This window comes from Ambystoma mexicanum, chromosome 1p, assembly GCF_040938575.1.
Source record: "Ambystoma mexicanum isolate Mex_15411 chromosome 1p, UKY_AmexF1_1, whole genome shotgun sequence".
Classification (NCBI taxonomy): Eukaryota; Metazoa; Chordata; class Amphibia; order Caudata; family Ambystomatidae; genus Ambystoma; species Ambystoma mexicanum.
Genome location: NC_090921.1, coordinates 1,025,464,866 through 1,025,529,092, shown reverse-complemented (window position 1 = coordinate 1,025,529,092; position 64,227 = coordinate 1,025,464,866). Strand labels below are relative to the sequence as shown.

The 64,227-nt window shown below is 42.2% G+C and overlaps 17 non-coding genes across 17 annotated transcripts; all 17 read left to right on the top strand.

Annotated features, from left to right (window-relative positions):
- The first annotated feature begins 18,125 nt into the window (after window positions 1–18,125).
- Window positions 18,126–18,211, top strand: TRNAY-GUA (transfer RNA tyrosine (anticodon GUA)). Its single transcript is given in 2 exon segments — window positions 18,126–18,162; window positions 18,176–18,211. It is a non-coding gene; the product is annotated as a tRNA-Tyr (tRNA).
- Window positions 18,212–19,417: 1,206 nt separating this feature from the next.
- On the top strand, window positions 19,418–19,503 carry TRNAY-GUA (transfer RNA tyrosine (anticodon GUA)). The gene is given in 2 exon segments: window positions 19,418–19,454; window positions 19,468–19,503. It is a non-coding gene; the product is annotated as a tRNA-Tyr (tRNA).
- Window positions 19,504–23,292: 3,789 nt separating this feature from the next.
- TRNAY-GUA (transfer RNA tyrosine (anticodon GUA)) lies at window positions 23,293–23,378 on the top strand. The gene is given in 2 exon segments: window positions 23,293–23,329; window positions 23,343–23,378. It is a non-coding gene; the product is annotated as a tRNA-Tyr (tRNA).
- Window positions 23,379–25,875: 2,497 nt separating this feature from the next.
- TRNAY-GUA (transfer RNA tyrosine (anticodon GUA)) lies at window positions 25,876–25,961 on the top strand. Its single transcript is given in 2 exon segments — window positions 25,876–25,912; window positions 25,926–25,961. It is a non-coding gene; the product is annotated as a tRNA-Tyr (tRNA).
- Window positions 25,962–26,521: 560 nt separating this feature from the next.
- TRNAY-GUA (transfer RNA tyrosine (anticodon GUA)) lies at window positions 26,522–26,607 on the top strand. Its single transcript is given in 2 exon segments — window positions 26,522–26,558; window positions 26,572–26,607. It is a non-coding gene; the product is annotated as a tRNA-Tyr (tRNA).
- A 1,206-nt stretch (window positions 26,608–27,813) lies between these two features.
- On the top strand, window positions 27,814–27,899 carry TRNAY-GUA (transfer RNA tyrosine (anticodon GUA)). Its single transcript is given in 2 exon segments — window positions 27,814–27,850; window positions 27,864–27,899. It is a non-coding gene; the product is annotated as a tRNA-Tyr (tRNA).
- Window positions 27,900–30,397: 2,498 nt separating this feature from the next.
- Window positions 30,398–30,483, top strand: TRNAY-GUA (transfer RNA tyrosine (anticodon GUA)). The gene is given in 2 exon segments: window positions 30,398–30,434; window positions 30,448–30,483. It is a non-coding gene; the product is annotated as a tRNA-Tyr (tRNA).
- Window positions 30,484–31,688: 1,205 nt separating this feature from the next.
- TRNAY-GUA (transfer RNA tyrosine (anticodon GUA)) lies at window positions 31,689–31,774 on the top strand. The gene is given in 2 exon segments: window positions 31,689–31,725; window positions 31,739–31,774. It is a non-coding gene; the product is annotated as a tRNA-Tyr (tRNA).
- A 1,206-nt stretch (window positions 31,775–32,980) lies between these two features.
- TRNAY-GUA (transfer RNA tyrosine (anticodon GUA)) lies at window positions 32,981–33,066 on the top strand. The gene is given in 2 exon segments: window positions 32,981–33,017; window positions 33,031–33,066. It is a non-coding gene; the product is annotated as a tRNA-Tyr (tRNA).
- A 560-nt stretch (window positions 33,067–33,626) lies between these two features.
- Window positions 33,627–33,712, top strand: TRNAY-GUA (transfer RNA tyrosine (anticodon GUA)). The gene is given in 2 exon segments: window positions 33,627–33,663; window positions 33,677–33,712. It is a non-coding gene; the product is annotated as a tRNA-Tyr (tRNA).
- A 3,146-nt stretch (window positions 33,713–36,858) lies between these two features.
- TRNAY-GUA (transfer RNA tyrosine (anticodon GUA)) lies at window positions 36,859–36,944 on the top strand. The gene is given in 2 exon segments: window positions 36,859–36,895; window positions 36,909–36,944. It is a non-coding gene; the product is annotated as a tRNA-Tyr (tRNA).
- Window positions 36,945–38,142: 1,198 nt separating this feature from the next.
- TRNAY-GUA (transfer RNA tyrosine (anticodon GUA)) lies at window positions 38,143–38,228 on the top strand. The gene is given in 2 exon segments: window positions 38,143–38,179; window positions 38,193–38,228. It is a non-coding gene; the product is annotated as a tRNA-Tyr (tRNA).
- Window positions 38,229–42,018: 3,790 nt separating this feature from the next.
- TRNAY-GUA (transfer RNA tyrosine (anticodon GUA)) lies at window positions 42,019–42,104 on the top strand. Its single transcript is given in 2 exon segments — window positions 42,019–42,055; window positions 42,069–42,104. It is a non-coding gene; the product is annotated as a tRNA-Tyr (tRNA).
- Window positions 42,105–52,358: 10,254 nt separating this feature from the next.
- TRNAY-GUA (transfer RNA tyrosine (anticodon GUA)) lies at window positions 52,359–52,444 on the top strand. Its single transcript is given in 2 exon segments — window positions 52,359–52,395; window positions 52,409–52,444. It is a non-coding gene; the product is annotated as a tRNA-Tyr (tRNA).
- Window positions 52,445–52,997: 553 nt separating this feature from the next.
- On the top strand, window positions 52,998–53,083 carry TRNAY-GUA (transfer RNA tyrosine (anticodon GUA)). The gene is given in 2 exon segments: window positions 52,998–53,034; window positions 53,048–53,083. It is a non-coding gene; the product is annotated as a tRNA-Tyr (tRNA).
- Window positions 53,084–57,521: 4,438 nt separating this feature from the next.
- On the top strand, window positions 57,522–57,607 carry TRNAY-GUA (transfer RNA tyrosine (anticodon GUA)). The gene is given in 2 exon segments: window positions 57,522–57,558; window positions 57,572–57,607. It is a non-coding gene; the product is annotated as a tRNA-Tyr (tRNA).
- A 4,430-nt stretch (window positions 57,608–62,037) lies between these two features.
- Window positions 62,038–62,123, top strand: TRNAY-GUA (transfer RNA tyrosine (anticodon GUA)). Its single transcript is given in 2 exon segments — window positions 62,038–62,074; window positions 62,088–62,123. It is a non-coding gene; the product is annotated as a tRNA-Tyr (tRNA).
- Window positions 62,124–64,227: the final 2,104 nt, after the last annotated feature.

The following is a 64,227-nucleotide window of genomic DNA, read 5'->3' as shown; positions in this document are numbered from 1 at the left end:
GACTTTTGCCAAATGCAAATTTTATTGAATACTTGGAAAGTAAAATACTTGGAAAGTAAAATAACAGACAATTTATAATTATATTTCATCACTGAAAATAGATGCCTTTTGCTTTGAGGCTGTGGCCACGTTATGTTTCTGTCCAACACGAATCTTCATTGGTTTCATGTGAGGTGTTTTGGATCCCCATCTCATGCTATGAACTGGCAAAACAGCAGAATCCCCTTGACAATCTTGATTTCTCAAGGGAAATGAGAGAACACTATACACCATCCAAGATATTAAAATATTGTCAAGGCCCAACACGGCTGAATACTCTGAGGAGATGGCCTGTGAGGCGCCGCCTTTCAACTTTTCCCCCTTAGTATGGTGGTCAGTAACATGCGGGAGACTGCGGAGGGGGTCATTTTTTTAATTGTGAACTGATGTGCTTTTACTCAATTCGGGAACCTCACAGGCCAAATTTGTAGTATTTTGCACGAATTGCAAGAGATGTTTGAATGTCGACGGTTGAAGTGGAAGCTCGTATTGAGCTTGCTAGAGACTGATTTGCCAAGCCTTCGATAGCTCAGTTGGTAGAGCAGAGGACTGTAGTGGTAAAACGGCATCCTTAGGTCACTGGTTCAAATCCAGATTGAAGGACTTTTGCCAAATGCAAATTTTATTGAATACTTGGAAAATAAAATAACAGACAATTTATAATTATATTATATTTCATCACTCAAAATAGATGCCTTTTGCTTTGAGGCTGTGGCCACGTTATGTTTCTGTCCGACACCAATCTTCGTTGGTTTCCTGTGAGGTGTTTTGGATCCCCATCTCTTGCTATGAACTGACAAAACAGCAGAATCCCCTTGACAATCTTGATTTCTCAAGGGAAATGGGAGAACACTATACACCATCCAAGATATTAAAATATTGTCAAGGCCCAAGACTGCTGAATACTCTGAGGAGATGGCCTGTGAGGCGCGCCTTTCAACTTTTCCCCCTTAGTATGGTGGTCAGTAACATGCGGGAGACTGCGGAGGGGTCATTTTTTTAATTGGGAACTGATGTGCTTTTACTCAATTCGGGAACCTCACAAGCCAAATTTGTAGTATTTTGCACGAATTGCAAGAGATGTTTACAAGTCGACGGTTGAAGTGGAAGCTCGTATTGAGTTTGCTAGAGAATGATTTGCCAAGCCTTCGATAGCTCGTCGCTGGTTCAAATCCGGCTCAAAGGACTTTTGCCAAATGCACATTTTATTGAATACTTGGAAAGTAAAATACTTGGAAAGTAAAATAACAGACAATTTATAATTACATTATATTTCATCACTGAAAATAGATGCCTTTTGCTTTGAGGCTGTGGCCACGTTATTTTTCTGTCCGACACCAATCTTCGTTGGTTTCCTGTGAGGTATTTTGGATCCCCATCTCTTGCTATGAACTGACAAAACAGCAGAATCCCCTTGACAATCTTGATTTATCAAGGGAAATGGGAGAACACTATACACCATCCAAGATATTAAAATATTGTCAAGGTCGAACACTGATGAATACTCTGAGGAGATGGCCTGTGAGGCGCCGCCTTTCAACTTTTCCTCCTTAGTATGGTGGTCAGTAACATGCGGGAGACTGCGGAGGGGGTCATTTTTTTAATTGTGAACTGATGTGCTTTTACTCAATTCGGGAACCTCACAAGCCAAATTTGTAGTATTTTGCACGAATTGCAAGAGATGTTTGAATGTCGACGGTTGAAGTGGAAGCTCGTATTGAGCTTGCTAGAGACTGGTTTGCCAAGCCTTCGATAGCTCAGTTGGTACAGCGGAGGACTGTAGTGGTAAAACAGACATCCTTAGGTCGCTGGTTCAAATCCGGCTCGAAGGACTTTTGCCAAATGCACATTTTATTGAATACTTGGAAAGTAAAATACTTGGAAAATAAAATAACAGACAATTTATAATTATATTATATTTCATCACTGAAAATAGATGCCTTTTGCTTTGAGGCTGTGACCATGTTATTTTTCTGTCCAACACGAATCTTCATTGGTTTCCTGTGAGGTGTTTTGGATCCCCATCTCTTGCTATGAACTGGCAAAACAGCAGAATCCCCTTGACAATCTTGATTTCTCAAGGGAAATGAGAGAACACTATACACCATCCAAGATATTAAAATGTTGTCAAGGCCCAACGCGGCTGAATACTCTGAGGAGATGGCCTGTGAGGTGCCGCCTTTCAACTTTTCCCCCTTAGTATGGTGGTCAGTAACATGCGGGAGACTGCGGAGGGGGTCATTTTTTTAATTGGGAACTGATGTGCTTTTACTCAATTCGGGAACCTCACAAGCCAAATTTGTAGTATTTTGCACGAATTGCAAGAGATGTTTGAATGTGGACGGTTGAAGTGGAAGCTCGTATTGAGCTTGCTAGAGACTGATTTGCCAAGCTTTCGATAGCTCAGTTGGTAGAGCAGAGGACTGTAGTGGTAAAACAGGCATCCTTAGGTCGCTGGTTCAAATCCAGCTTGAAGGACTTTTGCCAAATGCAAATTTGATTGAATACTTGGAAATTAAAATGCTTGGAAAATAAAATAACAGACAATTTATAATTATATTATATTTCATCACTGAAAATAGATGCCTTTTGCTTTGAGGCTGTGGCCACGTTATGTTTCTGGCCGACACCAATCTTCGTTGGTTTCCTGTGAGGTGTTTTGGATCCCCATCTCTTGCTATGAACTGACAAAACAGCAGAATCCCCTTGACAATCTTGATTTCTCAAGGGAAATGAGAGAACACTATACACCATCCAAGATATTAAAATATTGTCAAGGCCCAACACTGCTGAATACTCTGAGGAGATGGCCTGTGAGGCGCGCCTTTCAACTTTTCCCCCTTAGTATGGTGGTCAGTAACATGCGGGAGACTGCGGAGGGGGTCATTTTTTTAATTGGGAACTGATGTGCTTTTACTCAATTCGGGAACCTCACAAGCCAAATTTGTAGTATTTTGCACGAATTGCAAGAGATGTTTACAAGTCGACGGTTGAAGTGGAAGCTCGTATTGGGTTTGCTAGAGAATGATTTGCCAAGCCTTCGATAGCTCGTCGCTGGTTCAAATCCGGCTCAAAGGACTTTTGCCAAATGCACATTTTATTGAATACTTGGAAAGTAAAATACTTGGAAAGTAAAATAACAGACAATTTATAATTATATTATATTTCATCACTGAAAATAGATGCCTTTTGCTTTGAGGCTGTGGCCACGTTATGTTTCTGTCCGACACCAATCTTCGTTGGTTTCCTCTGAGGTGTTTTGGATCCCCATCTCTTGCTATGAACTGACAAAACAGCAGAATCCCCTTGACAATCCTGATTTATCAAGGGAAATGGGAGAACACTATACACCATGCAAGATATTAAAATATTGTCAAGGCCGAACACTGATGAATACTCTGAGGAGATGGCCTGTGAGGTGCCGCCTTTCAACTTTTCCCCCTTAGTATGGTGGTCAGTAACATGCGGGAGACTGCGGAAGGGGTAATTTTTTTAATTGGGAACTGATGTGCTTTTACTCAATTCGGGAACCTCACAAGCCAAATTTGTAGTATTTTGCACGAATTGCAAGAGATGTTTACAAGTCGACGGTTGAAGTGGAAGCTCGTATTGAGCTTGCTAGAGACTGATTTGCCAAGCTTTCGATAGCTCAGTTGGTAGAGCAGAGGACTGTAGTGGTAAAACAGGCATCCTTAGGTCGCTGGTTCAAATCCAGATTGAAGGACTTTTGCCAAATGCAAATTTTATTGAATACTTGGAAAGTAAAATACTTGGAAAGTAAAATAACAGACAATTTATAATTATATTTCATCACTGAAAATAGATGCCTTTTGCTTTGAGGCTGTGGCCACGTTCTGTTTCTGTCCAACACGAATCTTCATTGGTTTCATGTGAGGTGTTTTGGATCCCCATCTCTTGCTATGAACTGGCAAAACAGCAGAATCCCCTTGACAATCTTGATTTATCAAGGGAAATGGGAGAACACTATACACCATCCAAGATATTAAAATATTGTCAAGGCCGAACACTGATGAATACTCTGAGGAGATGGCCTGTGAGGCGCCGCCTTTCAACTTTTCCCCCTTAGTATGGTGGTCAGTAACATGCGGGAGACTGCGGAGGGGGTCATTTTTTTAATTGTGAACTGATGTGCTTTTACTCAATTCGGGAACCTCACAAGCCAAATTTGTAGTATTTTGCACGAATTGCAAGAGATGTTTGAATGGCGACGGTTGAAGTGGAAGCTCGTATTGAGCTTGCTAGAGACTGATTTGCCAAGCCTTCGATAGCTCAGTTGGTACAGCGGAGGACTGTAGTGGTAAAACAAACATCCTTAGGTCGCTGGTTCAAATCCGGCTCGAAGGACTTTTGCCAAATGCACATTTTATTGAATACTTGGAAAGTAAAATACTTGGAAAATAAAATAACAGACAATTTATAATTATATTATATTTCATCACTGAAAATAGATGCCTTTTGCTTTGAGGCTGTGACCATGTTATTTTTCTGTTCAACACGAATCTTCATTGGTTTCCTGTGAGGTGTTTTGGATCCCCATCTCTTGCTATGAACTGGCAAAACAGCAGAATCCCCTTGACAATCTTGATTTCTCAAGGGAAATGAGAGAACACTATACACCATCCAAGATATTAAAATATTGTCAAGGCCCAACGCGGCTGAATACTCTGAGGAGATGGCCTGTGAGGTGCCGCCTTTCAACTTTTCCCCCTTAGTATGGTGGTCAGTAACATGCGGGAGACTGCGGAGGGGGTCATTTTTTTAATTGGGAACTGATGTGCTTTTACGCAATTCGGGAACCTCACAAGCCAAATTTGTAGTATTTTGCACGAATTGCAAGAGATGTTTGAATGTCGACGGTTGAAGTGGAAGCTCGTATTGAGCTTGCTAGAGAATGATTTGCCAAGCTTTCGATAGCTCAGTTGGTAGAGCAGAGGACTGTAGTGGCAAAACAGGCATCCTTAGGTCGCTGGTTCAAATCCAGATTGAAGGACTTTTGCCAAATGCAAATTTTATTGAATACTTGGAAAGTAAAATGCTTGGAAAATAAAATAACAGACAATTTATAATTATATTATATTTCATCACTGAAAATAGATGCCTTTTGCTTTGAGGCTGTGGCCACGTTATGTTTCTGGCCGACACCAATCTTCGTTGGTTTCCTGTGAGGTGTTTTGGATCCCCATCTCTTGCTATGAACTGACAAAACAGCAGAATCCCCTTGACAATCTTGATTTCTCAAGGGAAATGGGAGAACACTATACACCATCCAAGATATTAAAATATTGTCAAGGCCCAACACTGCTGAATACTCTGAGGAGATGGCCTGTGAGGCGCGCCTTTCAACTTTTCCCCCTTAGTATGGTGGTCAGTAACATGCGGGAGACTGCGGAGGGGGTCATTTTTTTAATTGGGAACTGATGTGCTTTTACTCAATTCGGGAACCTCACAAGCCAAATTTGTAGTATTTTGCACGAATTGCAAGAGATGTTTACAAGTCGACGGTTGAAGTGGAAGCTCGTATTGGGTTTGCTAGAGAATGATTTGCCAAGCCTTCGATAGCTCGTCGCTGGTTCAAATCCGGCTCATAGGACTTTTGCCAAATGCACATTTTATTGAATACTTGGAAAGTAAAATACTTGGAAAGTAAAATAACAGACAATTTATAATTATATTATATTTCATCACTGAAAATAGATGCCTTTTGCTTTGAGGCTGTGGCCACGTTATTTTTCTGTCCGACACCAATCTTCGTTGGTTTCCTGTGAGGTATTTTGGATCCCCATCTCTTGCTATGAATTGACAAAACAGCAGAATCCCCTTGACAATCTTGATTTATCAAGGGAAATGGGAGAACACTATACACCATCCAAGATATTAAAATATTGTCAAGGCCGAACACTGATGAATACTCTGAGGAGATGGCCTGTGAGGCGCCGCCTTTCAACTTTTCCCCCTCAGTATGGTGGTCAGTAACATGCGGGAGACTGCGGAGGGGGTCATTTTTTTAGTTGTGAACTGATGTGCTTTTACTCAATTCGGGAACCTCACAAGCCAAATTTGTAGTATTTTGCACGAATTGCAAGAGATGTTTGAATGTTGACGGTTGAAGTGTAAGCGCGTATTGAGCTTGCTAGAGACTGATTTGCCAAGCCTTCGATAGCTCAGTTGGTAGAGCAGAGGACTGTAGTGGTAAAACAGGCATCCTTAGGTCGCTGGTTCAAATCCAGATTGAAGGACTTTTGCCAAATGCAAATTTTATTGAATACTTGGAAAGTAAAATGCTTGGAAAATAAAATAACAGACAATTTATAATTATATTATATTTCATCACTGAAAATAGATGCCTTTTGCTTTGAGGCTGTGGCCACGTTATTTTTCTGTCCGACACCAATCTTCGTTGGTTTCCTGTGAGGTATTTTGGATCCCCATCTCTTGCTATGAACTGACAAAACAGCAGAATCCCCTTGACAATCTTGATTTCTCAAGGGAAATGGGAGAACACTATACACCATCCAAGATATTAAAATATTGTCAAGGCCGAACACTGATGAATACTCTGAGGAGATGGCCTGTGAGGCGCCGCCTTTCAACTTTTCCTCCTTAGTATGGTGGTCAGTAACATGCGGGAGACTGCGGAGGGGGTCATTTTTTTAATTGTGAACTGATGTGCTTTTACTCAATTCGGGAACCTCACAAGCCAAATTTGTAGTATTTTGCACGAATTGCAAGAGATGTTTGAATGTCGACGGTTGAAGTGGAAGCTCGTATTGAGCTTCCTAGAGACTGATCTGCCAAGCCTTCGATAGCTCAGTTGGTACAGCGGAGGACTGTAGTGGTAAAACAGACATCCTTAGGTCGCTGGTTCAAATCCGGCTCGAAGGACTTTTGCCAAATGCACATTTTATTGAATACTTGGAAAGTAAAATACTTGGAAAGTAAAATAACAGACAATTTATAATTATATTATATTTCATCACTGAAAATAGATGCCTTTTGCTTTGAGGCTGTGGCCACATTATTTTTCTGTCCAACACCAATCTTCTTTGGTTTCCTGTGAGGTGTTTTTTTGATCCCCATCTCTTGCTATGAACTGGCAAAACAGCATAATCCCCTTGACAATCTTGATGTCTCAAGGAAAATGAGAGAACACTATACACCATCCAAGATATTAAAATATTGTCAAGGCCCAACGCGGCTGAATACTCTGAGGAGATGGCCTGTGAGGTGCCGCCTTTCAACTTTTCCCCCTTAGTATGGTGGTCAATAACATGCGGGAGACTGCGGAGGGGGTCATTTTTTTAATTGGGAACTGATGTGCTTTTACCCAATTCGGGAACCTCACAAGCCAAATTTGTAGTATTTTGCACGAATTGCAAGAGATGTTTACAAGTCGACGGTTGAAGTGGAAGCTCGTATTGAGTTTGCTAGAGAATGATTTGCCAAGCCTTCGATAGCTCAGTTGGTAGAGCGGAGGACTGTAGTGGTACAACAGGCATCCTTAGGTCGCTGGTTCAAATCCGGGTCAAAGGACTTTTGCCAAATGCAAATTTTATTGAATACTTGGAAAGTAAAATACTTGGAAAGTAAAATAACAGACAATTTATAATTATATTTCATCACTGAAAATAGATGCCTTTTGCTTTGAGGCTGTGGCCACGTTATGTTTCTGTCCAACACGAATCTTCATTGGTTTCATGTGAGGTGTTTTGGATCCCCATCTCTTGCTATGAACTGGCAAAACAGCAGAATCCCCTTGACAATCTTGATTTCTCAAGGGAAATGAGAGAACACTATACACCATCCAAGATATTGTGGTGTAGTCAATCGTGGACCTCCTCACGCTCATACTCAAGTGTCGCCCTTTCATGCATGCATACCAGAAAGGAGAGGCGGCACGAGGAGCTGGGGTGCAACACGTCTTTATTCTTAACAATCCGGCTTTAGACTAACTTCTAGGCGGTAACCCCGCCCTTCAACATACGCGGGTCGCAGCCCGCGGATCAAACATAAACAGAGGACTGTCGTCCTTAGATAAGGAAGTGAGGACATCACATCCCCCCGTTACTAAACCTCAAGTCCAACTCAGCTCATCTCCTCAATGAGGCGGTGGGGCTTTTTCCTCGTCCTGGTTGGTCGACCTTCAATTCTTGTCGAAAGATCTGTCCATGTCTCAGGATTCACTTCTCCTTCGGAGTCTTCTCTATCTCCTTCATATGGAGCATCCCATGGATTAAGCTCATCACTCAGGTTTGTGTCACCTAAGGCTGGGGCTCTCGATACCCGTCGGAAGTGGGAAGAGTTCCTTGTGATGGTTCTGCGGTCTCCTTCCGCGGTGATGAGTGATCCTTTCCTGCGGATGACGATGAGAGGCTCCTCACTGAATGGGGCTATGTTTTTTCGAGGCTGGAGCTGGCGGACTATGACCATGTCTCCTGGCGCCAAATCATTTGTCTTGGCTTGTCGTTTTGTGTCCGCGGCCCTTTTCATGGTTTCCTTCATGTGTGCATCCTTCACCCTCATTTCTGCATCCCTTGCATAGTGGTCTTCCTCAATGGCTACGTGTGGTATTCTTGTTCTTATTGTTCGCCCAAACATCACTTCTGAAGGTGTTTTCCCCGTGGTGCTGTGTGGCGTATTTCTGTAGTCTCGCATGAGTTGGTATAACAGTTTTTCCACAGGTTCGCCCGTGATGCGAGCAATTTGTGTGGTGCGTTTGATGTTGCTCATGAACCGTTCGACGGTCCCATTGGCTTGTGGCCATAGAGGTGTTACTTTTCTGTGTCTGAAACCCATGTATTCGGCAAATCTTTGGAAGTCCTGGCCTGTGAATGGAGGTCCATTGTCAGATTTGACTACTTTGGGTACTCCGTACGTTGCGAACATGCGATCTAGGACTGGTATGGTGTGGTGTGCAGATGTTGATGGGACTATCTGTAGATCGGGGTATCTTGAGTACTCGTCTACTGCCACCAGGATGTATTCTCCTCCTTCCATGGGCCCAAAGTGATCGATGGCTATTTCTTCCCAGGCCCCTTCAGGTAGTGCGGTCATGTTTAGAGGTTCTGGGGAGGTGTGTGGCTTCACGAGAGCACAGGTGGGGCAGTCTTGTAGCAGTTCTTCTACTGCGGTATCTAGCTGTGGGAACCATATTTTCTGCCTCAGCATCCTTTTGGTGGACACAATTCCTCGATGTCCTTCGTGGGCAAGTTCGAGTATCTTCTGGCGCAGACTGCGCGGTTTCACTAGCTTTGTTCCTTTTAGCAGCATCCCTTCGTCGGATTTTGCCAGTTCTTCCTTCACAGCTAGGAAACAGGTGAGATCCCGCTTGACATCCTCGTTCATGTTTTCTCGAATTTGCTTGGCATGCTTCCATCGCCCTGTCTCTAGGCATCAGAGGATGGTTTGTATCCCTTGATCCGTGTTTGATTCACTGATGATGCGATCCATGTCCAGACCTTGCGGTGTGTTGCTGTGAATGACATATCTTATGTACTGGTCAGCTATGGATGGTTCTGGTCCACACGCGTCCTTCGGGTGTCTCGAGAGGAAGTCGGCAGGGTTCTGTTCTTTTCCGGGTCTGTGAGTGATGGAGAATTGATAGTCCTGTAGCCGGAGGGCCCATCGGGCAATGCGTGGTGGCATTTTAGCTTGAGGGTTGCCATAAATGAAGATGAGGGCTTGGTGGTCCGTTACAACTACGAAAGGCTTTCCGTATAGGAACAAATGGAAGTGTTCACAGGCCCACACCACGGCCAGGCCCTCTTTCTCTGCCTGCGAGTAGGCTTGCTCGGTCTTGGAGAGGCTTCGGCTGGCATAAGATATGATATGTTTCTTGTTTTCTTCTCGGTCATCGAGTTGTGTCAGGATGGCGCCTAGGCCTACTGGACTGGCGTCGACAATGAGTTCTGTCGTTCTTTTGGGGTCGAAGTATGCCATATTCTGGGCGTCGGATATGCGATCTTTAATCGTTTGGAATGCTTCCTGGCACTGAGGGGACCATGTAAACTCCGTGTTGAGTTTGGTGAGTGCTCGGAGGGGTTCACTGATGGATGCGAAATCTCGTATGTATCGGGTGCAGTAACTCGCAAGGCCCAAGAAGGACCTGAGGTCTGATGTAGTCGCGGGTGGCGGGGCTTCTCGGAGTGCACTCACTTTTTCCGGGTCGGGTGTCATTCCCTTTTCAGAGAATATGTGACCAAAGAAGCGGAGCGTTTTCTTGCGAAATTCACATTTGTCCTTGTTTAGTGTGAGTCGTGCCTCTTCCAGGGCCATGCACACTCTCATTAGTGTATCATCGTGTTGCTCTTGAGTTTGACCAAACACCAGGATGTCGTCGCTATAGTTTAGGCAGTTGGGTACATGTTTGATGATGTTGTGAATTTCTGCCTGAAAGATTTCAGCAGCGGACGACACACCAAAACGTAGCCGTTTGTAGCGGAAGAGTCCTAGGTGAGTGGCGAAAGTTGTTATATATCGAGAGCTTTTGCGTAGTTCCAGCTGATGGTACCCTTTGTTGAGGTCCAGTTTAGAGAACACAGTTGCCCCATTTAATAGATGCACCATATCTGTTATCCTCGGGGCTTGATGGCGTTCCCTTAGTATTGCCTCATTCGGCCTTCTCATGTCCACGCATATTCGGATGTCTTGAGAGTCCTTTTTGGGTACTGGTACAATTGGGGAGACCCATGGCGTGGGTCCTTCTGCCGGCTCAATGATGTCTGCATCCAGCAATTTTGATAGTTCCTTTTCCACTTGTTTTTGGATGTTTATGGGTATTCCTCGATAGTGTTGGGCTATGGGTGGGACCTTGGGGTCAATGTGGAGTTCTATTTGTCTGTCCTTCAGCTTCCCGAGGCCTTTGAATAGTGAGGGGAACACCTGTTCTATGCTTGCAGTGGGGTCTAGGTATTTGCGTACCATAAGACGGTACAATATGTGTATTAGTCCCATTTCTATTGCTGCCTGATAACTTAGTATGCATCCGCTCTCAGTCGCTGCTTCGAGGACGTGCATGGGTATCTTCTTTTCATGTTCTTTGTATCGGCACGAGGCCATGAAGAAGCCTTTACATGCGAGCGGGGTCTTTGATCCATAGGGAAAAATGAGTGTTCGCGCTGGTTGCAGGCGGGGGGCATTAGGTATGCTCTCGTAAACTTTCTCACTGATCACGTTTACGGTTGCTCCCGTGTCGATTAGAAATTCGGCTGTCGCTTGATTCACTTGTATTCTGAGGATTGGGCTATGCTCTTTTGCTGTGCTGTTTCCTAGCGCATATAGGTATCCTTTCCTTCTTGGTGTTTCTGGGTGTCTTTCCGATTTGGGTGTTTTCTCATCCGACGAAACACTGGACGCGCTGTCAGACTGGGATTGTTCGATGAGGCACCGTACGTATCTCCGTGGTCTTCTCCTTGACCTGGGAAGTGGTGTTCTGTTCTCCCTCCATTCTCTCTTCTCATGCTTTCTTTCCGTCTGGTCGTCGTGATGTTTGTGGCGCCCCTGTTCATGGGTCTGGTGTGACCCTCGATGGTTGCGGTAGGGCGTTGTTTGATTTTGTTCTGGTTCTGGTATGGGCTTGTGGCTCCTTCCGGCCCCTCTCATCTTGCTGCGGAAGATCAGACATACGGCTTTGTAGTGGTCTTCACCACCGCACGCGGAACAGTTTTGTCCTATTGCAGGGCATATTCCTTCGTGGGGATATTCGTGTCCGCACCGGTAGCAGAACGGATCACTGTTTCTTGCAGTCCCTTCCAGTTTGTTGAGGCATTCGTGTTTTCCATGTGTAATCTTTATGTCATCCAAACCTTCCACTTGTGCAGCTAGGGCTGCATCCGAGCGAGCCAGTCGAAGAATTTCGTCAAGGCTGCGCGGTTTCTGCAGGAGTCGCTTGCGGAAGTCGGCACTTTCACATCCCACTATGATCTGTGACCTGAGGGCCTCCTCATTAGAGTAATTATTGAAATCACAGTGCTTCATTTTCGCTCGTAATCTCATGACGAATGCATCTATGGTTTCACCCTTTTGTTGTTTGGTGGTGTGGAAAATGTGCCGCTCATAGTCTACATTGGTGTGAGGTGTGAAATATTCTGTGAGCGTAGTTTTTAGCTTGACGTACGTGTCTGTGCTGTCCTCGGGAATTTCGTCGAGAATGTCTCGGACATTTGGTCCGACAGCATGATTTAGAAGATTGAGTTTTTGGTCATCTTCCAGTGCGCCTGCCGCTTTCAGGCATACCTCAAAGTCCCTCAGCCACCTCTTCCACCTTGATCCTAGGGTGCCGGAGTCGGTGAGGTCGAAATTTGCTGGTAGCTGTGTTAGGAGGCTCTCCGTCATTTTCTTATAGCCTGTGCTGTTTGGTGTTACCGGGATGGTTAGTGAGTCTTCCTCTGAATTACTCATGAAACTGTTTCTGTGGTTATTTGACTGAGCCGGGTGTGATTTGTCACTCTGCAGCTGGGGAGCGCTGTAATTCAGGGTCCTAGTAGAAAGTCTTGGCGCGGTGGCACCCTGTTGTCAGCAGGGGGGGGCGCTGTGGTTTCTATTCCTAGTGCGGTGGCACTTTATTGCCACCAGGGTGCTGCAGACTGGGGCCTTAGCTGCTGATGTCGACAGGTGCGTGGTGTGATTCAATTTGTGCCTGGGGGGGAGAGGGCTCGCTCTTACCCCTTTGTGTCGGACTGTTGGAGCGGGAGGTTTTCGCCTCCACCGCTCGTGCGCGTTGCCGTTGGCGGGAGACCACTCCTCCACCGCCCGGTGATGTGTCTGCGGGGAGCTGGCAATTGCTCCACCCGCGCGGGGAGCCTTTGCTCCACCCGCTGATTACTTCGTGTGCTGGGCCGGGCCTCCGCGGGCGTTGCCGTTGGCGGGAGGTCACTCCTCCACCGCCCGGAAAAGTGTCTACGCAGGGAGCTGACAGCTGCTCCACCCGCGCGAAACACTCGCGCTGGAGATTTGGGCCTATGTGGGCCCACGTGCGATCAAGGTCCGGGCTCCCAGTGGTGACAGGGGATGTACCACGAGCAGCGGACCGACGATTTTTGGGCACTGTGGGAACTTTATTTCCTCGACGCCAGTGTGGTGTAGTCAATCGTGGACCTCCTCACGCTCATACTCAAGTGTCGCCCTTTCATGCATGCATACCAGAAAGGAGAGGCGGCACGAGGAGCTGGGGTGCAACACGTCTTTATTCTTAACGATCCGGCGTTAGACTAACTTCTAGGCGGTAACCCCGCCCTTCAACATACGCGGGTCGCAGCCCGCGGATCAAACATAAACAGAGGACTGTCGTCCTTAGATAAGGAAGTGAGGACATCACATCTATTAAAATATTGTCAAGGCCCAACACGGCTGAATACTCTGAGGAGATGGCCTGTGAGGCGCCGCCTTTCAACTTTTCCCCCTTAGTATGGTGGTCAGTAACATGCGGGAGACTGCGGAGGGGGTCATTTTTTTAATTGTGAACTGATGTGCTTTTACTCAATTCGGGAACCTCACAAGCCAAATTTGTAGTATTTTGCACGAATTGCAAGAGATGTTTGAATGTCGACGGTTGAAGTGGAAGCTCGTATTGAGCTTGCTAGAGACTGATTTGCCAAGCCTTCGATAGCTCAGTTGGTAGAGCAGAGGACTGTAGTGGTAAAACAGGCATCCTTAGGTCGCTGGTTCAAATCCAGATTGAAGGACTTTTGCCAAATGCAAATTTTATTGAATACTTGGAAAGTAAAATGCTTGGAAAATAAAATAACAGACAATTTATAATTATATTATATTTCATCACTGAAAATAGATGCCTTTTGCTTTGAGGCTGTGGCCACGTTATGTTTCTGGCCGACACCAATCTTCGTTGGTTTCCTGTGAGGTGTTTTGGATCCCCATCTCTTGCTATGAACTGGCAAAACAGCAGAATCCCCTTGACAATCTTGATTTCTCAAGGGAAATGAGAGAACACTATACACCATCCAAGATATTAAAATATTGTCAAGGCCCAACACGGCTGAATACTCTGAGGAGATAGCCTGTGAGGCGCCGCCTTTCAACTTTTCCCCCTTAGTATGGTGGTCAGTAACATGCGGGAGACTGCGGAGGGGGTCATTTTTTTAATTGTGAACTGATGTGCTTTTACTCAATTCGGGAACCTCACAAGCCAAATTTGTAGTATTTTGCACGAATTGCAAGAGATGTTTGAATGTCGACGGTTGAAGTGGAAGCTCGTATTGAGCTTGCTAGAGACTGATCTGCCAACCCTTCGATAGCTCAGTTGGTAGAGCAGAGGACTGTAGTGGTAAAACAGGCATCCTTAGGTCGCTGGTTCAAATCCAGATTGAAGGACTTTTGCCAAATGCAAATTTTATTGAATACTTGGAAAGTAAAATGCTTGGAAAATAAAATAACAGACAATTTATAATTATATTATATTTCATCACTGAAAATAGATGCCTTTTGCTTTGAGGCTGTGGCCACGTTATGTTTCTGTCCGACACCAATCTTCGTTGGTTTCCTGTGAGGTGTTTTGGATCCCCATCTCTTGCTATGAACTGACAAAACAGCAGAATCCCCTTGACAATCTTGATTACTCAAGGGAAATGGGAGAACACTATACACCATCCAAGATATTAAAATATTGTCAAGGCCCAACACTGCTGAATACTCTGAGGAGATGGCTTGTGAGGCGCGCCTTTCAACTTTTCCCCCTTAGTATGGTGGTCAGTAACATGCGGGAGACTGCGGAGGGGGTCATTTTTTTAATTGGGAACTGATGTGCTTTTACTCAATTCGGGAACCTCACAAGCCAAATTTGTAGTATTTTGCACGAATTGCAAGAGATGTTTACAAGTCTACGGTTGAAGTGGAAGCTCGTATTGAGTTTGCTAGAGAATGATTTGCCAAGCCTTCGATAGCTCGTCGCTGGTTCAAATCCGGCTCAAAGGACTTTTGCCAAATGCACATTTTATTGAATACTTGGAAAGTAAAATACTTGGAAAGTAAAATAACAGACAATTTATAATTATATTATATTTCATCACTGAAAATAGATGCCTTTTGCTTTGAGGCTGTGGCCACGTTATTTTTCTGTCCGACACCAATCTTCGTTGGTTTCCTGTGAGGTATTTTGGATCCCCATCTCTTGCTATGAACTGACAAAACAGCAGAATCCCCTTGACAATCTTGATTTATCAAGGGAAATGGGAGAACACTATACACCATCCAAGATATTAAAATATTGTCAAGGCCGAACACTGATGAATACTCTGAGGAGATGGCCTGTGAGGCGCCGCCTTTCAACTTTTCCTCCTTAGTATGGTGGTCAGTAACATGCGGGAGACTGCGGAGGGGGTCATTTTTTTAATTGTGAACTGATGTGCTTTTACTCAATTCGGGAACCTCACAAGCCAAATTTGTAGTATTTTGCACGAATTGCAAGAGATGTTTGAATGTCGACGGTTGAAGTGGAAGCTCGTATTGAGCTTGCTAGAGACTGATCTGCCAAGCCTTCGATAGCTCAGTTGGTACAGCGGAGGACTGTAGTGGTAAAACAGACATCCTTAGGTCGCTGGTTCAAATCCGGCTCGAAGGACTTTTGCCAAATGCACATTTTATTGAATACTTGGAAAGTAAAATACTTGGAAAGTAAAATAACAGACAATTTATAATTATATTATATTTCATCACTGAAAATAGATGCCTTTTGCTTTGAGGCTGTGGCCACATTATTTTTCTGTCCAACACCAATCTTCTTTGGTTTCCTGTGAGGTGTTTTTTTGATCCCCATCTCTTGCTATGAACTGGCAAAACATCATAATCCCCTTGACAATCTTGATGTCTCAAGGAAAATGAGAGAACACTATACACCATCCAAGATATTAAAATATTGTCAAGGCCCAACGCGGCTGAATACTCTGAGGAGATGGCCTGTGAGGTGCCGCCTTTCAACTTTTCCCCCTTAGTATGGTGGTCAATAACATGCGGGAGACTGCGGAGGGGGTCATTTTTTTAATTGGGAACTGATGTGCTTTTACCCAATTCGGGAACCTCACAAGCCAAATTTGTAGTATTTTGCACGAATTGCAAGAGATGTTTACAAATCGACGGTTGAAGTGGAAGCTCGTATTGAGTTTGCTAGAGAATGATTTGCCAAGCCTTCGATAGCTCAGTTGGTAGAGCGGAGGACTGTAGTGGTACAACAGGCATCCTTAGGTCGCTGGTTCAAATCCGGCTCAAAGGACTTTTGCCAAATGCAAATTTTATTGAATATTTGGAAAGTAAAATACTTGGAAAGTAAAATAACAGACAATTTATAATTATATTTCATCACTGAAAATAGATGCCTTTTGCTTTGAGGCTGTGGCCACGTTATGTTTCTGTCCAACACGAATCTTCATTGGTTTCATGTGAGGTGTTTTGGATCCCCATCTCTTGCTATGAACTGGCAAAACAGCAGAATCCCCTTGACAATCTTGATTTCTCAAGGGAAATGAGAGAACACTATACACCATCCAAGATATTAAAATATTGTCAAGGCCCAACACGGCTGAATACTCTGAGGAGATGGCCTGTGAGGCGCCGCCTTTCAACTTTTCCCCCTTAGTATGGTGGTCAGTAACATGCGGGAGACTGCGGAGGGGGTCATTTTTTTAATTGTGAACTGATGTGCTTTTACTCAATTCGGGAACCTCACAAGCCAAATTTGTAGTATTTTGCACGAATTGCAAGAGATGTTTGAATGTCGACGGTTGAAGTGGAAGCTAGTATTGAGCTTGCTAGAGACTGATTTGCCAAGCCTCCGATAGCTCAGTTGGTAGAGCAGAGGACTGTAGTGGTAAAACAGGCATCCTTAGGTCGCTGGTTCAAATCCAGATTGAAGGACTTTTGCCAAATGCAAATTTTATTGAATACTTGGAAAGTAAAATGCTTGGAAAATAAAATAACAGACAATGTATAATTATATTATATTTCATCACTGAAAATAGATGCCTTTTGCTTTGAGGCTGTGGCCACGTTATGTTTCTGGCCGACACCAATCTTCGTTGGTTTCCTGTGAGGTGTTTTGGATCCCCATCTCTTGCTATGAACTGACAAAACAGCAGAATCCCCTTGACAATCTTGATTTCTCAAGGGAAATGGGAGAACACTATACACCATCCAAGATATTAAAATATTGTCAAGGCCCAACACTGCTGAATACTCTGAGGAGATGGCCTGTGAGGCGCGCCTTTCAACTTTTCCCCCTTAGTATGGTGGTCAGTAACATGCGGGAGACTGTGGAGGGGGTCATTTTTTTAATTGGGAACTGATGTGCTTTTACTCAATTCGGGAAACTCACAAGCCAAATTTGTAGTATTTTGCACGAATTGCAAGAGATGTTTGAATGTCGACGGTTGAAGTGGAAGCTCGTATTGAGCTTGCTAGGGACTGATTTGCCAAGCCTTCGATAGCTCAGTTGGTAGAGAAGAGGACTGTAGTGGTAAAACAGGCATCCTTAGGTCGCTGGTTCAGATCCAGATTGAAGGACTTTTGCCAAATGCAAATTTTATTGAATACTTGGAAAGTAAAATGCTTGGAAAATAAAATAACAGACAATTTATAATTATATTATATTTCATCACTGAAAATAGATGCCTTTTGCTTTGAGGCTGTGGCCACGTTATGTTTCTGTCCGACACCAATCTTCGTTGGTTTCCTGTGAGGTGTTTTGGATCCCCATCTCTTGCTATGAACTGACAAAACAGCAGAATCCCCTTGACAATCTTGATTTATCAAGGGAAATGGGAGAACACTATACACCATCCAAGATATTAAAATATTGTCAAGGCCGAACACTGATGAATACTCTGAGGAGATGGCCTGTGAGGCGCCGCCTTTCAACTTTTCCTCCTTAGTATGGTGGTCAGTAACATGCGGGAGACTGCGGAGGGGGTCATTTTTTTAATTGTGAATTGATGTGCTTTTACTCAATTCGGGAACCTCACAAGCCAAATTTGTAGTATTTTGCACGAATTGCAAGAGATGTTTGAATGTCGACGGTTGAAGTGGAAGCTCGTATTGAGCTTGCTAGAGACTGATTTGCCAAGCCTTTGATAGCTCAGTTGGTAGAGCGGAGGACTGTAGTGGTAAAACAGGCATCCTTAGGTCGCTGGTTCAAATCCGGCTTAAAGGACTTTTGCCAAATGCACATTTTATTGAATACTTGGAAAGTAAAATACTTGGAAAGTAAAATAACAGACAATTTATAATTATATTATATTTCATCACTGAAAATAGATGCCTTTTGCTTTGAGGCTGTGGCCACGTTATTTTTCTGTCCAACACGAATCTTCATTGGTTTCCTGTCAGGTGTTTTGGATCACCATCTCTTGCTATGAACTGGCAAAACAGCAGAATCCCCTTGACAATCTTGATTTCTCAAGGGAAATGAGAGAACAATATACACCATCCAAGATATTAAAATATTGTCAAGGCCCAACACGGCTGAATACTCTGAGGAGATGGCCTGTGAGGCGCCGCCTTTCAACTTTTCCCCCTTAGTATGGTGGTCATTAACATGCGGGAGACTGCGGAGGGGGTCATTTTTTTAATTGGGAACTGATGTGCTTTTACTCAATTCGGGAACCTCACAAGCCAAATTTGTAGTATTTTGCACGAATTGCAAGAGATGTTTACAAGTCGACGGTTGAAGTGGAAGCTCGTATTGAGTTTGCTAGAGAATGATTTGCCAAGCCTTCAAAAGCTCAGTTGGTATAGCGGAGGATTGTAGTGGTAAAACAGGCATCCTTAGGTCGCTGGTTCAAATCCGGCTCGAAGGACTTTTGCCAAATGCAAATTTTATTGAATACTTGGAAAGTAAAATACTTGGAAAATAAAATAACAGACAATTTATAATTATATTATATTTCATCACTGAAAATAGATGCCTTTTGCTTTGAGGCTGTGGCCACGTTATTTTTCTGTCCGACCCCAATCTTCGTTGGTTTCCTGTGAGGTATTTTGGATCCCCATCTCTTGCTATGAACTGACAAAACAGCAGAATCCCCTTGACAATCTTGATTTCTCAAGGGAAATGGGAGAACTCTATACACCATCCAAGATATTAAAATATTGTCAAGGCCGAACACTGATGAATACTCTGAGGAGATGGCCTGTGAGGCGCTGCCTTTCAACTTTTCCTCCTTTGTATGGTGGTCAGTAACATGCGGGAGACTGCGGAGGGGGTCATTTTTTTAATTGTGAACTGATGTGCTTTTACTCAATTCAGGAACCTCACAAGCCAAATTTGTAGTATTTTGCACGAATTGCAAGAGATGTTTGAATGTCGACGGTTGAAGTGGAAGCTCGTATTGAGCTTGCTAGACACTGATTTGCCAAGCCTTCGATAGCTCAGTTGGTAGAGCGGAGGACTGTAGTGGTAAAACAGGCATCCTTAGGTCGCTGGTTCAAATCCGGCTCGAAGGACTTTTGCCAAATGCACATTTTATTGAATACTTGGAAAGTAAAATACTTGGAAAGTAAAATAACAGACAATTTATAATTATATTATATTTCATCACTGAAAATAGATGCCTTTTGCTTTGAGGCTGTGGCCACGTTATTTTTCTGTCCGACACCAATCTTCGTTGGTTTCCTGTGAGGTGTTTTGGATCCCCATCTCTTGCTATGAACTGACAAAACAGCAGAATCCCCTTGACAATCTTGATTTCTCAAGGGAAATGGGAGAACACCATACACCATCCAAGATATTAAAATATTGTCAAGGCCGAACACTGATGAATACTCTGAGGAGATGGCCTGTGAGGCGCCGCCTTTCAACTTTCCCTCCTTAGTATGGTGGTCAGTAACATGCGGGAGACTGCAGAGGCGGTCACTTTTTTAATTGGGAACTGATGTGCGTTTACTCAATTCGGGAACCTCACAAGCCAAATTTGTAGTATTTTGCACGAATTGCAAGAGATGTTTGCATGTCGACGGTTGAAGTGGAAGCTCGAATTGAGCTTGCTAGAGAACGGTTTGTCAAGCCTTAGATAGCTCAGTTGGTAGAGGATAGGACTGTAGTGGTAAAACAGGCATCCTTAGGTCGCTGGTTCAAATCCGGCTTGAAGGACTTTTGCCAAATGCAAATTTTATTGAATACCTGGAAAGTAAAATACTTGGAAAATAACATAACAGACAATTTATAATTATATTATATTTCATCACTGAAAATAGATGCCTTTTGCTTTGAGGCTGTGGCCACATTATTTTTCTGTCCAACACCAATCTTCTTTGGTTTCCTGTGAGGTGTTTTTTTGATCCCCATCTCTTGCTATGAACTGGCAAAACAGCATAATCCCCTTGACAATCTTGATTTCTCAAGGAAAATGAGAGAACACTATACACCATCCAAGATATTAAAATATTGTCAAGGCCCAACGCAGCTGAATACTCTGAGGAGATGGCCTGTGAGGTGCCGCCTTTCAACTTTTCCCCCTTAGTATGGTGGTCAGTAACATGCGGGAGACTGCGGAGGGGGTCATTTTTTTAATTGGGAACTGATGTGCTTTTACTCAATTCGGGAACCTCACAAGCCAAATTTGTAGTATTTTGCACGAATTGCAAGAGATGTTTACAAGTCGACGGTTGAAGTGGAAGCTCGTATTGAGTTTGCTAGAGAATGATTTGCCAAGCCTTCGAAAGCTCAGTTGGTAGAGCGGAGGACTGTAGTGGTACAACAGGCATCCTTAGGTCGCTGGTTCAAATCCGGCTCGAAGGACTTTTGCCAAATGCAAATTTTATTGAATACTTGGAAAGTAAAATACTTGGAAAGTAAAATAACAGACAATTTATAATTATATTATATTTCATCACTGAAAATAGATGCCTTTTGCTTTGAGGCTGTGGCCACGTTATGTTTCTGTCCAACACGAATCTTCATTGGTTTCATGTGAGGTGTTTTGGATCCCCATCTCTTGCTATGAACTGGCAAAACAGCAGAATCCCCTTGACAATCTTGATTTCTCAAGGGAAATGAGAGAACACTATACACCATCCAAGATATTAAAATATTGTCAAGGCCCAACGCGGCTGAATACTCTGAGGAGATGGCCTGTGAGGTGCCGCCTTTCAACTTTTCCCCCTTAGTATGGTGGTCAGTAACATGCGGGAGACTGCGGAGGGGGTCATTTTTTTAATTGGGAATTGATGTGCTTTTACTCAATTCGGGAACCTCACAAGCCAAATTTGTAGTATTTTGCACGAATTGCAAGAGATGTTTACAAGTCGACGGTTGAAGTGGAAGCTCGTATTGAGTTTGCTAGAGTTGATTTGCCAAGCCTTTGATAGCTCAGTTGGTAGAGCAGAGGACTGTAGTGGTAAAACAGGCATCCTTAGGTCGCTGGTTCAATTCTGGCTCAAAGGACTTTTGCCAAATGCACATTTTATTGAATACTTGGAAAGTAAAATACTTGGAAAGTAAAATAACAGACAATTTATAATTATATTATATTTCATCACTGAAAATAGATGCCTTTTGCTTTGAGGCTGTGGCCACGTTATTTTTCTGTCCAACACGAATCTTCATTGGTTTCCTGTCAGGTGTTTTGGATCCCCATCTCTTGCTATGAACTGGCAAAACAGCAGAATCCCCTTGACAATCTTGATTTCTCAAGGGAAATGAGAGAACACTATACACCATCCAAGATATTAAAATATTGTCAAGGCCCAACACGGCTGAATACTCTGAGGAGATGGCCTGTGACACGCCGCCTTTCAACTTTTCCCCCTTAGTATGGTGGTCATTAACAGGCGGGAGACTGCAGAGGGGGTCATTTTTTTAATTGGGAACTGATGTGCTTTTACTCAATTCGGGAACCTCACAAGCCAAATTTGTAGTATTTTGCACGAATTGCAATAGATGTTTGAATGTCGACGGTTGAAGTGGAAGCTCGTATTGAGCTTGCTAGAGACTGATTTGCCAAGCCTTCGATAGCTCAGTTGGTAGAGCAGAGGACTGTAGTGGTAAAACAGGCATCCTTAGGTCGCTGGTTCAAATCCAGATTGAAGGACTTTTGCCAAATGCAAATTTTATTGAATACTTGGAAAGTAAAATGCTTGGAAAATAAAATAACAGACAATTTATAATTATATTATATTTCATCACTGAAAATAGATGCCTTTTGCTTTGAGGCTGTGGCCACGTTATGTTTCTGGCCGACACCAATCTTCGTTGGTTTCCTGTGAGGTGTTTTGGATCCCCATCTCTTGCTATAAACTGACAAAACAGCAGAATCCCCTTGACAATCTTGATTTCTCAAGGGAAATGGGAGAACACTATACACCATCCAAGATATTAAAATATTGTCAAGGCCCAACACTGCTGAATACTCTGAGGAGATGGCCTGTGAGGCGCGCCTTTCAACTTTTCCCCCTTAGTATGGTGGTCAGTAACATGCGGGAGACTGTGGAGGGGGTCATTTTTTTAATTGGGAACTGATGTGCTTTTACTCAATTCGGGAACCTCACAAGCCAAATTTGTAGTATTTTGCACGAATTGCAAGAGATGTTTGAATGTCGACGGTTGAAGTGGAAGCTCGTATTGAGCTTGCTAGAGACTGATATGCCAAGCCTTCGATAGCTCAGTTGGTAGAGAAGAGGACTGTAGTGGTAAAACAGGCATCCTTAGGTCGCTGGTTCAGATCCAGATTGAAGGACTTTTGCCAAATGCACATTTTATTGAATACTTGGAAAGTAAAATGCTTGGAAAATAAAATAACAGACAATTTATAATTATATTATATTTCATCACTGAAAATAGATGCCTTTTGCTTTGAGGCTGTGGCCACGTTATGTTTCTGCCGACACCAATCTTCGTTGGTTTCCTGTGAGGTGTTTTGGATCCCCATCTCTTGCTATGAACTGACAAAACAGCAGAATCCCCTTGACAATCTTGATTTATCAAGGGAAATGGGAGAACACTATACACCATCCAAGATATTAAAATATTGTCAAGGCCGAACACTGATGAATACTCTGAGGAGATGGCCTGTGAGGCGCCGCCTTTCAACTTTTCCTCCTTAGTATGGTGGTCAGTAACATGCGGGAGACTGCGGAGGGGGTCATTTTTTTAATTGTGAATTGATGTGCTTTTACTCAATTCGGGAACCTCACAAGCCAAATTTGTAGTATTTTGCACGAATTGCAAGAGATGTTTGAATGTCGACGGTTGAAGTGGAAGCTCGTATTGAGCTTGCTAGAGACTGATTTGCCAAGCCTTTGATAGCTCAGTTGGTAGAGCGGAGGACTGTAGTGGTAAAACAGGCATCCTTAGGTCGCTGGTTCAAATCCGGCTTAAAGGACTTTTGCCAAATGCACATTTTATTGAATACTTGGAAAGTAAAATACTTGGAAAGTAAAATAACAGACAATTTATAATTATATTATATTTCATCACTGAAAATAGATGCCTTTTGCTTTGAGGCTGTGGCCACGTTATTTTTCTGTCCAACACGAATCTTCATTGGTTTCCTGTCAGGTGTTTTGGATCACCATCTCTTGCTATGAACTGGCAAAACAGCAGAATCCCCTTGACAATCTTGATTTCTCAAGGGAAATGAGAGAACAATATACACCATCCAAGATATTAAAATATTGTCAAGGCCCAACACGGCTGAATACTCTGAGGAGATGGCCTGTGAGGCGCCGCCTTTCAACTTTTCCCCCTTAGTATGGTGGTCATTAACATGCGGGAGACTGCGGAGGGGGTCATTTTTTTAATTGGGAACTGATGTGCTTTTACTCAATTCGGGAACCTCACAAGCCAAATTTGTAGTATTTTGCACGAATTGCAAGAGATGTTTGAATGTCGACGGTTGAAGTGGAAGCTAGTATTGAGCTTGCTAGAGACTGATTTGCCAAGCCTCCGATAGCTCAGTTGGTAGAGCAGAGGACTGTAGTGGTAAAACAGGCATCCTTAGGTCGCTGGTTCAAATCCAGATTGAAGGACTTTTGCCAAATGCAAATTTTATTGAATACTTGGAAAGTAAAATGCTTGGAAAATAAAATAACAGACAATGTATAATTATATTATATTTCATCACTGAAAATAGATGCCTTTTGCTTTGAGGCTGTGGCCACGTTATGTTTCTGGCCGACACCAATCTTCGTTGGTTTCCTGTGAGGTGTTTTGGATCCCCATCTCTTGCTATGAACTGACAAAACAGCAGAATCCCCTTGACAATCTTGATTTCTCAAGGGAAATGGGAGAACACTATACACCATCCAAGATATTAAAATATTGTCAAGGCCCAACACTGCTGAATACTCTGAGGAGATGGCCTGTGAGGCGCGCCTTTCAACTTTTCCCCCTTAGTATGGTGGTCAGTAACATGCGGGAGACTGTGGAGGGGGTCATTTTTTTAATTGGGAACTGATGTGCTTTTACTCAATTCGGGAACCTCACAAGCCAAATTTGCAGTATTTTGCACGAATTGCAAGAGATGTTTGAATGTCGACGGTTGAAGTGGAAGCTCGTATTGAGCTTGCTAGAGACTGATTTGCCAAGCCTTCGATAGCTCAGTTGGTAGAGCGGAGGACTGTAGTGGTAAAACAGGCATCCTTAGGTCGCTGGTTCAAATCCGGCTTAAAGGACTTTTGCCAAATGCACATTTTATTGAATACTTGGAAAGTAAAATACTTGGAAAGTAAAATAACAGACAATTTATAATTATATTATATTTCATCACTGAAAATAGATGCCTTTTGCTTTGAGGCTGTGGCCACGTTATTTTTCTGTCCAACACGAATCTTCATTGGTTTCCTGTCAGGTGTTTTGGATCACCATCTCTTGCTATGAACTGGCAAAACAGCAGAATCCCCTTGACAATCTTGATTTCTCAAGGGAAATGAGAGAACAATATACACCATCCAAGATATTAAAATATTGTCAAGGCCCAACACGGCTGAATATTCTGAGGAGAAGGCCTGTGAGGCGCCGCCTTTCAACTTTTCCCCCTTAGTATGGTGGTCATTAACATGCGGGAGACTGCGGAGGGGGTCATTTTTTTAATTGGGAACTGATGTGCTTTTACTCAATTCGGGAACCTCACAAGCCAAATTTGTAGTATTTTGCACGAATTGCAAGAGATGTTTACAAGTCGACGGTTGAAGTGGAAGCTCGTATTGAGTTTGCTAGAGAATGATTTGCCAAGCCTTCAAAAGCTCAGTTGGTAGAGCGGAGGACTGTAGTGGTAAAACAGGCATCCTTAGGTCGCTGGTTCAAATCCGGCTCGAAGGACTTTTGCCAAATGCAAATTTTATTGAATACTTGGAAAGTAAAATACTTGGAAAATAAAATAACAGACAATTTATAATTATATTATATTTCATCACTGAAAATAGATGCCTTTTGCTTTGAGGCTGTGGCCAGGTTATGTTTCTGTCCAACACCAATCTTCATTGGTTTCCTGTGAGGTGTTTCGGATCCCCATCTCTTGCTATGAACTGGCAAAACAGCAGAATCCCCTTGACAATCTTGATTTCTCAAGGGAAATGAGAGAACAGTATACACCATCCAAGATATTAAAATATTGTCATGGCCCAACACGGCTGAATACTCTGAGGAGATGGCCTGTGAGGCGCTGCCTTTCAACTTTTCCCCCTTAGTATGGTGGTCAGTAACATGCGGGAGACTGCGGAGGGGGTCATTTTTTTAATTGGGAACTGATGTGCTTTTACTCAATTCGGGAACGTCACAAGCCGAATTTGTAATATTTTGCACGAATTGCAAGAGATGTTTACAAGTCGACGGTTGAAGTGGAAGCTCGTATTGAGTTTGCTAGAGAACAATTTGCCAAGCCTTCGATAGCTCAGTTGGTAGAGCGGAGGACTGTAGTGGTAAAGCAGGCATCCTTAGGTCGCTGGTTCAAATCCGGCTCGAAGGACCTTTGCCAAATGCACATTTTATTGAATACTTGGAATGTAAAATACTTGGAAAGTAAAATAACAGACAATTTATAATTATATTATATTTCATCACTGAAAATAGATGCCTTTTGCTTTGAGGCTGTGGCCACGTTATTTTTCTGCCCGACACCAATCTTCATTGGTTTCCTGTGAGGTATTTTGGATCCCCATCTCTTGCTATGAACTGACAAAACAGCAGAATCCCCTTGACAATCTTGATTTCTCAAGGGAAATGGGAGAACTCTATACACCATCCAAGATATTAAAATATTGTCAAGGCCGAACACTGATGAATACTCTGAGGAGATGGCCTGTGAGGCGCTGCCTTTCAACTTTTCCTCCTTTGTATGGTGGTCAGTAACATGCGGGAGACTGCGGAGGGGGTCATTTTTTTAATTGTGAACTGATGTGCTTTTACTCAATTCGGGAACCTCACAAGCCAAATTTGTAGTATTTTGCACGAATTGCAAGAGATGTTTGAATGTCGACGGTTGAAGTGGAAGCTCGTATTGAGCTTGCTAGACACTGATTTGCCAAGCCTTCGATAGCTCAGTTGGTAGAGTGGAGGACTGTAGTGGTAAAACAGGCATCCTTAGGTCGCTGGTTCAAATCCGGCTCGAAGGACTTTTGCCAAATGCACATTTTATTGAATACTTGGAAAGTAAAATACTTGGAAAGTAAAATAACAGACAATTTATAATTATATTATATTTCATCACTGAAAATAGATGCCTTTTGCTTTGAGGCTGTGGCCACGTTATTTTTCTGTCCAACACGAATCTTCATTGGTTTCCTGTCAGGTGTTTTGGATCCCCATCTCTTGCTATGAACTGGCAAAACAGCAGAATCCCCTTGACAATCTTGATTTCTCAAGGGAAATGAGAGAACACTATACAAGATCCAAGATATTAAAATATTGTCAAGGCCCAACACGGCTGAATACTCTGAGGAGATGGCCTGTGACACGCCGCCTTTCAACTTTTCCCCCTTAGTATGGTGGTCATTAACAGGCGGGAGACTGCAGAGGGGGTCATTTTTTTAATTGGGAACTGATGTGCTTTTACTCAATTCGGGAACCTCACAAGCCAAATTTGTAGTATTTTGCACGAATTGCAAGAGATGTTTGAATGTCGACGGTTGAAGTGGAAGCTCGTATTGAGCTTGCTAGAGACTGATTTGCCAAGCCTTCGATAGCTCAGTTGGTAGAGCAGAGGACTGTAGTGGTAAAACAGGCATCCTTAGGTCGCTGGTTCAAATCCAGATTGAAGGACTTTTGCCAAATGCAAATTTTATTGAATACTTGGAAAGTAAAATGCTTGGAAAATAAAATAACAGACAATTTATAATTATATTATATTTCATCACTGAAAATAGATGCCTTTTGCTTTGAGGCTGTGGCCACGTTATGTTTCTGGCCGACACCAATCTTCGTTGGTTTCCTGTGAGGTGTTTTGGATCCCCATCTCTTGCTATAAACTGACAAAACAGCAGAATCCCCTTGACAATCTTGATTTCTCAAGGGAAATGGGAGAACACTATACACCATCCAAGATATTAAAATATTGTCAAGGCCCAACACGGCTGAATACTCTGAGGAGATGGCCTGTGACACGCCGCCTTTCAACTTTTCCCCCTTAGTATGGTGGTCATTAACAGGCGGGAGACTGCAGAGGGGGTCATTTTTTTAATTGGGAACTGATGTGCTTTTACTCAATTCGGGAACCTCACAAGCCAAATTTGTAGTATTTTGCACGAATTGCAAGAGATGTTTGAATGTCGACGGTTGAAGTGGAAGCTCGTATTGAGCTTGCTAGAGACTGATTTGCCAAGCCTTCGATAGCTCAGTTGGTAGAGCGGAGGACTGTAGTGGTAAAACAGGCATCCTTAGGTCGCTGGTTCAAATCCGGCTCGAAGGACTTTTGCCAAATGCACATTTTATTGAATACTTGGAAAGTAAAATACTTGGAAAGTAAAATAACAGACAATTTATAATTATATTATATTTCATCACTGAAAATAGATGCCTTTTGCTTTGAGGCTGTGGCCACATTATTTTTCTGTCCAACACCAATCTTCTTTGGTTTCCTGTGAGGTGTTTTTTTGATCCCCATCTCTTGCTATGAACTGGCAAAACAGCATAATCCCCTTGACAATCTTGATTTCTCAAGGAAAATGAGAGAACACTATACACCATCCAAGATATTAAAATATTGTCAAGGCCCAACGCAGCTGAATACTCTGAGGAGATGGCCTGTGAGGTGCCGCCTTTCAACTTTTCCCCCTTAGTATGGTGGTCAGTAACATGCGGGAGACTGCGGAGGGGGTCATTTTTTTAATTGGGAACTGATGTGCTTTTACTCAATTCGGGAACCTCACAAGCCAAATTTGTAGTATTTTGCACGAATTGCAAGAGATGTTTACAAGTCGACGGTTGAAGTGGAAGCTCGTATTGAGTTTGCTAGAGAATGATTTGCCAAGCCTTCGAAAGCTCAGTTGGTAGAGCGGAGGACTGTAGTGGTACAACAGGCATCCTTAGGTCGCTGGTTCAAATCCGGCTCGAAGGACTTTTGCCAAATGCAAATTTTATTGAATACTTGGAAAGTAAAATACTTGGAAAGTAATATAACAGACAATTTATAATTATATTATATTTCATCACTGAAAATAGATGCCTTTTGCTTTGAGGCTGTGGCCACGTTATGTTTCTGTCCAACACGAATCTTCATTGGTTTCATGTGAGGTGTTTTGGATCCCCATCTCTTGCTATGAACTGGCAAAACAGCAGAATCCCCTTGACAATCTTGATTTCTCAAGGGAAATGAGAGAACACTATACACCATCCAAGATATTAAAATATTGTCAAGGCCCAACGCGGCTGAATACTCTGAGGAGATGGCCTGTGAGGTGCCGCCTTTCAACTTTTCCCCCTTAGTATGGTGGTCAGTAACATGCGGGAGACTGCGGAGGGGGTCATTTTTTTAATTGGGAATTGATGTGCTTTTACTCAATTCGGGAACCTCACAAGCCAAATTTGTAGTATTTTGCACGAATTGCAAGAGATGTTTACAAGTCGACGGTTGAAGTGGAAGCTCGTATTGAGTTTGCTAGAGTTGATTTGCCAAGCCTTTGATCGCTCAGTTGGTAGAGCAGAGGACTGTAGTGGTAAAACAGGCATCCTTAGGTCGCTGGTTCAATTCTGGCTCAAAGGACTTTTGCCAAATGCACATTTTATTGAATACTTGGAAAGTAAAATACTTGGAAAGTAAAATAACAGACAATTTATAATTATATTATATTTCATCACTGAAAATAGATGCCTTTTGCTTTGAGGCTGTGGCCACGTTATTTTTCTGTCCAACACGAATCTTCATTGGTTTCCTGTCAGGTGTTTTGGATCCCCATCTCTTGCTATGAACTGGCAAAACAGCAGAATCCCCTTGACAATCTTGATTTCTCAAGGGAAATGAGAGAACACTATACACCATCCAAGATATTAAAATATTGTCAAGGCCCAACACGGCTGAATACTCTGAGGAGATGGCCTGTGAGGCGCCGCCTTTCAACTTTTCCCCCTTAGTATGGTGGTCATTAACAGGCGGGAGACTGCGAAGGGGGTCATTTTTTTAATTGGGAACTGATGTGCTTTTACTCAATTCGGGAACCTCACAAGCCAAATTTGTAGTATTTTGCACGAATTGCAAGAGATGTTTGAATGTCGACGGTTGAAGTGGAAGCTCGTATTGAGCTTGCTAGAGACTGATTTGCCAAGCCTTCGATAGCTCAGTTGGTAGAGAAGAGGACTGTAGTGGTAAAACAGGCATCCTTAGGTCGCTGGTTCAGATCCAGATTGAAGGACTTTTGCCAAATGCAAATTTTATTGAATACTTGGAAAGTAAAATGCTTGGAAAATAAAATAACAGACAATTTATAATTATATTATATTTCATCACTGAAAATAGATGCCTTTTGCTTTGAGGCTGTGGCCACGTTATGTTTCTGCCGACACCAATCTTCGTTGGTTTCCTGTGAGGTGTTTTGGATCCCCATCTCTTGCTATGAACTGACAAAACAGCAGAATCCCCTAGACAATCTTGATTTATCAAGGGAAATGGGAGAACACTATACACCATCCAAGATATTAAAATATTGTCAAGGCCGAACACTGATGAATACTCTGAGGAGATGGCCTGTGAGGCGCCGCCTTTCAACTTTTCCTCCTTAGTATGGTGGTCAGTAACATGCGGGAGACTGCGGAGGGGGTCATTTTTTTAATTGTGAATTGATGTGCTTTTACTCAATTCGGGAACCTCACAAGCCAAATTTGTAGTATTTTGCACGAATTGCAAGAGATGTTTGAATGTCGACGGTTGAAGTGGAAGCTCGTATTGAGCTTGCTAGAGACTGATTTGCCAAGCCTTTGATAGCTCAGTTGGTAGAGCGGAGGACTGTAGTGGTAAAACAGGCATCCTTAGGTCGCTGGTTCAAATCCGGCTTAAAGGACTTTTGCCAAATGCACATTTTATTGAATACTTGGAAAGTAAAATACTTGGAAAGTAAAATAACAGACAATTTATAATTATATTATATTTCATCACTGAAAATAGATGCCTTTTGCTTTGAGGCTGTGGCCACGTTATTTTTCTGTCCAACACGAATCTTCATTGGTTTCCTGTCAGGTGTTTTGGATCACCATCTCTTGCTATGAACTGGCAAAACAGCAGAATCCCCTTGACAATCTTGATTTCTCAAGGGAAATGAGAGAACAATATACACCATCCAAGATATTAAAATATTGTCAAGGCCCAACACGGCTGAATACTCTGAGGAGATGGCCTGTGAGGCGCGCCTTTCAACTTTTCCCCCTTAGTATGGTGGTCAGTAACATGCGGGAGACTGTGGAGGGGGTCATTTTTTTAATTGGGAACTGATGTGCTTTTACTCAATTCGGGAACCTCACAAGCCAAATTTGCAGTATTTTGCACGAATTGCAAGAGATGTTTGAATGTCGACGGTTGAAGTGGAAGCTCGTATTGAGCTTGCTAGAGACTGATTTGCCAAGCCTTCGATAGCTCAGTTGGTAGAGAAGAGGACTGTAGTGGTAAAACAGGCATCCTTAGGTCGCTGGTTCAGATCCAGATTGAAGGACTTTTGCCAAATGCAAATTTTATTGAATACTTGGAAAGTAAAATGCTTGGAAAATAAAATAACAGACAATTTATAATTATATTATATTTCATCACTGAAAATAGATGCCTTTTGCTTTGAGGCTGTGGCCACGTTATGTTTCTGTCCGACACCAATCTTCGTTGGTTTCCTGTGAGGTGTTTTGGATCCCCATCTCTTGCTATGAACTGACAAAACAGCAGAATCCCCTTGACAATCTTGATTTATCAAGGGAAATGGGAGAACACTATACACCATCCAAGATATTAAAATATTGTCAAGGCCGAACACTGATGAATACTCTGAGGAGATGGCCTGTGAGGCGCCGCCTTTCAACTTTTCCTCCTTAGTATGGTGGTCAGTAACATGCGGGAGACTGCGGAGGGGGTCATTTTTTTAATTGTGAATTGATGTGCTTTTACTCAATTCGGGAACCTCACAAGCCAAATTTGTAGTATTTTGCACGAATTGCAAGAGATGTTTGAATGTCGACGGTTGAAGTGGAAGCTCGTATTGAGCTTGCTAGAGACTGATTTGCCAAGCCTTTGATAGCTCAGTTGGTAGAGCGGAGGACTGTAGTGGTAAAACAGGCATCCTTAGGTCGCTGGTTCAAATCCGGCTTAAAGGACTTTTGCCAAATGCACATTTTATTGAATACTTGGAAAGTAAAATACTTGGAAAGTAAAATAACAGACAATTTATAATTATATTATATTTCATCACTGAAAATAGATGCCTTTTGCTTTGAGGCTGTGGCCACGTTATTTTTCTGTCCAACACGAATCTTCATTGGTTTCCTGTCAGGTGTTTTGGATCACCATCTCTTGCTATGAACTGGCAAAACAGCAGAATCCCCTTGACAATCTTGATTTCTCAAGGGAAATGAGAGAACAATATACACCATCCAAGATATTAAAATATTGTCAAGGCCCAACACGGCTGAATACTCTGAGGAGATGGCCTGTGAGGCGCCGCCTTTCAACTTTTCCCCCTTAGTATGGTGGTCATTAACATGCGGGAGACTGCGGAGGGGGTCATTTTTTTAATTGGGAACTGATGTGCTTTTACTCAATTCGGGAACCTCACAAGCCAAATTTGTAGTATTTTGCACGAATTGCAAGAGATGTTTACAAGTCGACGGTTGAAGTGGAAGCTCGTATTGAGTTTGCTAGAGAATGATTTGCCAAGCCTTCAAAAGCTCAGTTGGTAGAGCGGAGGACTGTAGTGGTAAAACAGGCATCCTTAGGTCGCTGGTTCAAATCCGGCTCGAAGGACTTTTGCCAAATGCAAATTTTATTGAATACTTGGAAAGTAAAATACTTGGAAAATAAAATAACAGACAATTTATAATTATATTATATTTCATCACTGAAAATAGATGCCTTTTGCTTTGAGGCTGTGGCCAGGTTATGTTTCTGTCCAACACCAATCTTCATTGGTTTCCTGTGAGGTGTTTCGGATCCCCATCTCTTGCTATGAACTGGCAAAACAGCAGAATCCCCTTGACAATCTTGATTTCTCAAGGGAAATGAGAGAACAGTATACACCATCCAAGATATTAAAATATTGTCAAGGCCCAACACGGCTGAATACTCTGAGGAGATGGCCTGTGAGGCGCTGCCTTTCAACTTTTCCCCCTTAGTATGGTGGTCAGTAACATGCGGGAGACTGCGGAGGGGGTCTTTTTTTTAATTGGGAACTGATGTGCTTTTACTCAATTCGGGAACGTCACAAGCCAAATTTGTAATATTTTGCACGAATTGCAAGAGATGTTTACAAGTCGACGGTTGAAGTGGAAGCTCGTATTGAGTTTGCTAGAGAACAATTTGCCAAGCCTTCGATAGCTCAGTTGGTAGAGCGGAGGACTGTAGTGGTAAAGCAGGCATCCTTAGGTCGCTGGTTCAAATCCGGCTCGAAGGACCTTTGCCAAATGCACATTTTATTGAATACTTGGAATGTAAAATACTTGGAAAGTAAAATAACAGACAATTTATAATTATATTATATTTCATCACTGAAAATAGATGCCTTTTGCTTTGAGGCTGTGGCCACGTTATTTTTCTGTCCGACACCAATCTTCGTTGGTTTCCTGTGAGGTATTTTGGATCCCCATCTCTTGCTATGAACTGACAAAACAGCAGAATCCCCTTGACAATCTTGATTTCTCAAGGGAAATGGGAGAACTCTATACACCATCCAAGATATTAAAATATTGTCAAGGCCGAACACTGATGAATACTCTGAGGAGATGGCCTGTGAGGCGCTGCCTTTCAACTTTTCCTCCTTTGTATGGTGGTCAGTAACATGCGGGAGACTGCGGAGGGGGTCATTTTTTTAATTGTGAACTGATGTGCTTTTACTCAATTCGGGAACCTCACAAGCCAAATTTGTAGTATTTTGCACGAATTGCAAGAGATGTTTGAATGTCGACGGTTGAAGTGGAAGCTCGTATTGAGCTTGCTAGACACTGATTTGCCAAGCCTTCGATAGCTCAGTTGGTAGAGCGGAGGACTGTAGTGGTAAAACAGGCATCCTTAGGTCGCTGGTTCAAATCCGGCTCGAAGGACTTTTGCCAAATGCACATTTTATTGAATACTTGGAAAGTAAAATACTTGGAAAGTAAAATAACAGACAATTTATAATTATATTATATTTCATCACTGAAAATAGATGCCTTTTGCTTTGAGGCTGTGGCCACGTTATTTTTCTGTCCGACACCAATCTTCGTTGGTTTCCTGTGAGGTGTTTTGGATCCCCATCTCTTGCTATGAACTGACAAAACAGCAGAATCCCCTTGACAATCTTGATTTCTCAAGGGAAATGGGAGAACACCATACACCATCCAAGATATTAAAATATTGTCAAGGCCGAACACTGATGAATACTCTGAGGAGATGGCCTGTGAGGCGCCGCCTTTCAACTTTCCCTCCTTAGTATGGTGGTCAGTAACATGCGGGAGACTGCAGAGGCGGTCACTTTTTTAATTGGGAACTGATGTGCGTTTACTCAATTCGGGAACCTCACAAGCCAAATTTGTAGTATTTTGCACGAATTGCAAGAGATGTTTGCATGTCGACGGTTGAAGTGGAAGCTCGAATTGAGCTTGCTAGAGAATGGTTTGTCAAGCCTTAGATAGCTCAGTTGGTAGAGGATAGGACTGTAGTGGTAAAACAGGCATCCTTAGGTCGCTGGTTCAAATCCGGCTCGAAGGACTTTTGCCAAATGCAAATTTTATTGAATACCTGGAAAGTAAAATACTTGGAAAATAACATAACAGACAATTTATAATTATATTATATTTCATCACTGAAAATAGATGCCTTTTGCTTTGAGGCTGTGGCCACATTATTTTTCTGTCCAACACCAATCTTCTTTGGTTTCCTGTGAGGTGTTTTTTTGATCCCCATCTCTTGCTATGAACTGGCAAAACAGCATAATCCCCTTGACAATCTTGATTTCTCAAGGAAAATGAGAGAACACTATACACCATCCAAGATATTAAAATATTGTCAAGGCCCAACGCAGCTGAATACTCTGAGGAGATGGCCTGTGAGGTGCCGCCTTTCAACTTTTCCCCCTTAGTATGGTGGTCAGTAACATGCGGGAGACTGCGGAGGGGGTCATTTTTTTAATTGGGAACTGATGTGCTTTTACTCAATTCGGGAACCTCACAAGCCAAATTTGTAGTATTTTGCACGAATTGCAAGAGATGTTTACAAGTCGACGGTTGAAGTGGAAGCTCGTATTGAGTTTGCTAGAGAATGATTTGCCAAGCCTTCGAAAGCTCAGTTGGTAGAGCGGAGGACTGTAGTGGTACAACAGGCATCCTTAGGTCGCTGGTTCAAATCCGGCTCGAAGGACTTTTGCCAAATGCAAATTTTATTGAATACTTGGAAAGTAAAATACTTGGAAAGTAATATAACAGACAATTTATAATTATATTATATTTCATCACTGAAAATAGATGCCTTTTGCTTTGAGGCTGTGGCCACGTTATGTTTCTGTCCAACACGAATCTTCATTGGTTTCATGTGAGGTGTTTTGGATCCCCATCTCTTGCTATGAACTGGCAAAACAGCAGAATCCCCTTGACAATCTTGATTTCTCAAGGGAAATGAGAGAACACTATACACCATCCAAGATATTAAAATATTGTCAAGGCCCAACGCGGCTGAATACTCTGAGGAGATGGCCTGTGAGGTGCCGCCTTTCAACTTTTCCCCCTTAGTATGGTGGTCAGTAACATGCGGGAGACTGCGGAGGGGGTCATTTTTTTAATTGGGAATTGATGTGCTTTTACTCAATTCGGGAACCTCACAAGCCAAATTTGTAGTATTTTGCACGAATTGCAAGAGATGTTTACAAGTCGACGGTTGAAGTGGAAGCTCGTATTGAGTTTGCTAGAGTTGATTTGCCAAGCCTTTGATCGCTCAGTTGGTAGAGCAGAGGACTGTAGTGGTAAAACAGGCATCCTTAGGTCGCTGGTTCAATTCTGGCTCAAAGGACTTTTGCCAAATGCACATTTTATTGAATACTTGGAAAGTAAAATACTTGGAAAGTAAAATAACAGACAATTTATAATTATATTATATTTCATCACTGAAAATAGATGCCTTTTGCTTTGAGGCTGTGGCCACGTTATTTTTCTGTCCAACACGAATCTTCATTGGTTTCCTGTCAGGTGTTTTGGATCCCCATCTCTTGCTATGAACTGGCAAAACAGCAGAATCCCCTTGACAATCTTGATTTCTCAAGGGAAACGAGAGAACACTATACACCATCCAAGATATTAAAATATTGTCAAGGCCCAACACGGCTGAATACTCTGAGGAGATGGCCTGTGAGGCGCCGCCTTTCAACTTTTCCCCCTTAGTATGGTGGTCATTAACAGGCGGGAGACTGCGAAGGGGGTCATTTTTTTAATTGGGAACTGATGTGCTTTTACTCAATTCGGGAACCTCACAAGCCAAATTTGTAGTATTTTGCACGAATTGCAAGAGATGTTTGAATGTCGACGGTTGAAGTGGAAGCTCGTATTGAGCTTGCTAGAGACTGATTTGCCAAGCCTTCGATAGCTCAGTTGGTAGAGCAGAGGACTGTAGTGGTAAAACAGGCATCCTTAGGTCACTGGTTCAAATCCAGATTGAAGGACTTTTGCCAAATGCAAATTTTATTGAATACTTGGAAAGTAAAATGCTTGGAAAATAAAATAACAGACAATTTATAATTATATTATATTTCATCACTGAAAATAGATGCCTTTTGCTTTGAGGCTGTGGCCACGTTATGTTTCTGTCCAACACCAATCTTCATTGGTTTCCTGTGAGGTGATTCGGATCCCCATCTCTTGCTATGAACTGGCAAAACAGCAGAATCCCCTTGACAATCTTGATTTCTCAAGGGAAATGAGAGAACAGTATACACCATCCAAGATATTAAAATATTGTCAAGGCCCAACACGGCTGAATACTCTGAGGAGATGGCCTGTGAGGCGCCGCCTTTCAACTTTTCCCCCTTAGTATGGTGGTCAGTAACATGCGGGAGACTGCGGAGGGGGTCATTTTTTTTCATTGGGAACTGATGTGCTTTTACTCAATTCGGGAACGTCACAAGCCAAATTTGTAGTATTTTGCACGAATTGCAAGAGATGTTTACAAGTCGACGGTTGAAGTGGAAGCTCGTATTGAGTTTGCTAGAGAACGATTTGCCAAGCCTTCGATAGCTCAGTTGGTAGAGCGGAGGACTGTAGTGGTAAAACAGGCATCCTTAGGTCGCTGGTTCAAATCCGGCTCGAAGGACTTTTGCCAAATGCACATTTTATTGAATACTTGGAAAGTAAAATACATAAAATAACAGACAATTTATAATTATATTATATTTCATCACTGAAAATAGATGCCTTTTGCTTTGAGGCTGTGGCCACGTTATTTTTCTGTCCGACACCAATCTTCGTTGGTTTCCTGTGAGGTATTTTGGATCCCCGTCTCTTGCTATGAACTGACAAAACAGCAGAATCCCCTTGACAATCTTGATTTCTCAAGGGAAATGGGAGAACACTATACACCATCCAAGATATTAAAATATTGTCAAGGCCCAACACAGCTGAATACTCTGAGGAGATGGCCTGTGAGGCGCCGCCTTTCAACTTTTCCCCCTTAGTATGGTGGTCATTAACATGCGGGAGACTGCGGAGGGGGTCATTTTTTTAATTGGGAACTGATGTGCTTTTACTCAATTCGGGAACCTCACAAGCCAAATTTGTAGTATTTTGCACGAATTGCAAGAGATGTTTACAAGTCGACGGTTGAAGTGGAAGCTCGTATTGAGTTTGCTAGAGTTGATTTGCCAAGCCTTTGATAGCTTAGTTGGTAGAGCAGAGGACTGTAGTGGTAAAACAGGCATCCTTAGGTCGCTGGTTCAAATCTGGCTCAAAGGACTTTTGCCAAATGCACATTTTATTGAATACTTGGAAAGTAAAATACTTGGAAAGTAAAATAACAGACAATTTATAATTATATTATATTTCATCACTGAAAATAGATGCCTTTTGCTTTGAGGCTGTGGCCACGTTATTTTTCTGTCCAACACGAATCTTCATTGGTTTCCTGTCAGGTGTTTTGGATCCCCATCTCTTGCTATGAACTGGCAAAACAGCAGAATCCCCTTGACAATCTTGATTTCTCAAGAGAAATGAGAGAACACTATACACCATCCAAGATATTAAAATATTGTCAAGGCCCAACACGGCTGAATACTCTGAGGAGATGGCCTGTGAGGCGCCGCCTTTCAACTTTTCCCCCTTAGTATGGTGGTCATTAACATGCGGGAGACTGCGGAGGGGGTCATTTTTTTAATTGGGAACTGATGTGCTTTTACTCAATTCGGGAACCTCACAAGCCAAATTTGTAGTATTTTGCACGAATTGCAAGAGATGTTTGAATGTCGACGGTTGAAGTGGAAGCTCGTATTGAGCTTGCTAGACACTGATTTGCCAAGCCTTCGATAGCTCAGTTGGTAGAGCGGAGGACTGTAGTGGTAAAACAGGCATCCTTAGGTCGCTGGTTCAAATCCGGCTCGAAGGACTTTTGCCAAATGCACATTTTATTGAATACTTGGAAAGTAAAATACTTGGAAAGTAAAATAACAGACAATTTATAATTATATTATATTTCATCACTGAAAATAGATGCCTTTTGCTTTGAGGCTGTGGCCACGTTATTTTTCTGTCCGACACCAATCTTCGTTGGTTTCCTGTGAGGTGTTTTGGATCCCCATCTCTTGCTATGAACTGACAAAACAGCAGAATCCCCTTGACAATCTTGATTTCTCAAGGGAAATGGGAGAACACCATACACCATCCAAGATATTAAAATATTGTCAAGGCCGAACACTGATGAATACTCTGAGGAGATGGCCTGTGAGGCGCCGCCTTTCAACTTTCCCTCCTTAGTATGGTGGTCAGTAACATGCGGGAGACTGCAGAGGCGGTCACTTTTTTAATTGGGAACTGATGTGCGTTTACTCAATTCGGGAACCTCACAAGCCAAATTTGTAGTATTTTGCACGAATTGCAAGAGATGTTTGCATGTCGACGGTTGAAGTGGAAGCTCGAATTGAGCTTGCTAGAGAACGGTTTGTCAAGCCTTAGATAGCTCAGTTGGTAGAGGATAGGACTGTAGTGGTAAAACAGGCATCCTTAGGTCGCTGGTTCAAATCCGGCTCGAAGGACTTTTGCCAAATGCAAATTTTATTGAATACCTGGAAAGTAAAATACTTGGAAAATAACATAACAGACAATTTATAATTATATTATATTTCATCACTGAAAATAGATGCCTTTTGCTTTGAGGCTGTGGCCACATTATTTTTCTGTCCAACACCAATCTTCTTTGGTTTCCTGTGAGGTGTTTTTTTGATCCCCATCTCTTGCTATGAACTGGCAAAACAGCATAATCCCCTTGACAATCTTGATTTCTCAAGGAAAATGAGAGAACACTATACACCATCCAAGATATTAAAATATTGTCAAGGCCCAACGCAGCTGAATACTCTGAGGAGATGGCCTGTGAGGTGCCGCCTTTCAACTTTTCCCCCTTAGTATGGTGGTCAGTAACATGCGGGAGACTGCGGAGGGGGTCATTTTTTTAATTGGGAACTGATGTGCTTTTACTCAATTCGGGAACCTCACAAGCCAAATTTGTAGTATTTTGCACGAATTGCAAGAGATGTTTACAAGTCGACGGTTGAAGTGGAAGCTCGTATTGAGTTTGCTAGAGTTGATTTGCCAAGCCTTTGATAGCTCAGTTGGTAGAGCAGAGGACTGTAGTGGTAAAACAGGCATCCTTAGGTCGCTGGTTCAAATCTGGCTCAAAGGACTTTTGCCAAATGCACATTTTATTGAATACTTGGAAAGTAAAATACTTGGAAAGTAAAAAACAGACAATTTATAATTATATTATATTTCATCACTGAAAATAGATGCCTTTTGCTTTGAGGCTGTGGCCACGTTATTTTTCTGTCCAACACGAATCTTCATTGGTTTCCTGTCAGGTGTTTTGGATCCCCATCTCTTGCTATGAACTGGCAAAACAGCAGAATCCCCTTGACAATCTTGATTTCTCAAGGGAAATGAGAGAACACTATACACCATCCAAGATATTAAAATATTGTCAAGGCCCAACACGGCTGAATACTCTGAGGAGATGGCCTGTGAGGCGCCGCCTTTCAACTTTTCCCCCTTAGTATGGTGGTCATTAACATGCGGGAGACTGCGGAGGGGGTCATTTTTTTAATTGTGAACTGATGTGCTTTTACTCAATTCGGGAACCTCACAAGCCAAATTTGTAGTATTTTGCACGAATTGCAAGAGATGTTTACAAGTCGACGGTTGAAGTGGAAGCTCGTATTGAGTTTGCTAGAGAATGATTTGCCAAGCCTTCGAAAGCTCAGTTGGTAGAGCGGAGGACTGTAGTGGTACAACAGGCATCCTTAGGTCGCTGGTTCAAATCCGGCTCGAAGGACTTTTGCCAAATGCAAATTTTATTGAATACTTGGAAAGTAAAATACTTGGAAAGTAATATAACAGACAATTTATAATTATATTATATTTCATCACTGAAAATAGATGCCTTTTGCTTTGAGGCTGTGGCCACGTTATGTTTCTGTCCAACACGAATCTTCATTGGTTTCATGTGAGGTGTTTTGGATCCCCATCTCTTGCTATGAACTGGCAAAACAGCAGAATCCCCTTGACAATCTTGATTTCTCAAGGGAAATGAGAGAACACTATACACCATCCAAGATATTAAAATATTGTCAAGGCCCAACGCGGCTGAATACTCTGAGGAGATGGCCTGTGAGGTGCCGCCTTTCAACTTTTCCCCCTTAGTATGGTGGTCAGTAACATGCGGGAGACTGCGGAGGGGGTCATTTTTTTAATTGGGAATTGATGTGCTTTTACTCAATTCGGGAACCTCACAAGCCAAATTTGTAGTATTTTGCACGAATTGCAAGAGATGTTTACAAGTCGACGGTTGAAGTGGAAGCTCGTATTGAGTTTGCTAGAGTTGATTTGCCAAGCCTTTGATCGCTCAGTTGGTAGAGCAGAGGACTGTAGTGGTAAAACAGGCATCCTTAGGTCGCTGGTTCAATTCTCGCTCAAAGGACTTTTGCCAAATGCACATTTTATTGAATACTTGGAAAGTAAAATACTTGGAAAGTAAAATAACAGACAATTTATAATTATATTATATTTCATCACTGAAAATAGATGCCTTTTGCTTTGAGGCTGTGGCCACGTTATTTTTCTGTCCAACACGAATCTTCATTGGTTTCCTGTCAGGTGTTTTGGATCCCCATCTCTTGCTATGAACTGGCAAAACAGCAGAATCCCCTTGACAATCTTGATTTCTCAAGGGAAATGAGAGAACACTATACACCATCCAAGATATTAAAATATTGTCAAGGCCCAACACGGCTGAATACTCTGAGGAGATGGCCTGTGAGGCGCCGCCTTTCAACTTTTCCCCCTTAGTATGGTGGTCATTAACAGGCGGGAGACTGCGAAGGGGGTCATTTTTTTAATTGGGAACTGATGTGCTTTTACTCAATTCGGGAACCTCACAAGCCAAATTTGTAGTATTTTGCACGAATTGCAAGAGATGTTTGAATGTCGACGGTTGAAGTGGAAGCTCGTATTGAGCTTGCTAGAGACTGATTTGCCAAGCCTTCGATAGCTCAGTTGGTAGAGCAGCGGACTGTAGTGGTAAAACAGGCATCCTTAGGTCACTGGTTCAAATCCAGATTGAAGGACTTTTGCCAAATGCAAATTTTATTGAATACTTGGAAAGTAAAATGCTTGGAAAATAAAATAACAGACAATTTATAATTATATTATATTTCATCACTGAAAATAGATGCCTTTTGCTTTGAGGCTGTGGCCACGTTATGTTTCTGTCCAACACCAATCTTCATTGGTTTCCTGTGAGGTGATTCGGATCCCCATCTCTTGCTATGAACTGGCAAAACAGCAGAATCCCCTTGACAATCTTGATTTCTCAAGGGAAATGAGAGAACAGTATACACCATCCAAGATATTAAAATATTGTCAAGGCCCAACACGGCTGAATACTCTGAGGAGATGGCCTGTGAGGCGCCGCCTTTCAACTTTTCCCCCTTAGTATGGTGGTCAGTAACATGCGGGAGACTGCGGAGGCGCTCATTTTTTTAATTGGGAAACTGATGTGCTTTTACTCAATTCGGGAACGTCACAAGCCAAATTTGTAGTATTTTGCACGAATTGCAAGAGATGTTTACAAGTCGACGGTTGAAGTGGAAGCTCGTGTTGAGTTTGCTAGAGAACGATTTGCCAAGCCTTCGATAGCTCAGTTGGTAGAGCGGAGGACTGTAGTGGTAAAACAGGCATCCTTAGGTCGCTGGTTCAAATCCGGCTCGAAGGACTTTTGCCAAATGCACATTTTATTGAACACTTGGAAAGTAAAATACATAAAATAACAGACAATTTATAATTATATTATATTTCATCACTGAAAATAGATGCCTTTTGCTTTGAGGCTGTGGCCACGTTATTTTTCTGTCCGACACCAATCTTCGTTGGTTTCCTGTGAGGTATTTTGGATCCCCATCTCTTGCTATGAACTGACAAAACAGCAGAATCCCCTTGACAATCTTGATTTCTCAAGGGAAATGGGAGAACACTATACACCATCCAAGATATTAAAATATTGTCAAGGCCCAACACAGCTGAATACTCTGAGGAGATGGCCTGTGAGGCGCCGCCTTTCAACTTTTCCCCCTTAGTATGGTGGTCATTAACATGCGGGAGACTGCGGAGGGGGTCATTTTTTTAATTGGGAACTGATGTGCTTTTACTCAATTCGGGAACCTCACAAGCCAAATTTGTAGTATTTTGCACGAATTGCAAGAGATGTTTACAAGTCGACGGTTGAAGTGGAAGCTCGTATTGAGTTTGCTAGAGTTGATTTGCCAAGCCTTTGATAGCTCAGTTGGTAGAGCAGAGGACTGTAGTGGTAAAACAGGCATCCTTAGGTCGCTGGTTCAAATCTGGCTCAAAGGACTTTTGCCAAATGCACATTTTATTGAATATTTGGAAAGTAAAATACTTGGAAAGTAAAATAACAGACAATTTATAATTATATTATATTTCATCACTGAAAATAGATGCCTTTTGCTTTGAGGCTGTGGCCACGTTATTTTTCTGTCCAACACGAATCTTCATTGGTTTCCTGTCAGGTGTTTTGGATCCCCATCTCTTGCTATGAACTGGCAAAACAGCAGAATCCCCTTGACAATCTTGATTTCTCAAGGGAAATGAGAGAACACTATACACCATCCAAGATATTAAAATATTGTCAAGGCCCAACACGGCTGAATACTCTGAGGAGATGGCCTGTGAGGCGCCGCCTTTCAACTTTTCCCCCTTAGTATGGTGGTCATTAACATGCGGGAGACTGCGGAGGGGGTCATTTTTTTAATTGGGAACTGATGTGCTTTTACTCAATTCGGGAACCTCACAAGCCAAATTTGTAGTATTTTGCACGAATTGCAAGAGATGTTTGAATGTCGACGGTTGAAGTGGAAGCTCGTATTGAGCTTGCTAGAGACTGATTTGCCAAGCCTTCGATAGCTCAGTTGGTAGAGCAGAGGACTGTAGTGGTAAAACAGGCATCCTTAGGTCGCTGGTTCAAATCCAGATTGAAGGACTTTTGCCAAATGCAAATTTTATTGAATACTTGGAAAGTAAAATGCTTGGAAAATAAAATAACAGACAATTCATAATTATATTATATTTCATCACTGAAAATAGATGCCTTTTGCTTTGAGGCTGTGGCCACGTTATGTTTCTGTCCAACACCAATCTTCATTGGTTTCCTGTGAGGTGATTCAGATCCCCATCTCTTGCTATGAACTGGCAAAACAGCAGAATCCCCTTGACAATCTTGATTTCTCAAGGGAAATGAGAGAACAGTATACACCATCCAAGATATTAAAATATTGTCAAGGCCCAACACGGCTGAATACTCTGAGGAGATGGCCTGTGAGGCGCCGCCTTTCAACTTTTCCCCCTTAGTATGGTGGTCAGTAACATGCGGGAGACTGCGGAGGGGGTCATTTTTTTTCATTGGGAACTGATGTGCTTTTACTCAATTCGGGAACGTCACAAGCCAAATTTGTAGTATTTTGCACGAATTGCAAGAGATGTTTACAAGTCGACGGTTGAAGTGGAAGCTCGTATTGAGTTTGCTAGAGGACGATTTGCCAAGCCTTCGATAGCTCAGTTGGTAGAGCAGAGGACTGTAGTGGTAAAACAGGCATCCTTAGGTCGCTGGTTCAAATCTGGCTCGAAGGACTTTTGCCAAATGCACATTTTATTGAATACTTGGAAAGTAAAATACGTAAAATAACAGACAATTTATAATTATATTATATTTCATCACTGAAAATAGATGCCTTTTGCTTTGAGGCTGTGGCCACGTTATTTTTCTGTCCGACACCAATCTTCGTTGGTTTCCTGTGAGGTATTTTGGATCCCCATCTCTTGCTATGAACTGACAAAACAGCAGAATCCCCTTGACAATCTTGATTTCTCAAGGGAAATGGGAGAACACTATACACCATCCAAGATATTAAAATATTGTCAAGGCCCAACACAGCTGAATACTCTGAGGAGATGGCCTGTGAGGCGCCGCCTTTCAACTTTTCCCCCTTAGTATGGTGGTCATTAACATGCGGGAGACTGCGGAGGGGGTCATTTTTTTAATTGGGAACTGATGTGCTTTTACTCAATTCGGGAACCTCACAAGCCAAATTTGTAGTATTTTGCACGAATTGCAAGAGATGTTTACAAGTCGACGGTTGAAGTGGAAGCTCGTATTGAGTTTGCTAGAGTTGATTTGCCAAGCCTTTGATAGCTCAGTTGGTAGAGCAGAGGACTCTAGTGGTAAAACAGGCATCCTTAGGTCGCTGGTTCAAATCTGGCTCAAAGGACTTTTGCCAAATGCACATTTTATTGAATACTTGGAAAGTAAAATACTTGGAAAGTAAAATACTTGGAAAGTAAAATAACAGACAATTTATAATTATATTATATTTCATCACTGAAAATAGATGCCTTTTGCTTTGAGGCTGTGGCCACGTTATTTTTCTGTCCAACACGAATCTTCATTGGTTTCCTGTCAGGTGTTTTGGATCCCCATCTCTTGCTATGAACTGGCAAAACAGCAGAATCCCCTTGACAATCTTGATTTCTCAAGGGAAATGAGAGAACACTATACACCATCCAAGATATTAAAATATTGTCAAGGCCCAACACGGCTGAATACTCTGAGGAGATGGCCTGTGAGGCGCCGCCTTTCAACTTTTCCCCCTTAGTATGGTGGTCATTAACATGCGGGAGACTGCGGAGGGGGTCATTTTTTTAATTGGGAACTGATGTGCTTTTACTCATTTCGGGAACCGCACAAGTCAAATTTGTAGTATTTTGCACGAATTGCAAGAGATGTTTGAATGTCGACGGTTGAAGTGGAAGCTCGTATTGAGCTTGCTAGACACTGATTTGCCAAGCCTTCGATAGCTCAGTTGTTAGAGCGGAGGACTGTAGTGGTAAAACAGGCATCCTTAGGTCGCTGGTTCAAATCCGGCTCGAAGGACTTTTGCCAAATGCACATTTTATTGAATACTTGGAAAGTAAAATACTTGGAAAGTAAAATAACAGACAATTTATAATTATATTATATTTCATCACTGAAAATAGATGCCTTTTGCTTTGAGGCTGTGGCCACGTTATTTTTCTGTCCGACACCAATCTTCGTTGGTTTCCTGTGAGGTGTTTTGGATCCCCATCTCTTGCTATGAACTGACAAAACAGCAGAATCCCCTTGACAATCTTGATTTCTCAAGGGAAATGGGAGAACACCATACACCATCCAAGATATTAAAATATTGTCAAGGCCGAACACTGATGAATACTCTGAGGAGATGGCCTGTGAGGCGCCGCCTTTCAACTTTCCCTCCTTAGTATGGTGGTCAGTAACATGCGGGAGACTGCAGAGGCGGTCACTTTTTTAATTGGGAACTGATGTGCGTTTACTCAATTCGGGAACCTCACAAGCCAAATTTGTAGTATTTTGCACGAATTGCAAGAGATGTTTGCATGTCGACGGTTGAAGTGGAAGCTCGAATTGAGCTTGCTAGAGAACGGTTTGTCAAGCCTTAGATAGCTCAGTTGGTAGAGGATAGGACTGTAGTGGTAAAACAGGCATCCTTAGGTCGCTGGTTCAAATCCGGCTCGAAGGACTTTTGCCAAATGCAAATTTTATTGAATACCTGGAAAGTAAAATACTTGGAAAATAACATAACAGACAATTTATAATTATATTATATTTCATCACTGAAAATAGATGCCTTTTGCTTTGAGGCTGTGGCCACATTATTTTTCTGTCCAACACCAATCTTCTTTGGTTTCCTGTGAGGTGTTTTTTTGATCCCCATCTCTTGCTATGAACTGGCAAAACAGCATAATCCCCTTGACAATCTTGATTTCTCAAGGAAAATGAGAGAACACTATACACCATCCAAGATATTAAAATATTGTCAAGGCCCAACGCAGCTGAATACTCTGAGGAGATGGCCTGTGAGGTGCCGCCTTTCAACTTTTCCCCCTTAGTATGGTGGTCAGTAACATGCGGGAGACTGCGGAGGGGGTCATTTTTTTAATTGGGAACTGATGTGCTTTTACTCAATTCGGGAACCTCACAAGCCAAATTTGTAGTATTTTGCACGAATTGCAAGAGATGTTTACAAGTCGACGGTTGAAGTGGAAGCTCGTATTGAGTTTGCTAGAGAATGATTTGCCAAGCCTTCGAAAGCTCAGTTGGTAGAGCGGAGGACTGTAGTGGTACAACAGGCATCCTTAGGTCGCTGGTTCAAATCCGGCTCGAAGGACTTTTGCCAAATGCAAATTTTATTGAATACTTGGAAAGTAAAATACTTGGAAAGTAATATAACAGACAATTTATAATTATATTATATTTCATCACTGAAAATAGATGCCTTTTGCTTTGAGGCTGTGGCCACGTTATGTTTCTGTCCAACACGAATCTTCATTGGTTTCATGTGAGGTGTTTTGGATCCCCATCTCTTGCTATGAACTGGCAAAACAGCAGAATCCCCTTGACAATCTTGATTTCTCAAGGGAAATGAGAGAACACTATACACCATCCAAGATATTAAAATATTGTCAAGGCCCAACGCGGCTGAATACTCTGAGGAGATGGCCTGTGAGGTGCCGCCTTTCAACTTTTCCCCCTTAGTATGGTGGTCAGTAACATGCGGGAGACTGCGGAGGGGGTCATTTTTTTAATTGGGAATTGATGTGCTTTTACTCAATTCGGGAACCTCACAAGCCAAATTTGTAGTATTTTGCACGAATTGCAAGAGATGTTTACAAGTCGACGGTTGAAGTGGAAGCTCGTATTGAGTTTGCTAGAGTTGATTTGCCAAGCCTTTGATCGCTCAGTTGGTAGAGCAGAGGACTGTAGTGGTAAAACAGGCATCCTTAGGTCGCTGGTTCAATTCTGGCTCAAAGGACTTTTGCCAAATGCACATTTTATTGAATACCTGGAAAGTAAAATACTTGGAAAGTAAAATAACAGACAATTTATAATTATATTATATTTCATCACTGAAAATAGATGCCTTTTGCTTTGAGGCTGTGGCCACGTTATTTTTCTGTCCAACACGAATCTTCATTGGTTTCCTGTCAGGTGTTTTGGATCCCCATCTCTTGCTATGAACTGGCAAAACAGCAGAATCCCCTTGACAATCTTGATTTCTCAAGGGAAATGAGAGAACACTATACACCATCCAAGATATTAAAATATTGTCAAGGCCCAACACGGCTGAATACTCTGAGGAGATGGCCTGTGAGGCGCCGCCTTTCAACTTTTCCCCCTTAGTATGGTGGTCATTAACAGACGGGAGACTGCGAAGGGGGTCATTTTTTTAATTGGGAACTGATGTGCTTTTACTCAATTCGGGAACCTCACAAGCCAAATTTGTAGTATTTTGCACGAATTGCAAGAGATGTTTGAATGTCGACGGTTGAAGTGGAAGCTCGTATTGAGCTTGCTAGAGACTGATTTGCCAAGCCTTCGATAGCTCAGTTGGTAGAGCAGAGGACTGTAGTGGTAAAACAGGCATCCTTAGGTCACTGGTTCAAATCCAGATTGAAGGACTTTTGCCAAATGCAAATTTTATTGAATACTTGGAAAGTAAAATGCTTGGAAAATAAAATAACAGACAATTTATAATTATATTATATTTCATCACTGAAAATAGATGCCTTTTGCTTTGAGGCTGTGGCCACGTTATGTTTCTGTCCAACACCAATCTTCATTGGTTTCCTGTGAGGTGATTCGGATCCCCATCTCTTGCTATGAACTGGCAAAACAGCAGAATCCCCTTGACAATCTTGATTTCTCAAGGGAAATGAGAGAACAGTATACACCATCCAAGATATTAAAATATTGTCAAGGCCCAACACGGCTGAATACTCTGAGGAGATGGCCTGTGAGGCGCCGCCTTTCAACTTTTCCCCCTTAGTATGGTGGTCAGTAACATGCGGGAGACTGCGGAGGGGGTCATTTTTTTTCATTGGGAACTGATGTGCTTTTACTCAATTCGGGAACGTCACAAGCCAAATTTGTAGTATTTTGCACGAATTGCAAGAGATGTTTGCATGTCGACGGTTGAAGTGGAAGCTCGAATTGAGCTTGCTAGAGAACGGTTTGTCAAGCCTTAGATAGCTCAGTTGGTAGAGGATAGGACTGTAGTGGTAAAACAGGCATCCTTAGGTCGCTGGTTCAAATCCGGCTCGAAGGACTTTTGCCAAATGCAAATTTTATTGAATACCTGGAAAGTAAAATACTTGGAAAATAACATAACAGACAATTTATAATTATATTATATTTCATCACTGAAAATAGATGCCTTTTGCTTTGAGGCTGTGGCCACATTATTTTTCTGTCCAACACCAATCTTCTTTGGTTTCCTGTGAGGTGTTTTTTTGATCCCCATCTCTTGCTATGAACTGGCAAAACAGCATAATCCCCTTGACAATCTTGATTTCTCAAGGAAAATGAGAGAACACTATACACCATCCAAGATATTAAAATATTGTCAAGGCCCAACGCAGCTGAATACTCTGAGGAGATGGCCTGTGAGGTGCCGCCTTTCAACTTTTCCCCCTTAGTATGGTGGTCAGTAACATGCGGGAGACTGCGGAGGGGGTCATTTTTTTAATTGGGAACTGATGTGCTTTTACTCAATTCGGGAACCTCACAAGCCAAATTTGTAGTATTTTGCACGAATTGCAAGAGATGTTTACAAGTCGACGGTTGAAGTGGAAGCTCGTATTGAGTTTGCTAGAGAATGATTTGCCAAGCCTTCGAAAGCTCAGTTGGTAGAGCGGAGGACTGTAGTGGTACAACAGGCATCCTTAGGTCGCTGGTTCAAATCCGGCTCGAAGGACTTTTGCCAAATGCAAATTTTATTGAATACTTGGAAAGTAAAATACTTGGAAAGTAATATAACAGACAATTTATAATTATATTATATTTCATCACTGAAAATAGATGCCTTTTGCTTTGAGGCTGTGGCCACGTTATGTTTCTGTCCAACACGAATCTTCATTGGTTTCATGTGAGGTGTTTTGGATCCCCATCTCTTGCTATGAACTGGCAAAACAGCAGAATCCCCTTGACAATCTTGATTTCTCAAGGGAAATGAGAGAACACTATACACCATCCAAGATATTAAAATATTGTCAAGGCCCAACGCGGCTGAATACTCTGAGGAGATGGCCTGTGAGGTGCCGCCTTTCAACTTTTCCCCCTTAGTATGGTGGTCAGTAACATGCGGGAGACTGCGGAGGGGGTCATTTTTTTAATTGGGAATTGATGTGCTTTTACTCAATTCGGGAACCTCACAAGCCAAATTTGTAGTATTTTGCACGAATTGCAAGAGATGTTTACAAGTCGACGGTTGAAGTGGAAGCTCGTATTGAGTTTGCTAGAGTTGATTTGCCAAGCCTTTGATCGCTCAGTTGGTAGAGCAGAGGACTGTAGTGGTAAAACAGGCATCCTTAGGTCGCTGGTTCAATTCTGGCTCAAAGGACTTTTGCCAAATGCACATTTTATTGAATACCTGGAAAGTAAAATACTTGGAAAGTAAAATAACAGACAATTTATAATTATATTATATTTCATCACTGAAAATAGATGCCTTTTGCTTTGAGGCTGTGGCCACGTTATTTTTCTGTCCAACACGAATCTTCATTGGTTTCCTGTCAGGTGTTTTGGATCCCCATCTCTTGCTATGAACTGGCAAAACAGCAGAATCCCCTTGACAATCTTGATTTCTCAAGGGAAATGAGAGAACACTATACACCATCCAAGATATTAAAATATTGTCAAGGCCCAACACGGCTGAATACTCTGAGGAGATGGCCTGTGAGGCGCCGCCTTTCAACTTTTCCCCCTTAGTATGGTGGTCATTAACAGGCGGGAGACTGCGAAGGGGGTCATTTTTTTAATTGGGAACTGATGTGCTTTTACTCAATTCGGGAACCTCACAAGCCAAATTTGTAGTATTTTGCACGAATTGCAAGAGATGTTTGAATGTCGACGGTTGAAGTGGAAGCTCGTATTGAGCTTGCTAGAGACTGATTTGCCAAGCCTTCGATAGCTCAGTTGGTAGAGCAGAGGACTGTAGTGGTAAAACAGGCATCCTTAGGTCACTGGTTCAAATCCAGATTGAAGGACTTTTGCCAAATGCAAATTTTATTGAATACTTGGAAAGTAAAATGCTTGGAAAATAAAATAACAGACAATTTATAATTATATTATATTTCATCACTGAAAATAGATGCCTTTTGCTTTGAGGCTGTGGCCACGTTATGTTTCTGTCCAACACCAATCTTCATTGGTTTCCTGTGAGGTGATTCGGATCCCCATCTCTTGCTATGAACTGGCAAAACAGCAGAATCCCCTTGACAATCTTGATTTCTCAAGGGAAATGAGAGAACAGTATACACCATCCAAGATATTAAAATATTGTCAAGGCCCAACACGGCTGAATACTCTGAGGAGATGGCCTGTGAGGCGCCGCCTTTCAACTTTTCCCCCTTAGTATGGTGGTCAGTAACATGCGGGAGACTGCGGAGGGGGTCATTTTTTTAATTGGGAACTGATGTGCTTTTACTCAATTCGGGAACCTCACAAGCCAAATTTGTAGTATTTTGCACGAATTGCAAGAGATGTTTACAAGTCGACGGTTGAAGTGGAAGCTCGTATTGAGTTTGCTAGAGTTGATTTGCCAAGCCTTTGATAGCTTAGTTGGTAGAGCAGAGGACTGTAGTGGTAAAACAGGCATCCTTAGGTCGCTGGTTCAAATCTGGCTCAAAGGACTTTTGCCAAATGCACATTTTATTGAATACTTGGAAAGTAAAATACTTGGAAAGTAAAATAACAGACAATTTATAATTATATTATATTTCATCACTGAAAATAGATGCCTTTTGCTTTGAGGCTGTGGCCACGTTATTTTTCTGTCCAACACGAATCTTCATTGGTTTCCTGTCAGGTGTTTTGGATCCCCATCTCTTGCTATGAACTGGCAAAACAGCAGAATCCCCTTGACAATCTTGATTTCTCAAGGGAAATGAGAGAACACTATACACCATCCAAGATATTAAAATATTGTCAAGGCCCAACACGGCTGAATACTCTGAGGAGATGGCCTGTGAGGCGCCGCCTTTCAACTTTTCCCCCTTAGTATGGTGGTCATTAACATGCGGGAGACTGCGGAGGGGGTCATTTTTTTAATTGGGAACTGATGTGCTTTTACTCAATTCGGGAACCTCACAAGCCAAATTTGTAGTATTTTGCACGAATTGCAAGAGATGTTTGAATGTCGACGGTTGAAGTGGAAGCTCGTATTGAGCTTGCTAGAGACTGATTTGCCAAGCCTTCGATAGCTCAGTTGGTAGAGCAGAGGACTGTAGTGGTAAAACAGGCATCCTTAGGTCGCTGGTTCAAATCCAGATTGAAGGACTTTTGCCAAATGCAAATTTTATTGAATACTTGGAAAGTAAAATGCTTGGAAAATAAAATAACAGACAATTTATAATTATATTATATTTCATCACTGAAAATAGATGCCTTTTGCTTTGAGGCTGTGGCCACGTTATGTTTCTGTCCAACACCAATCTTCATTGGTTTCCTGTGAGGTGATTCAGATCCCCATCTCTTGCTATGAACTGGCAAAACAGCAGAATCCCCTTGACAATCTTGATTTCTCAAGGGAAATGAGAGAACAGTATACACCATCCAAGATATTAAAATATTGTCAAGGCCCAACACGGCTGAATACTCTGAGGAGATGGCCTGTGAGGCGCCGCCTTTCAACTTTTCCCCCTTAGTATGGTGGTCAGTAACATGCGGGAGACTGCGGAGGGGGTCATTTTTTTTCATTGGGAACTGATGTGCTTTTACTCAATTCGGGAACGTCACAAGCCAAATTTGTAGTATTTTGCACGAATTGCAAGAGATGTTTACAAGTCGACGGTTGAAGTGGAAGCTCGTATTGAGTTTGCTAGAGAACGATTTGCCAAGCCTTCGATAGCTCAGTTGGTAGAGCGGAGGACTGTAGTGGTAAAACAGGCATCCTTAGGTCGCTGGTTCAAATCCGGCTCGAAGGACTTTTGCCAAATGCACATTTTATTGAATACTTGGAAAGTAAAATACGTAAAATAACAGACAATTTATAATTATATTATATTTCATCACTGAAAATAGATGCCTTTTGCTTTGAGGCTGTGGCCACGTTATTTTTCTGTCCGACACCAATCTTCGTTGGTTTCCTGTGAGGTATTTTGGATCCCCATCTCTTGCTATGAACTGACAAAACAGCAGAATCCCCTTGACAATCTTGATTTCTCAAGGGAAATGGGAGAACACTATACACCATCCAAGATATTAAAATATTGTCAAGGCCCAACACAGCTGAATACTCTGAGGAGATGGCCTGTGAGGCGCCGCCTTTCAACTTTTCCCCCTTAGTATGGTGGTCATTAACATGCGGGAGACTGCGGAGGGGGTCATTTTTTTAATTGGGAACTGATGTGCTTTTACTCAATTCGGGAACCTCACAAGCCAAATTTGTAGTATTTTGCACGAATTGCAAGAGATGTTTGAATGTCGACGGTTGAAGTGGAAGCTCGTATTGAGCTTGCTAGACACTGATTTGCCAAGCCTTCGATAGCTCAGTTGGTAGAGCGGAGGACTGTAGTGGTAAAACAGGCATCCTTAGGTCGCTGGTTCAAATCCGGCTCGAAGGACTTTTGCCAAATGCACATTTTATTGAATACTTGGAAAGTAAAATACTTGGAAAGTAAAATAACAGACAATTTATAATTATATTATATTTCATCACTGAAAATAGATGCCTTTTGCTTTGAGGCTGTGGCCACGTTATTTTTCTGTCCGACACCAATCTTCGTTGGTTTCCTGTGAGGTGTTTTGGATCCCCATCTCTTGCTATGAACTGACAAAACAGCAGAATCCCCTTGACAATCTTGATTTCTCAAGGGAAATGGGAGAACACCATACACCATCCAAGATATTAAAATATTGTCAAGGCCGAACACTGATGAATACTCTGAGGAGATGGCCTGTGAGGCGCCGCCTTTCAACTTTCCCTCCTTAGTATGGTGGTCAGTAACATGCGGGAGACTGCAGAGGCGGTCACTTTTTTAATTGGGAACTGATGTGCGTTTACTCAATTCGGGAACCTCACAAGCCAAATTTGTAGTATTTTGCACGAATTGCAAGAGATGTTTGCATGTCGACGGTTGAAGTGGAAGCTCGAATTGAGCTTGCTAGAGAACGGTTTGTCAAGCCTTAGATAGCTCAGTTGGTAGAGGATAGGACTGTAGTGGTAAAACAGGCATCCTTAGGTCGCTGGTTCAAATCCGGCTCGAAGGACTTTTGCCAAATGCAAATTTTATTGAATACCTGGAAAGTAAAATACTTGGAAAATAACATAACAGACAATTTATAATTATATTATATTTCATCACTGAAAATAGATGCCTTTTGCTTTGAGGCTGTGGCCACATTATTTTTCTGTCCAACACCAATCTTCTTTGGTTTCCTGTGAGGTGTTTTTTTGATCCCCATCTCTTGCTATGAACTGGCAAAACAGCATAATCCCCTTGACAATCTTGATTTCTCAAGGAAAATGAGAGAACACTATACACCATCCAAGATATTAAAATATTGTCAAGGCCCAACGCAGCTGAATACTCTGAGGAGATGGCCTGTGAGGTGCCGCCTTTCAACTTTTCCCCCTTAGTATGGTGGTCAGTAACATGCGGGAGACTGCGGAGGGGGTCATTTTTTTAATTGGGAACTGATGTGCTTTTACTCAATTCGGGAACCTCACAAGCCAAATTTGTAGTATTTTGCACGAATTGCAAGAGATGTTTACAAGTCGACGGTTGAAGTGGAAGCTCGTATTGAGTTTGCTAGAGAATGATTTGCCAAGCCTTCGAAAGCTCAGTTGGTAGAGCGGAGGACTGTAGTGGTACAACAGGCATCCTTAGGTCGCTGGTTCAAATCCGGCTCGAAGGACTTTTGCCAAATGCAAATTTTATTGAATACTTGGAAAGTAAAATACTTGGAAAGTAATATAACAGACAATTTATAATTATATTATATTTCATCACTGAAAATAGATGCCTTTTGCTTTGAGGCTGTGGCCACGTTATGTTTCTGTCCAACACGAATCTTCATTGGTTTCATGTGAGGTGTTTTGGATCCCCATCTCTTGCTATGAACTGGCAAAACAGCAGAATCCCCTTGACAATCTTGATTTCTCAAGGGAAATGAGAGAACACTATACACCATCCAAGATATTAAAATATTGTCAAGGCCCAACGCGGCTGAATACTCTGAGGAGATGGCCTGTGAGGTGCCGCCTTTCAACTTTTCCCCCTTAGTATGGTGGTCAGTAACATGCGGGAGACTGCGGAGGGGGACATTTTTTTAATTGGGAATTGATGTGCTTTTACTCAATTCGGGAACCTCACAAGCCAAATTTGTAGTATTTTGCACGAATTGCAAGAGATGTTTACAAGTCGACGGTTGAAGTGGAAGCTCGTATTGAGTTTGCTAGAGTTGATTTGCCAAGCCTTTGATCGCTCAGTTGGTAGAGCAGAGGACTGTAGTGGTAAAACAGGCATCCTTAGGTCGCTGGTTCAATTCTGGCTCAAAGGACTTTTGCCAAATGCACATTTTATTGAATACTTGGAAAGTAAAATACTTGGAAAGTAAAATAACAGACAATTTATAATTATATTATATTTCATCACTGAAAATAGATGCCTTTTGCTTTGAGGCTGTGGCCACGTTATTTTTCTGTCCAACACGAATCTTCATTGGTTTCCTGTCAGGTGTTTTGGATCCCCATCTCTTGCTATGAACTGGCAAAACAGCAGAATCCCCTTGACAATCTTGATTTCTCAAGGGAAATGAGAGAACACTATACACCATCCAAGATATTAAAATATTGTCAAGGCCCAACACGGCTGAATACTCTGAGGAGATGGCCTGTGAGGCGCCGCCTTTCAACTTTTCCCCCTTAGTATGGTGGTCATTAACAGGCGGGAGACTGCGAAGGGGGTCATTTTTTTTAATTGGGAACTGATGTGCTTTTACTCAATTCGGGAACCTCACAAGCCAAATTTGTAGTATTTTGCACGAATTGCAAGAGATGTTTGAATGTCGACGGTTGAAGTGGAAGCTCGTATTGAGCTTGCTAGAGACTGATTTGCCAAGCCTTCGATAGCTCAGTTGGTAGAGCAGAGGACTGTAGTGGTAAAACAGGCATCCGTAGGTCACTGGTTCAAATCCAGATTGAAGGACTTTTGCCAAATGCAAATTTTATTGAATACTTGGAAAGTAAAATGCTTGGAAAATAAAATAACAGACAATTTATAATTATATTATATTTCATCACTGAAAATAGATGCCTTTTGCTTTGAGGCTGTGGCCACGTTATGTTTCTGTCCAACACCAATCTTCATTGGTTTCCTGTGAGGTGATTCGGATCCCCATCTCTTGCTATGAACTGGCAAAACAGCAGAATCCCCTTGACAATCTTGATTTCTCAAGGGAAATGAGAGAACAGTATACACCATCCAAGATATTAAAATATTGTCAAGGCCCAACACGGCTGAATACTCTGAGGAGATGGCCTGTGAGGTGCCGCCTTTCAACTTTTCCCCCTTAGTATGGTGGTCAGTAACATGCGGGAGACTGCGGAGGGGGTCATTTTTTTAATTGGGAATTGATGTGCTTTTACTCAATTCGGGAACCTCACAAGCCAAATTTGTAGTATTTTGCACGAATTGCAAGAGATGTTTACAAGTCGACGGTTGAAGTGGAAGCTCGTATTGAGTTTGCTAGAGTTGATTTGCCAAGCCTTTGATCGCTCAGTTGGTAGAGCAGAGGACTGTAGTGGTAAAACAGGCATCCTTAGGTCGCTGGTTCAATTCTGGCTCAAAGGACTTTTGCCAAATGCACATTTTATTGAATACTTGGAAAGTAAAATACTTGGAAAGTAAAATAACAGACAATTTATAATTATATTATATTTCATCACTGAAAATAGATGCCTTTTGCTTTGAGGCTGTGGCCACGTTATTTTTCTGTCCAACACGAATCTTCATTGGTTTCCTGTCAGGTGTTTTGGATCCCCATCTCTTGCTATGAACTGGCAAAACAGCAGAATCCCCTTGACAATCTTGATTTCTCAAGGGAAATGAGAGAACACTATACACCATCCAAGATATTAAAATATTGTCAAGGCCCAACACGGCTGAATACTCTGAGGAGATGGCCTGTGAGGCGCCGCCTTTCAACTTTTCCCCCTTAGTATGGTGGTCATTAACAGGCGGGAGACTGCGAAGGGGGTCATTTTTTTAATTGGGAACTGATGTGCTTTTACTCAATTCGGGAACCTCACAAGCCAAATTTGTAGTATTTTGCACGAATTGCAAGAGATGTTTGAATGTCGACGGTTGAAGTGGAAGCTCGTATTGAGCTTGCTAGAGACTGATTTGCCAAGCCTTCGATAGCTCAGTTGGTAGAGCAGAGGACTGTAGTGGGAAAACAGGCATCCTTAGGTCACTGGTTCAAATCCAGATTGAAGGACTTTTGCCAAATGCAAATTTTATTGAATACTTGGAAAGTAAAATGCTTGGAAAATAAAATAACAGACAATTTATAATTATATTATATTTCATCACTGAAAATAGATGCCTTTTGCTTTGAGGCTGTGGCCACGTTATGTTTCTGTCCAACACCAATCTTCATTGGTTTCCTGTGAGGTGATTCGGATCCCCATCTCTTGCTATGAACTGGCAAAACAGCAGAATCCCCTTGACAATCTTGATTTCTCAAGGGAAATGAGAGAACAGTATACACCATCCAAGATATTAAAATATTGTCAAGGCCCAACACGGCTGAATACTCTGAGGAGATGGCCTGTGAGGCGCCGCCTTTCAACTTTTCCCCCTTAGTATGGTGGTCAGTAACATGCGGGAGACTGCGGAGGGGGTCATTTTTTTTCATTGGGAACTGATGTGCTTTTACTCAATTCGGGAACGTCACAAGCCAAATTTGTAGTATTTTGCACGAATTGCAAGAGATGTTTACAAGTCGACGGTTGAAGTGGAAGCTCGTATTGAGTTTGCTAGAGAACGATTTGCCAAGCCTTCGATAGCTCAGTTGGTAGAGCGGAGGACTGTAGTGGTAAAACAGGCATCCTTAGGTCGCTGGTTCAAATCCGGCTCGAAGGACTTTTGCCAAATGCACATTTTATTGAATACTTGGAAAGTAAAATACGTAAAATAACAGACAATTTATAATTATATTATATTTCATCACTGAAAATAGATGCCTTTTGCTTTGAGGCTGTGGCCACGTTATTTTTCTGTCCGACACCAATCTTCGTTGGTTTCCTGTGAGGTATTTTGGATCCCCATCTCTTGCTATGAACTGACAAAACAGCAGAATCCCCTTGACAATCTTGATTTCTCAAGGGAAATGGGAGAACACTATACACCATCCAAGATATTAAAATATTGTCAAGGCCCAACACAGCTGAATACTCTGAGGAGATGGCCTGTGAGGCGCCGCCTTTCAACTTTTCCCCCTTAGTATGGTGGTCATTAACATGCGGGAGACTGCGGAGGGGGTCATTTTTTTAATTGGGAACTGATGTGCTTTTACTCAATTCGGGAACCTCACAAGCCAAATTCGTAGTATTTTGCACGAATTGCAAGAGATGTTTACAAGTCGACGGTTGAAGTGGAAGCTCGTATTGAGTTTGCTAGAGTTGATTTGCCAAGCCTTTGATAGCTCAGTTGGTAGAGCAGAGGACTGTAGTGGTAAAACAGGCATCCTTAGGTCGCTGGTTCAAATCTGGCTCAAAGGACTTTTGCCAAATGCACATTTTATTGAATACTTGGAAAGTAAAATACTTGGAAAGTAAAATAACAGACAATTTATAATTATATTATATTTCATCACTGAAAATAGATGCCTTTTGCTTTGAGGCTGTGGCCACGTTATTTTTCTGTCCAACACGAATCTTCATTGGTTTCCTGTCAGGTGTTTTGGATCCCCATCTCTTGCTATGAACTGGCAAAACAGCAGAATCCCCTTGACAATCTTGATTTCTCAAGGGAAATGAGAGAACACTATACACCATCCAAGATATTAAAATATTGTCAAGGCCCAACACGGCTGAATACTCTGAGGAGATGGCCTGTGAGGCGCCGCCTTTCAACTTTTCCCCCTTAGTATGGTGGTCATTAACATGCGGGAGACTGCGGAGGGGGTCATTTTTTTAATTGGGAACTGATGTGCTTTTACTCAATTCGGGAACCTCACAAGCCAAATTTGTAGTATTTTGCACGAATTGCAAGAGATGTTTGAATGTCGACGGTTGAAGTGGAAGCTCGTATTGAGCTTGCTGGACACTGATTTGCCAAGCCTTCGATAGCTCAGTTGGTAGAGCGGAGGACTGTAGTGATAAAACAGGCATCCTTAGGTCGGTGGTTCAAATCCGGCTCGAAGGACTTTTGCCAAATGCACATTTTATTGAATACTTGGAAAGTAAAATACTTGGAAAGTAAAATAACAGACAATTTATAATTATATTATATTTCATCACTGAAAATAGATGCCTTTTGCTTTGAGGCTGTGGCCACGTTATTTTTCTGTCCGACACCAATCTTCGTTGGTTTCCTGTGAGGTGTTTTGGATCCCCATCTCTTGCTATGAACTGACAAAACAGCAGAATCCCCTTGACAATCTTGATTTCTCAAGGGAAATGGGAGAACACCATACACCATCCAAGATATTAAAATATTGTCAAGGCCGAACACTGATGAATACTCTGAGGAGATGGCCTGTGAGGCGCCGCCTTTCAACTTTCCCTCCTTAGTATGGTGGTCAGTAACATGCGGGAGACTGCAGAGGCGGTCACTTTTTTAATTGGGAACTGATGTGCGTTTACTCAATTCGGGAACCTCACAAGCCAAATTTGTAGTATTTTGCACGAATTGCAAGAGATGTTTGCATGTCGACGGTTGAAGTGGAAGCTCGAATTGAGCTTGCTAGAGAACGGTTTGTCAAGCCTTAGATAGCTCAGTTGGTAGAGGATAGGACTGTAGTGGTAAAACAGGCATCCTTAGGTCGCTGGTTCAAATCCGGCTCGAAGGACTTTTGCCAAATGCAAATTTTATTGAATACCTGGAAAGTAAAATACTTGGAAAATAACATAACAGACAATTTATAATTATATTATATTTCATCACTGAAAATAGATGCCTTTTGCTTTGAGGCTGTGGCCACATTATTTTTCTGTCCAACACCAATCTTCTTTGGTTTCCTGTGAGGTGTTTTTTTGATCCCCATCTCTTGCTATGAACTGGCAAAACAGCATAATCCCCTTGACAATCTTGATTTCTCAAGGAAAATGAGAGAACACTATACACCATCCAAGATATTAAAATATTGTCAAGGCCCAACGCAGCTGAATACTCTGAGGAGATGGCCTGTGAGGTGCCGCCTTTCAACTTTTCCCCCTTAGTATGGTGGTCAGTAACATGCGGGAGACTGCGGAGGGGGTCATTTTTTTAATTGGGAACTGATGTGCTTTTACTCAATTCGGGAACCTCACAAGCCAAATTTGTAGTATTTTGCACGAATTGCAAGAGATGTTTACAAGTCGACGGTTGAAGTGGAAGCTCGTATTGAGTTTGCTAGAGAATGATTTGCCAAGCCTTCGAAAGCTCAGTTGGTAGAGCGGAGGACTGTAGTGGTACAACAGGCATCCTTAGGTCGCTGGTTCAAATCCGGCTCGAAGGACTTTTGCCAAATGCAAATTTTATTGAATACTTGGAAAGTAAAATACTTGGAAAGTAATATAACAGACAATTTATAATTATATTATATTTCATCACTGAAAATAGATGCCTTTTGCTTTGAGGCTGTGGCCACGTTATGTTTCTGTCCAACACGAATCTTCATTGGTTTCATGTGAGGTGTTTTGGATCCCCATCTCTTGCTATGAACTGGCAAAACAGCAGAATCCCCTTGACAATCTTGATTTCTCAAGGGAAATGAGAGAACACTATACACCATCCAAGATATTAAAATATTGTCAAGGCCCAACGCGGCTGAATACTCTGAGGAGATGGCCTGTGAGGTGCCGCCTTTCAACTTTTCCCCCTTAGTATGGTGGTCAGTAACATGCGGGAGACTGCGGAGGGGGTCATTTTTTTAATTGGGAATTGATGTGCTTTTACTCAATTCGGGAACCTCACAAGCCAAATTTGTAGTATTTTGCACGAATTGCAAGAGATGTTTACAAGTCGACGGTTGAAGTGGAAGCTCGTATTGAGTTTGCTAGAGTTGATTTGCCAAGCCTTTGATCGCTCAGTTGGTAGAGCAGAGGACTGTAGTGGTAAAACAGGCATCCTTAGGTCGCTGGTTCAATTCTGGCTCAAAGGACTTTTGCCAAATGCACATTTTATTGAATACTTGGAAAGTAAAATACTTGGAAAGTAAAATAACAGACAATTTATAATGATATTATATTTCATCACTGAAAATAGATGCCTTTTGCTTTGAGGCTGTGGCCACGTTATTTTTCTGTCCAACACGAATCTTCATTGGTTTCCTGTCAGGTGTTTTGGATCCCCATCTCTTGCTATGAACTGGCAAAACAGCAGAATCCCCTTGACAATCTTGATTTCTCAAGGGAAATGAGAGAACACTATACACCATCCAAGATATTAAAATATTGTCAAGGCCCAACACGGCTGAATACTCTGAGGAGATGGCCTGTGAGGCGCCGCCTTTCAACTTTTCCCCCTTAGTATGGTGGTCATTAACAGGCGGGAGACTGCGAAGGGGGTCATTTTTTTAATTGGGAACTGATGTGCTTTTACTCAATTCGGGAACCTCACAAGCCAAATTTGTAGTATTTTGCACGAATTGCAAGAGATGTTTGAATGTCGACGGTTGAAGTGGAAGCTCGTATTGAGCTTGCTAGAGACTGATTTGCCAAGCCTTCGATAGCTCAGTTGGTAGAGCAGAGGACTGTAGTGGTAAAACAGGCATCCTTAGGTCACTGGTTCAAATCCAGATTGAAGGACTTTTGCCAAATGCAAATTTTATTGAATACTTGGAAAGTAAAATGCTTGGAAAATAAAATAACAGACAATTTATAATTATATTATATTTCATCACTGAAAATAGATGCCTTTTGCTTTGAGGCTGTGGCCACGTTATGTTTCTGTCCAACACCAATCTTCATTGGTTTCCTGTGAGGTGATTCGGATCCCCATCTCTTGCTATGAACTGGCAAAACAGCAGAATCCCCTTGACAATCTTGATTTCTCAAGGGAAATGAGAGAACAGTATACACCATCCAAGATATTAAAATATTGTCAAGGCCCAACACGGCTGAATACTCTGAGGAGATGGCCTGTGAGGCGCCGCCTTTCAACTTTTCCCCCTTAGTATGGTGGTCAGTAACATGCGGGAGACTGCGGAGGGGGTCATTTTTTTTCATTGGGAACTGATGTGCTTTTACTCAATTCGGGAACGTCACAAGCCAAATTTGTAGTATTTTGCACGAATTGCAAGAGATGTTTACAAGTCGACGGTTGAAGTGGAAGCTCGTATTGAGTTTGCTAGAGAACAATTTGCCAAGCCTTCGATAGCTCAGTTGGTAGAGCGGAGGACTGTAGTGGTAAAACAGGCATCCTTAGGTCGCTGGTTCAAATCCGGCTCGAAGGACTTTTGCCAAATGCACATTTTATTGAATACTTGGAAAGTAAAATACGTAAAATAACAGACAATTTATAATTATATTATATTTCATCACTGAAAATAGATGCCTTTTGCTTTGAGGCTGTGGCCACGTTATTTTTCTGTCCGACACCAATCTTCGTTGGTTTCCTGTGAGGTATTTTGGATCCCCATCTCTTGCTATGAACTGACAAAACAGCAGAGTCCCCTTGACAATCTTGATTTCTCAAGGGAAATGGGAGAACACTATACACCATCCAAGATATTAAAATATTGTCAAGGCCCAACACAGCTGAATACTCTGAGGAGATGGCCTGTGAGGCGCCGCCTTTCAACTTTTCCCCCTTAGTATGGTGGTCATTAACATGCGGGAGACTGCGGAGGGGGTCATTTTTTTAATTGGGAACTGATGTGCTTTTACTCAATTCGGGAACCTCACAAGCCAAATTTGTAGTATTTTGCACGAATTGCAAGAGATGTTTACAAGTCGACGGTTGAAGTGGAAGCTCGTATTGAGTTTGCTAGAGTTGATTTGCCAAGCCTTTGATAGCTCAGTTGGTAGAGCAGAGGACTGTAGTGGTAAAACAGGCATCCTTAGGTCGCTGGTTCAAATCTGGCTCAAAGGACTTTTGCCAAATGCACATTTTATTGAATACTTGGAAAGTAAAATACTTGGAAAGTAAAATAACAGACAATTTATAATTATATTATATTTCATCACTGAAAATAGATGCCTTTTGCTTTGAGGCTGTGGCCACGTTATTTTTCTGTCCAACACGAATCTTCATTGGTTTCCTGTCAGGTGTTTTGGATCCCCATCTCTTGCTATGAACTGTCAAAACAGCAGAATCCCCTTGACAATCTTGATTTCTCAAGGGAAATGAGAGAACACTATACACCATCCAAGATATTAAAATATTGTCAAGGCCCAACACGGCTGAATACTCTGAGGAGATGGCCTGTGAGGCGCCGCCTTTCAACTTTTCCCCCTTAGTATGGTGGTCATTAACATGCGGGAGACTGCGGAGGGGGTCATTTTTTTAATTGGGAACTGATGTGCTTTTACTCAATTCGGGAACCTCACAAGCCAAATTTGTAGTATTTTGCACGAATTGCAAGAGATGTTTGAATGTCGACGGTTGAAGTGGAAGCTCGTATTGAGCTTGCTAGACACTGATTTGCCAAGCCTTCGATAGCTCAGTTGGTAGAGCGGAGGACTGTAGTGGTAAAACAGGCATCCTTAGGTCGGTGGTTCAAATCCGGCTCGAAGGACTTTTGCAAAATGCACATTTTATTGAATACTTGGAAAGTAAAATACTTGGAAAGTAAAATAACAGACAATTTATAATTATATTATATTTCATCACTGAAAATAGATGCCTTTTGCTTTGAGGCTGTGGCCACGTTATTTTTCTGTCCGACACCAATCTTCGTTGGTTTCCTGTGAGGTGTTTTGGATCCCCATCTCTTGCTATGAACTGACAAAACAGCAGAATCCCCTTGACAATCTTGATTTCTCAAGGGAAATGGGAGAACACCATACACCATCCAAGATATTAAAATATTGTCAAGGCCGAACACTGATGAATACTCTGAGGAGATGGCCTGTGAGGCGCCGCCTTTCAACTTTCCCTCCTTAGTATGGTGGTCAGTAACATGCGGGAGACTGCAGAGGCGGTCACTTTTTTAATTGGGAACTGATGTGCGTTTACTCAATTCGGGAACCTCACAAGCCAAATTTGTAGTATTTTGCACGAATTGCAAGAGATGTTTGCATGTCGACGGTTGAAGTGGAAGCTCGAATTGAGCTTGCTAGAGAACGGTTTGTCAAGCCTTAGATAGCTCAGTTGGTAGAGGATAGGACTGTAGTGGTAAAACAGGCATCCTTAGGTCGCTGGTTCAAATCCGGCTCGAAGGACTTTTGCCAAATGCAAATTTTATTGAATACCTGGAAAGTAAAATACTTGGAAAATAACATAACAGACAATTTATAATTATATTATATTTCATCACTGAAAATAGATGCCTTTTGCTTTGAGGCTGTGGCCACATTATTTTTCTGTCCAACACCAATCTTCTTTGGTTTCCTGTG